This window comes from Sylvia atricapilla, chromosome 2 (assembly GCF_009819655.1).
Source record: "Sylvia atricapilla isolate bSylAtr1 chromosome 2, bSylAtr1.pri, whole genome shotgun sequence".
In the NCBI taxonomy this organism is placed as follows: domain Eukaryota; kingdom Metazoa; phylum Chordata; class Aves; order Passeriformes; family Sylviidae; genus Sylvia; species Sylvia atricapilla.
The window spans coordinates 20764340-20833500 of record NC_089141.1 but is presented as its reverse complement, the minus strand read 5'-3'; the positions used below and the strand labels follow the sequence as shown (position 1 = coordinate 20833500).

Below are 69161 nucleotides of genomic sequence, written 5' to 3'. Positions count from 1 at the left end.
CTTCCCTCTCCTGTGTAGTAGCTGGAATGGATAATTGCTGGGCATGGCAGGAGATGTGACTGTCTTATTCATGCCAATTATTTCTGACAAGGCCTAAAAAAAGAGAAAGAAGATGGAGATGGCACCATTGCTGAGGTGTGTGACCCAGAACTTCTGCCAGGTGAAATTCTGTAGCTAGCACGGCTCAGGGAGGAAGCAGGAGCATCAGCAGCAGAGAGTGGCCTGCAGGTCACCAGGTGTGGGCCTCATGCCAAGTGTCCTGCAAACCATAGAGCCAGGAAACAACTAGCAGACTTGAGGGGATGTTTTGCACCCAGCTAGATGCTGAGCTAGGAAGGCAGCAAGAGAGGTTGTGCCCAAGCAAACTCTACACCACTGCAGAGAAAGGAATATAAGTACGAGAACAGATTGACTAGAATGCCACTATTGACCTTGAGCATAAAGAAGACATTTATACAGAGTGAAATCTAGACTGATTGACTAAGAAGGAATATAAAAGCATAGCAAAAGGCAGGGAAGTTAAAATCAAGAAGTCTTTGGGGAAAAAAAAGTAAAAAAAGAGATGTAGAATTATAGGCTAATTAATTCAATTTCAATTACAGGAAAAATTCTGGAATTAGTAATGAAAAAAGCTATTTGCAAGAAACTGGAATGTGATGGGATGAGTAACAACCAATATTAGCTTTATAGTCTGGTCTTGAAAAACCCATCTAATTTCCTTTTAAAACAAGCAGACAGACCTCACAGGCCAGTAAGGAGAAGCAGATGTCAGTATCCTGACTCGAGTGGGTCCTTTGACACTGTCTTGCATGAAATTCTCATAAACCAGGAAGGAATGTGTGGTCTATCTACTGCAGAGCAGACACATCATTGGTACTCAGGAGGCTGTGAGCAGGACTTCATTTTCTACAGACAGGAACCTATTGAACAGAGGTGTACAGGTATCTGTCTCCAACTGCAGTGTGTTGGTGACTTGGACTGTGGACCAGAAGAAAAATGATTGAATTTGCAGAATGCCCAAAGCTGGAAGGATTTACAGGGACATCAAAGATGGAATTAGAATTTTTTTAAAAAGCAAACAACAGCCTGACAAATTCAAGAAACCATCAGGGAAAAAAATGAAAGGATGTAGTAGGAATCCATGTGAGAGCCCAAACTGAGGAATAACTGACTGCACAAATATGGACATGGAATTACTGAAGCTAAAGTTTAGGGTTAGGGTAAGGGTTAGGGTTTAATGCAGATTAAAACCTGAAGTGTTTGCCATCAGTGCCACACTCCTGGAAAAAAGAAAAGGAAAAAAAAAAGAAGAAAAAAAAAGTGGGCTAAATAAATACAATTCAGACAAAACCAAGAATAATCAGAGCCTAGAGAATATGACCTCGGAGGAAAATCTGAAAGTCTTGGTAAAGCTTAGCCTTAGGAAAAGAAGACCTATAATAAGCACAGTAAGTCTTCTAAGTTCATGAAAGATTGCAACAAGGGTAGAAAGACACCAGTCGCTTCTACCTGTCCAAAACAGATAGGTTCAGAAATAATAACAGGCTTAAATTGCAGCAAGAAAGATTCAAAGTTGATATCACAAAAAAGTTAGGGCAAATAGATGGAGGCAATGCATAAAGTGTCCAGGCATGAAGCCTCCCTAAGGGGAGAGCTTCAAAAACTTTGGGTAGTTGTCAGGAATGACAGCAGTGTCCTGCCTTGGGGGTTTGGAGAGGGACCAGAGATTTGGGTTTAGGCTGCATTTCTCCTGGGAGAGCTGAGGGGCAGGAGTGGGGAGGGCCACTGTTCGTGGAAACACTTGTTACGAGTATTCACTATGATAGGAAGGGAGGAATACTAGGATTTCTAGGAAGGTTTCTCCTTCCTCCTTCAGTCTGCCCCCCAAAACTTCCTTTTCCCTGTTTCCAATTAACTCCCCTTGCAGCCTGCAGCAGGTGTCACTGAGATTTCTGCACTTCTCCAGCTGCTGCTGAATGCCTGGGGATCAGGAGGCACCCATACAGACCAACCTTATCCTGGGAAAGATGCAAGGCTAAATGGGAGAGCACTGAGCACTGAAAGCCCTGGAGTTAGGGCCTGCTGCTCCCCATGCCACTGGAGAGATGGGACGAGGAAGCAGCTATTGCTGCTGTAGAAGGAAGCTGCCTGCAGCCAGCATTGCCCATGGTGACAGGAATGGAGGGATAGGCCTGCAAGAAGCTGAGGCACCAGTGATTCACCTTCATGGGCCATGTCAACACCAGTGCCTGTCTCCTCTGGACTAAGCAAAGAGAACGATGGCAGGTCTGGCACCCGAGCACTGCCCAAGCTCCCTGTGCCTTAGGACATGTTACACATCCCACCGTGAGGGGCTTTCCCCCAGTGGCCAGGACAGCAGATGCCAAAGCCAGCCTGTACCTCTAGCCTGATCTCAACAAGGTTCCTGCCCTGGCTGCAGGGCAGCAGTGTCAACAGAGGATGGTGCTTTGGGGCCTTTGAGTTGGGTTTCTGCTGTTTGGGATCAGAATTTAATTGTTCCCCATTGACATGATGATATAGGCTCAGCTTTTCAGCTGGTAAGTGCGTGCCAGCTGAATCACTTGGAACTGCATATATATGCTATATACTAGGACCAACAGTACACTCTTAAAAACTCTCTACTCCAACAGTGAATGAAAAGCTAGTCCCTTAAATATTCAGCTTTAATAATGACTCTGATGATCAATAGAAAACTTGGAATAAGATTTTCAGCTCGCGTAAACTGGCTGATTTAGATTTTATTGACAGTAACAGTACCAGCACCAGCACATCAACAAAGCAATCTGGCACTATGAGCTCACAAAATCCAAAATAAATTATTTATTTTCAAAGAAAGATTTGTTTTAAGTGTTTGTCCAGCCTTCTGAGTGTTCAGAGATTATTTGTTCAACGGCAGTTTCATGTGCATTGCTAATTATTGCTAATAATCATGTTGCATTGCACTAGCAATTCATCAGAAATGCACTTGTTAATACATTAGCTTTCTCTTTCCTTGTGTATTTTTACTAGCAGAACTCATCTCTGAGTATTTATTTTCCTTCAGCTTAACATTGGTGATATACACAGAAGGAGCATGGGGCTGCCCTAAAAGGTGCTATGTGCAGCATGCTATATTCCTATGGGTCAGGTCTTCTCCTAATGTCAATCAGCATTAAAAATAGATGGAGGCACAATGTTATCACAGATGTAGGAGCCTCATCAAATATGCTTTGTCCCACACTCCTGCCTTCCAGGCGATGTCCAGAGCACATGGTACAGCCCCCTCCTGCTTCACCCTTGGCACCAGCACTGCACTCTTTGCTACCACGTGGTTTGTGAGCCTTGACTCCTACTGAGCCCCCATCCCTGTGCCAGGGCAAACAAGCACCTTCAGCCAAACCCCAGGGCAGCCAGAGAGAAGTGACAAATGCTTTCTTGGTGGCAGAAGCAGCCCCCATTGTCAGAAATCAGAAGGATAATTTCCTGGTTACAGTAGCCTTCAGATACATTGATCCAACTTCAACCCCCAAATAAAACAATGGGAGTGATATATTGGCTATTCTGTTGCGGCGACTGAGCACTCGAGAGAAGGAATGCAGCGCCCAGAGGCATGACACAAGGACTTGAAGAGGTTGGCTGTATTTTCTTCCACTTAAAACTGGGAGAGGTGAATAGCTGGTGAAAGTGGGGAGGAGATTGATGGCTTTGGAAACTGCAAGGCCCTCTCACTACGTGAGACAGCTTTGGTACAGGGAGTCAGCTTTGAGCCTGACCTTGCCCTCTCTGACCTGTCAGTAACCGCAACCCTGACCTTGGAAGGACCATACTTCTCCCTGGGGAAGAACAGTTTGGTGAATAGCAGGAAAATGGGAGTGATGATCAAGTCAAGATTATGTTTTTTTCCAGGAGAACACAGGCTGTGAGGCATGCAGAAGCTTGATGTCCTTCTCATGCTCTGGTATTCAAGGTGCAGGAACCTTGTGGTGCTCACACAGCATTAATTCCAAACATCTATCTCATTACACTTCTGCATGGAGTGCCTTCCTGTCTGCTTTGCTGCATCCCCGAAATTGCATTTTTGGATGCCATCACAGCAGTCAGACCACATCCCTGATGGAATTTATTGAGTCTCTCCTTCTTCAAAAGTCATTGAGATTCAAACCAGGCTCTTTCCAGACCCAAATATTTCAGCAGCATGAGGCCCAAACCCATCTTGTAGCTCTCTGCTTTCCCCTGCAAGATCAGCCCCTTCCATTGGAGCTGCCTCTCTGCTGCTTTCCCTTTCTCATAAGCAGCCATCCTTCACCATGCTGTGTCTATAAAACACTCAGTACACACAGGAGCTGAGGGGGAGGGACCGAGGGGCTGGTGGAAGCCACTCAGATTTCACATTTATTTAACAGCCGTGGCTGTGCTTGTTTGATTTATCTTCACACATACGTTTGACAGATATGGTCTCATAAAAACTCCACAGAGTAAAAACAGCAGAAAGGCCTGCAGCCATACTGCGTCAGCATTCCGTCTGGCTCCAGCTCCAGAGCTAAGCACAGATCAAGCTCACTGCAGCTGGCAGCACCCCTCACTTGGGAAACTTTTGAGTTTTCAATGTCTGAAATGCAGAATTCTTAAGTGTAGCTGGTCCTGAGCTTCTCAGGTGTCTGGGCAAAAAATGACAAAAGTCACGATTTTCTCTTACCTTGAACAATCCTGCTGCATTTCCCATAAATTGCTTTGTTCAAATGAATTTACATGTAAGTGGCTAATCTCATTCTTTCCCCAAATCCTGTGGGATACAGCAGCATTCAGAATATCTTGAGAAAGTTATGATTTTTATAGCACTTTCAAAAACACCCCTCCCAAACTGCAGCAGTTAAGGAGTAAGCTTGCTTCACCCTTTCCTTGCAAGAGCCTTATAAGCTTGCTCTATCTGCATTACTCCCAACATTCCCTTAAAAAAACCGAGGTCTTATTTAAAGAGCCAGATTCATGCTGTTGTGGTTCTGACAAATACATTTTCACTGGAGTGGAATTGAAATATTTGTGCACAAAACAGCTACTATATGGTTTGGGATATAAGCTCCACAAAAGCACAACCCACTTCAACATATGCCTATTTCACAGTGTTTTTTTAAAATGACAGCACACCTGAAACTCTCATTCCCAGCATCAAGAGAGGCAAAGTGAAATAAAGAGGCAAAGCTGTAAATAAAGTCCCTGGCATGCTAACGTTGCTCAAAGGTAAGACTCCAGCTGTATTCAGGTGGCGTTTTATTACACATATAAATAACAGCCCCACCACGTCTGGGAGCTGGCAGCCTGGTCTGGAAGAAGGAACTCAGAGCCCAGAGTGAAAAGCCCTGTGTTCCAACCTGCTACCGTGGTGGCCACTCTGTTTCTTTATACAGCACCTACACGTATGAAATGAAGTTCTTAATGCTTGTCACACAGAGATGAGACAGATCTTGCTCTGTTAACAAAAGCAAATGTGAAGGGCCCTGTATCGGGCCCACAATTATCCCGGGCAGGTAAAAACCACTAGATAAGATTAGTGGGAGAATTGTGACTGCTTCTCTGTGGGCAGATATTTGTGGTTCCCTCTCTCATTAGGGATGATTTTTCTCTGCTATAGAAATGTCACCTTTTCTGGTTTAGGTAAACAACTAAGGAGTATGCAACAAAGGTTTGGAAACCTCATGTTTTTCTGACTATGGATAACCTGTTTTGGTTTATGGTTGTCTCCTGTATCGCTGATCTCCTCGCTCTGATCCTCTTGATACCGTATTCACCCAGTTTTCATGGTTGCACTGAGCAGGGTCACTCCCCCCACACAGTCCATACATACTGTCAGTGCCTGGCAGAGAGTTATTTTTCACAGGAGAGGACTTACAGGCAGTGGTTCCCTCTTTCCTTTGGGACGGTTTTTCCCAGCTATGGAAATGTCATCTTTTCTGTTTTATGGAAAAAATTAAGGAATCACAGATATGCTGCCTTCAGGACACACTTGCCAGCTCTCCTGTTTTCCAACAGCACTAGTCAAGGACCAGGTACTGCTCATCATGGCCTGACGTTTTCTCTCCCTCTTACTCTGTTGCTGGCAGATGAAAAACGTAATACACCTTCATTAGTAACTTGAGGGGACCCAGCCCCAGGGCCAACTTCAGACCTCTTTCTGGAGTCTGAACCATTTGAAGAGAGAACGCTTGTGAACAATGTGTTAATTATAGCGCCTGTTTGTAAACATTGTTACACAGAAGCCCCACACACCTTAGGCAGTGTCTGGGCTTCAACACTCAAACCTTAGAATAGAACCACAGAATTGTTAAGGTTAGAAAAGACCTCTAGGATCATGGAGTTCAACCATAAACCCGGCAATATCACGTTTGCCACTAAACCATAACCCCAGCTGCCACATTGATAGGTCGTTTAAACACTTCCAGGGGATAGTGACTCTGCCCTTTCCCTGGGCAGCCCATTCCAGGCTAGATAACCTTTTCAGTGAAGAAATTTTCCCTCATATCAGATCTAAACCTCTCCTGGTGATTTCCTCTTGTTCTGTTACCTGGGAGAGCAGACTGACCCTCAGCTGGCTACAGCCTCCTTTCTGGTAGTTGTAAAGAGTGATAAGGTCTTCTCTGAGCCTCCTTTTCTCAAGGCTAAATACTCCCGGGTCGCTCAGCTGCTCCTCATAAGAATTATGCTCCAGACCGCTGTCACAAACCAACGGCAAAGGCCCATGGTCTGAAATTATTAATTTCACAAACTAGCCAGGCTTGGCTAGAGGCAGGGCAAGACAATCTGCCTCAGAAGGCTGCAGGCAACACGGAAAGGCAGATCCCTGGGGTGCACAAAATGAGACTCGGCTATCTCAAGAAGGGGGACCATATCTCCTGCATATAAATGTAGAAAACATGGGCACCCTCACACTGATGGCACAGCCACCAATATGCAGCATTTCTATCCCTTCTTTTTTATCCCGTGTATAGCTACAGAGCCACAAGGAAGGTACTGACAAGCAGTCAAGGAATTCAGCTGCTGGTTTGCTATGCAGGACTTGGGAGCTGCAGGGCGAAAGTGATGCATGGAAATTAAGTTAATTTTAAACCGCAGGCAAGAGAAGAGACTTGCTAGCAGTTACTTAAGAGAAGCTGCTGACTGTTTAAATACCATTAAGAAGATTAATGTCAGCCCGCAGAACCACTGAAAAATTAGGGCTGAAAGGGACCTTGAAAGGTCAGACCAGTCCCTTCCACTAACCCAAGCAGGATCACCTAAACCTTGGACATCCCTGACAGATGTTGCTTAACTTGATCTTAAAGCTCTCCAGTCCCTAGACAGTCTATTCTTTATTATCCCTGTCATTAGAAAGTTTTTCCTAACATCTAAATAGAGCCTTTCCTGCTGTGCCTTAAGCCTTCTTTTTTCTTTTTATTTTTCTGCTCTCCTCTCCTCCATCATAGACAAGGAGCAATGGTTATGCCTTTTTATGTGCTTAAAGAGTTCAGTTCTCTCCTCCTTTGGGTTAGAGAATTTCAGTTCTTTCAGGCTTCCCTGGTAGGTAATGGTTTCTCCATTTCCGTTTGTTCTCCCTGCTCTCTGCTGGGCTGGATCCAATTACGACACATCTCCCCTTAACTTATTTTCCATCACCTCAACACCATGACATAGCTGACTTGCATTCCAGCTTTTGATCCTTTTCCTGAAGAATTGCTATTTAACCCATCACTCTCTCCTCTGTACTCTGGGAGCTCATATTGTTGTTCAAGTGTACCACCTTCCACTTCTCCTTATTCAACTGCCTCCTGTTTCTTCCAGACCATTTCCCCAATTTGCCCATACAGTTTTAAACTCTAATCCTGCCCAACACTACACCTATGGTTTTATTTTGCATGTAAAATGAAAGTCCTCATGTTTATCCTTTATAACAAAACATAACAAAACAAAACAAAACAAAACATCAAGCCAAACTGATTCAGATGTAGAGGGAAACCCCACTCAAAGCCAGCTTTGACCTGACAGGAAGATGCTGGCAGTGGTGCCCTGAGTGAAGTTATTCAAGCAGGTTTGCACCAGGTGACCTCAGCCAGTCCTCATAATGCTTCCCCTCCAGATGCTTCATCATCCTCCTTTGGAAGTGCTCAAGGCTAGACTGGATAGGGCTTGGAGCAGCCTGATCTAGTGGAAGGCGTCCCTGTCCATGGCAGAGGGCTGGAATGAGATGTCCTTTAAGGTCCCTTCCAACCCAAACCATTTCGGTGATTCTGCCGGAGCATGTTTCCCCAGCTGGTTTCAAACAGCAAACACCAAGCTCCTCTGACAGCCGCACGATGTTACCGCAGCTGGGCCTCTCCCCTCCACCGAAACCCTCCTTTTCATGGTGCTGTGTCTCTGTCTCAGCTGTCTTTGACCCTCTCCACTGCTGTCACCCAGGCCCTGGGTGCCAGTGGACCTTCCCTGGCTTGGGGAACTGCCACGGGAAGGACAAAATTAAATAAAAATAAACGGGGACGGTAAAAGCTGTGTTATTTTTGAGACGGCCGTGTGGTGCCGGCCCGGCTCTGCGGCCCGCGGCTGCTCCCTGGCGGACAGGAGGTGTCCGGGCTCGGCCGCGATGAAGACGACGGCACTGGGGCACGGAGGTTTTACTGTCACTGTCCCCTGGCCACTGCAATCGCTGCCCTTGAGAGGAATGATGGGAACAGGGGTTATCCCACCAGCATGCTAGATCAGGAATAGACAGTGAACGTCAGGCTGTCTCTTAGCACAAACTCTCCCCCCTCACTTTGCCTGTCTGTTCTGCAAGTGAGGGCATTCCATCAGCCCTGTCATGGTCACAAAGGCAGGGAAAGATAAAGGCAGGAAAACAAGCCCATGTGACACCACAACAGATGTGCAAGAGACAGAATCAAGAACTATCTTTGCTCCACAGGTGAGCTCAAGTCTACCTCAACGCCATATGGACACCTTCTCTCCCTGCTGCTTCACTCAAGCTCTGAGCAGCATTTTGGCCTCACACATTAATCAAAGCGGGCTGATCTGAGCTCATCTCTGGCTCTCTCTAAACTACCTCACTCAGCAAGCCTCGCAGAGCACCTCATGCCCCTGGCCCCACACTGTGCCCATCCTGCCAGGCAGCGCACCTGCGGCTTGGCTGCCATTCCCTGGAGCCTGCAAGGAGCCCACCTGCCCGATAAGGATGTACCTCCCAGCAGCAGCAGCCATTGGCACAGACAGGAGGGGACCTGGGCAGGCAGGCTGCACCTCTCCTAATTGACTGAAGGACAAGGAACACTTGAACTTGCTCCAAAAGGAAGCTCAAGCTCCAAGCTTCCCCACATTCATTTACTTGCAGAGCTTGCCCAAACCTGCAAGTAGGCATCAGCTTGCAGACAGGCAGCTGGGAGGAAGCAGAGTCAGGCCAGTGCAAGTCAGCTGGAGGTATTGACCCTTCTGGCAGTTTGGATGCAGACCTTGGGCTCAGCTTAAACATGTCTTTCTTCCCTTCTCCTCAATCTAGAACTGGCCCTTCCCAGACATTTTCTTCAGCATGACTCATTCCATCTGCAAGTCCATTCAACACTGTCTATCCAGGCCCTGCAAAACTTGCCAAGGCAAATTCCATCAGGCCCCACATCCCTTCCATACAGACAATTGCCAGGGATAAATGAAGATACTATCCAATATCTCAATTTTTTGTTTTAAACACACACAAAAAAAATCTATGTTTAAAAAAATCTATGGAATATTGCAATAGTCCAGTGTATTCCAGGGCAAAAGTTCAAGGCCAAGACAATGAGCAAGAATCTCTCAAAAACAACTCTCTGCCCTTCAGGTGATGGCAGCATTGAGAGGTACTTCTGTGAGATGCACAGAAAGCTCTGGTGCCAAAGCATGATAGCGCACAGAAAAAAATCAAAACAAGCTTCCTAAATCAAATCTGCTTTCTAATGCAAGCAGAGAGAGCAGCTATCACTTCCATTTTACATGCATCAAAGCCATGAGCTTTAAGTGCTATGAGTAGTCAGGAAGGAGTGTTTGCAAAATGCAGAGTGATATGATCACATCACTGAGAGCTCCATTTTCCAAACCTCACACAGGGGTTTTTGGTTAAAAGTTTCCCTGTGCTCAGTACATTGGATGAAGTCTGCTCAGCAATGAATACAAAAAGTGCCATGGAACAATTGACAGTTGCAGGTGCAAAAATAGAAATGCTAGAGGCGTGATAGTGCTTCAACATTTATTTTCTCCAAGACACATAAAAAGAATTAAAACAGTTCTAAAACCCACAAAGCTTTAGAATACTTCACAATACAGAAATGCTAACTGTGCTTCCTGCTTAGACTAACCAGCAGGGAGGTCTTTCTTTCAGGCCTTTATGTCACAGTAGGTGCATAAAGCTGTTTCATTTATTTCAGGTACATAACAAGTGACAGGAGAAGTATATGGTAGAATCATTCCAGTTTGGTTCAAGCCCAGGAAATTCTCCTAAGGGGGATGCTGTGCTGTTGACTGGAAGCCACATTCAACAGGTATTGCTCACACCACGTACAGATGTCTGCAGTCAGCCAGTGTGCCATGGTCCCTGTGTAACAGCACAGGGGCTGGGCTAGGCCACAGGGCTCCAAAACAACGGGTACACTGGATGGGCAGAGAGAAAAATAAAAGCAGGAAAGCTGACCCAGGTTTCTGTTAGAGGGCACGGTGCTCTTCCACCCTTCTCCCAGGCTGCTAAGTGATTTAGCCAAATGCATAAGTTCAAAAGAGACATCAGCACCACTTAGGAAGGTTAAAAAGCACCAGAACAGCTTCATTTACTGACACCTCTCTATTGACTGTATATCAGCCAAAGGGCAAATGGATATCTTTGTCTGGTCCAAGGCTATGGCTGCATCCTCATACTGCAGGATTTTTTTTTTTTTTTTTGGCTGTCCTGCAGTATGACAGTAATGCCGTCTCTCAGGCCTCTTCTGCAGCACTTGCATTACAACACAGACCAAACCACTGCCTGCTCCGTGCAGTTAACTTCAGTAATGAACACTACTCCTGATTCTTGGCAACTGAAGTACCAACCTTAGAACTAGAAACTACTGTGTCTTTATTCTGGCTACATTAAAGAATGGTTTCACAGAAAGAAGAAGGTACCAGTTTGCCCAGTAGAAGATTTAACTGCCTTGGAAAGAAGAGAACATAAAGAAGAGATAATGTATGTTTTCATTCCTCTATATTGCACTTATATGCATGTTAATCTGTCTTTTTCACCCAGAACTGTCAAAAGCTCTTTTTGGAATAATTCATTTTCAGGGGACAAAAAAGGGAAGGGTATGTGTGTGGAGGGACTGAGAAACCATTTGTGGCATGACATACACCTGAGCCACAATTAGAATATTTCATGTCTAGGCAGAAAGGGGCTACTCCTGGGGGGGTTGCAGTGACAGACCACCAGATGTGGGGGATAGAGTGTGACGGGCTCTGGAAATTCTCATACTACAAAGCTATTGCAAGGAACCTTCTATGTCGGGGCTAATATGGACACTTCTTAATCCATGTCACTAACCTGATAGTTAAAACAGAAAATGCAGAAAATTACACTTCCTCTCTTTGGGTCGTCTAAAATCCACAATACTTCCAGAGAACTGTGGACTAGTTAGACCAGTGGATAAAATCAGTCATTCACCAGAACATGCAGCTGACCAGCCCAGTATTACATACTGCTGTCTGTGTGTTTGTAGCTTTGCATAAGTAACTGGTGACATCTTTCAAGGTGAAAATAGAACCACCCTGTCCCAGCTTACCCAAAATACTGCTGGTGCTCTATTTCATGTAGCAACTCGGAGCTCTTCTGCTCTTGAGTAGCTGGATCCTCCTCTCTGGAGAGTCTCAAAAATTTTAGGAATTGAAGTGGGAGATGTACACATGTTCTGAAGGGCATGGACATCTAGACATGGAATCACATCACAAGTCACCTGAGTTCTCAGGGAAACACATCCTCCTTCTTAACAGGACAATTTGCATGCCATCCAATTGATTTATTGGTGCACTTAAAAGGTAGACATTAGTGCAGTGAACTTCTGACCCTTGTATAAATAGAGCCCAGTGTAATCCCAACCACTTTACACAAGATGAAAGAAAGAAGAACCAAAGTTGTTTCAGCTGAGTACAAGAGATATCTGTGTCACCCTGGCTACTTTTACACCTCATACTATTCCGTCTTCTACTTTCTTCGAAACAAGCTAGAGGGTGGATTTGAGGTATCAGTGGAATGAAGGAAACCTTCTTATGACTAGATGAGGAGGAGGGAAATCAGAAAATGTAAAAATCCCACATGCTGTTGTAAAGACTAGACTTGCCTTAATGCAGCAATCACAGCAGACAACCCTGAAAGAGAAGTCTCCAGCATTATCATTTGAGTAAAGCTCAGCAGATACCAATATTGCAGCTACAGAGGACATTCCCAAGTCTGAATTCATGATTGTGGTAGAATCACTTGATGGCAAAGTGAGCAAGCTGAGAATTCCACTATTCAGTTTGTCAGCCTTCCTATTTCTGGTAGTTTAAATCATCTGAAATGTGTCAACATCTATAGCTTCAAGGCTTTATCTGCAAATGCTCACTACACTTCACCCAACACTACCATCAGACAGTTGCTCAATTTCCAGTGGCTGTTGACCTGCTGCTTATAATCAGTTCAGTGCTTCACAACTGCTTCAAATAGATTTGAGACTTAATGAGCCTGAAGTTCCTCTCTCACTCTCCCATGAACAGAAAGCCTCTGACAAATAAGTGGATACAATATGCTCCTTTCCCAGTCACAAGGTCTGAAGTTTTCTTTTTCAGTCCTCAACAGAAGATTCTGGTGTAGACCATCTCCCAGAACCTGTTCAAGCCCTTGGCTGAAGTTAGAGCAAAACTTCAGAGCAAAACACAGAGGGTGTTCTCAGAGAAGCCAGTTTAATACTGGCACAGGAAATTCGGCTATTGTTTTGACTAAAAACTAAGAGTTAAAACTGAGATTCTACTTCAGAGACAAGATTTTCTACATCCTTCCCAGCTGTAGACACTCCAGCCTGGCTTGTGCAGTAAGGCAAAGCTGAAGGGCTCAGCAACCTGTTTCTATCCAGTACTACAATGAATGAATATTGAAAATTCTCAGCACTGTTCTTTCACTCTTTTCTCTCTCCTCATTCAGTCCTTTTGTACCAGCTCACCTGCTGCAGAGGTAACAGTTGTAAGGCCACTTAAGAAACATCTGCTTATAGCAGCTGAAACATATCTGTGGAAAGGAAAGTTATTTTTGAATGCAAATGGGAAACATCTTTGTACCAACAGTATCCACTGCTTGCCAAAGAGCAAGCACGCAAACAAACTTTCTAAAGGCTTTAGATACATATACAATAACAGAGATACAATAAAGGATAGCAAAGACACCGGAATTAAAAGCTAAAAAGGCAAAAAAAAAAAATCTTACTTGTAGGCTAGTGTTTTTATAATGCAGAGGTTTGGGGCAGCTGCCAGACAACAGGAGTTTAAAAAAAGGCTCTTTAGCAAACAATAGCTGTATTGTGCAAGAATGTAACAGTAGCTAGTTTAGAGAGAGAGAGAGAAGAGAGACATTCTTTGAGGTAGACTGCAGCAATCCCAAAGAGATTAAATCAGGGCAAATTTGAATTCAATCTTGAAGCAAAAAATGAGTCATAAGGAAGCTGATGAGTCGCTTGAACTTTATAAAAAAGAGCGCATTCATACACAGCTGGCAGTCAGAAGTGATATTATCTTAAGAAGTACTTGAGAAAGCTAAAAAAACAGCAGTGGGTAAGGAAGCCATTTTAGAATAGCCATAGAGCAGGCATGTTAAAGCAGGGTCAGTAAGGTGAGAAGTAAACAAGGATTCAGTCTTAGGAGCATCAGGTAGCCTGTGGAAGTAGCATGGCTCTGCTAGTAGAACCTTTGACTCTGTCCGTACTGCTAAATAAACGAGGGCAAAAAAAAATTACTCAAAAGCCAAGAAGCACAGACTTCCTCACATCTGTGCTGCAAAGGGCCTGTACTCAGGACATCTGCTCTGGAGGACTGGTTGCCACACCCCCTCTAAAGGAGATTCAGGGATAAGCCAGAAATGGAGAAATGCCCTGAGCTACACAGCTCCTTCCCTGTCCCCACCTTCACTTGGCAAGGTGGTTTGAGTCAGAACAACTCAGGTGGGGGACCCTGAGTCAAGTGCCTTTTTTTCACTGTTTTGCAGTACCAGATCCCAACTATTTACTTTGGGATTTCAGAGCTGACCAATGGTCACAGCAGTCAGCTCTCCTTGCATAGAAATCAGACAAGAAGCAACAAGCAAAGGCTGGGCTACTTTCTAGGCAACTTACACAGCTTAAGATAGAATAGAAGCCATCATGGCACAAATACTAAAAAAATTTTCCAGCCTAGGGCCAAATTCAGATCAGCTGTTATGAACAGGATAAGTTGAGGCAGAGGGTGCCTCTGCAGTTCAGCACTGAGGGCCACGAAACCAGCCAGCTTTTGAAAAGGCAAGGGCAGCATGAAGTGAAGGAGAAACATACCTTTGCTCTTGGAAAGACACCATCACTAACTCCTTGGAAGAGGCCTTGCCCTTCCTGCACCACCATTGCATATCTGGTTCCAATCAGCTCAGCAATGGTTGGGCACTTGGTAGGAAAGGGAGAGTCCTATTAAAAGACAGAAATTAAACATCAGATCAAGTTGAAGAAAGCAGCTGTTTGGGGAGGTCATCTCAAAACTGGGTCCCAAAGGATCAGGAGCATTCTTCTCCAAAACCCCTTTTTGCTTGTAATGGGGAGTATCAGGTGACTCTTTGACAATACCAGCAGAGAAACTGCTACAGGCAGGTGAGTGCTTGTTACAGTTTTCAAGCAGATTCCTTTGAGACATTTTACCCTTTGGAACAGGAGCCACCCTGGCCTCTCCTGGATACAAAATTCCTTTCCACAGCACAACAATCTCTTGCCCTTCTCTTTCCCAAGACCTACTGGCCGCATACAAACAGAAGCTGTGGTGTCATGGTCAGCCAGGAGAGACAACTGTGCTTTAATCCCTGACACACCTGCATCCCCCACCACACTGCTGAACAAAGAGGCATCAGAGAGGTCAGTTAGAGACTTGCCAAGGTGGGGCAAGGAGGGATGCAGAAGGAAAGAAAGAGACAAGGGCACAACACAGCTTGTCAAGGCAGAACAGGGTGAGGCCATAATCCAGAGGGTTGCATAGAAGCACACAGACCCCAGTATTTCTCCCACAACCATCATTCAGAGCCTGATAACTTCAGTTCTACATATATTACACATTTAAAAGTCACTGATGCTATGCTATCCACATTTTCTTAACTACCCATTGCCTTTTACTGCAGCTTAAAAGATACTTGTGAGCATATCAGACTCTAAAGAGAAGGAAGGGACAAGAAGAAAGCAGGATAGTTCCACTCTCAATTACAGTCTGCTTGAGGAAGCCTCGATGGACACTTTCAAATAATGTCATGGTATTTTTCTCTTCTTGTATGAGAAACAACTTTATTTCATATCATTCAAAGGGGGAAGCCATCACAAGGACACTACAGCATCCAGTCTTCTATAAAGATGCCTCCAAGGAGAGAGTAATATACCAACTTCAGATGGGTACACCATATGTCCCAAGACAAAAACCACAGAGCATGCTTACTGCCTTCATGAGGATCAAGGTGCAAGTCATGACCAGATGCATCAGACCAGGGTTGCTTGCTGACATGTTGGACTTACAAGTTCCTTGCTTTGAAGGCCTCTCTCTAGAGATTCGGACCTTCCTCTGTAAGGACGCAGCTGCTGTTGACCAGTGCTCCAGAAACACCCATGCTTAATATCTCCTGGTGTGCGTGCACTCATGGGAGGAGACGTGCAATTTGCAGTGAGACCTGGATAGGAAGAGAAAGCTTTAGGGTGTAGAAAACCCACTGTCAGTTTCTAAATGGTCACCCTGAAAGCTGGACACTCAAGAGCACTACATTGCCTTCTGAAGGTAGCAAGGCTTACATCTCTCCTCCCCCGCAACCCAGCTGCTCAGATCACAAAAAAAGCAGAGGTTACAGTAATTATGCTTGTCAGTAGGCACTGATGAGGCTTCATTAGCACCACTTAGTTTAATAAAATGAAATGCTGCACTTTCTACTTGAATATTCAAACCACTCATTTAGTTTTTACTGGAAATTTCAGTCGGGCCTTTGGGAACATGCAATCATTGTTTTGAAGCTGCAAGAGCCAAGCTTCAGTCAATTGCAGAGAAATGATTTTCTGTGGGCACCTCCCCAGACTCTTTATTTAGTATTGGAACTTCTCTTGTGAAGTATCTTCAGGTGACTAAAGAAGTGTACATTGAGGCCAGCCCAAGGGTTTGGGAGCCCATCAGGACACTGGCTGTACTTTGTCACTTGGTTTAGATGTGCAGCCAGAAGTGCACTGACCTGTGCTGATGCAGGACACTCCTGGTGGCCTGGTGGGGGGAAGGCAGGTGCTGGCATGCAGCTTGGGAGTGGTTTCCTGTGGACCACAGGACAGGATGTTCATAACCTGCATGTAAGAGACACCAAGGCCACTTCATCACAAGTACTGCTGCCTAACAATATCTAGGACATCCACAACTCATCAGAAATGTTCAAGGCTCAGCCAGAAGTGCAGCAGAGAGAAAAAGCAATGGAGTTTATTTAAAAACTTTTGATTTCTTCTTGGAATATGAAGTTAATTCCCCATGCACTCCACAGCTAGGAAATTCCAGCCAAGTTAGTGAAGTTTCCAATTCACCTGTTCTCTCTCTTGCCCAAGTCCAACAGTGGATACTAGTAATAAAGTTTCATCTGTTCAGAACCAACTTTTCAAAATGCTCCCCACACAACCCATGGAACGCATTGGAACCATTTTCTTGGCTCCAGCTCACATGTAGCAACACGGGAGAACAGTTCAAGAGACTGACTAACCCAACTCATTAACTCAACTCAAATCCAATGCTTTATCTCAACAGCATTGTTTCTACCTTGCCGAGAAAAGCAGAAAACAAACTTGATTATATCAGTCTCTATATGAAAGTCCTTCTAGTTTAGCAGTAATACATCAACCACAGGGTTCTCAAATGCTGAACATTCCTACAAGTTGCTATATTTGCCCCAGTCTGAGCTAAGTTTTTCTGCTTTTATAATCCATATCTGTTTTCCTCAGTTAGGCAACTGTCTTTCACACAGAAATATTTACAGAAAACAGATTCCTCTTTGTATGCCAGAGCATCTGTGCTAGACATGATGTGTTAGGGCTTAAGTTCTGTTCCACAGAATTTCGGAATATGCTCAGACTGAATCGCAGAACCAAGCAGTCAAGCTTTTCATGACAGAGCCAGGAATTAAAGAACCCAAAGACTGTGTGTTGTGGTTTACTGGAGAGCAGTGCTCCCAAAATAACTCCACAGACAGACAAGTGGGAATTCACCCATCAAGTTCCTTCCTCAAAAGACATCATTAAGTTTTCCTTCTGTGAGCTCACATAACACACGAAATCAAAGTATGTCAATACATCTAGCATGAAATGCCTTACTGTCAGGTAAGAGTGGGAATATTCTGGTCCATATTGCCAGGCTCCTATGCTATTATAACTTCTGCAGGATCCAGTTTTAAGAGACCAGAGCAGACTTCAGTTCTGTAGAATCACAGAGTACCTGAGTTGGGACCCACAAGGATCACCAAAGTTCAACACCTGCCCCTGCACAGGACCACCCCAAAAGTCACACCATGTGTCAGAGAGGACTGTCCAAATGCCTCTTGAGTTCTGTCAGGTTTGGTGCTGTGACCACTTTTCTGGGAAGACAGTTCCAGTGCTCAACCACCCTGCAGGTGAAAAACCTTTTCCTATAACTAACTTAAACCTCCCCTGACTCAGTGTCAGGCCATTCCCTTGGATGCTGTCATTGGTCAGAGAGGAGATCAGTACCTACAGGCTGCAGTCATGCCACAAACAGGAGTGTTTGAAGACGAAATGAGCTTCTGTAGAGGAAAGGAACTTCAGTGAACCCAGTAGCACCACACGTGTTCACTTTGCACCAGGATTTGTTCCTGCCCTTCCAGGCTATGTATATGCTCGCAGCTCTAATTTCTGAAGTATGAATGTCTCTCCATAGTCCTTTCTCCTAGAGTTCCTTACCTGAGCTCCTGCTCCCAGCTGCTTTGTTTTAGTGCTGGCAATTTTAAACTCAGTACTGGCATCTTGGAGATGTAAGGAATTGTTGCTTGGAGAGTTCAAGGCAGCATTTGATGCCACAAGCATTTCTGTTAGGGGAGAGGGAGAACAAAAAGCCCCATACTCAAGAGACAAAATGAGATAGAGCTGGGACAAGAAAATGACAAATGTGATACCCATACACTGGAATTTGAGATTCACCTAGGCTTTGTCCTGGTAGTTACATAATCTTTTAATCTTAGGTGATGGTCCTAATCCTGTAATCACACTTAGTGGACAGACAAATTTGAACATCCAAAAAAGGAAGGGCAAGTTGAAATATCTTTTGAGTCCTAATAATCCACAAACAGATTTTTTAGAAATAACTATTTTTATGCCATACCACCTCTATCAAAAATTTTTTTGTTCCTCCCTGCCCCTTACATTACAAATGTTATTGAGAAGATAAGTGGGCTTGCATTTCCAAGGCCATCTATTATTTTTAGCCAATGCTGACTTTGTTTGCTTGCTTTCTAGGTCACTCTGTAGCAGGTACCTTTGGGCCTGCTCCTCTTTTCCTGTGTTGCTGCCCGAAGCTTCGGTGGTTGCTTTATTTCTGCCATGAGCTGTTCATGCCACCTGGGCTCCTGTGGCACACACTGTTTCAGCTTCACCTTCAACATCTGCAGGCAAAGCACAGCAGCATTGGACAGAGCAAGGAGAGCAGTGGTGACAGAACAACTGCATCAGCAATGGCACTGTTTTACAAGTGCTTGTCACCCAAGAGGGCACTGGGCCTTGCACATGAGACAGCCTTCAGCACTATGCACAGTAAAATACTTCAGTGACTCTCAAATTTGAAATCAAGAACTCCAGGAGCTCTTTACAAGACCATGAAACGTTGCAAATTAAGGAAGCAGTGGAGGATGTAGGAAGATCATCTTTCTTCTACAAAGATGTCAACTCCCATTTTTCTAGTACCATGTCTGGCAGGAGGGTCTAATCAAAAGTTAAGTATGGTTAATATAAACCAGTAGCTAAAGTATTTGATTTATATTCCTTCAAAATGTCCTGTTACCTCCAGAATTACCTTGTTTTGCTACCATCAGATGCAGCACCAGGTCACCTACCTGCTTTAGATGAGGCTTGAGAGCAGCTACATCAACTGTAGGGGCCCTGTGCTTTTGCTGGAGGGTCACCTGAAAGAGCAGAACTGATGCTTAAGAAATCTCTGCTCCTTGTGCACTCTGCCATTCAGTGGCACAGTGAATGATACAGGTCAGGATTTGGGAACAGGGGAGATGGGGAAGGCATTAAAGAACAAAACAAAAAAGTCCCAAACAAACACCCCCCCCCCAGACAAACAAACAAAAAACCCACCTCAAAACCCCACAAAACAAACAAACAACAGCCCCCTCCTCCACTCCCCCTACCAAAACAAGGAGTTGGGAATTGTAGAATAATGACGTTTCCTTATTTGGGGTTTTGGAAGGGAAAGATTTGCCCGTGGCAAACCAGAAGCAATCAGAAGTACTGCACAGCCCTTGGAGGCTTGCACAAGGAGCAGAAAGCCTTCTAGCCCCAACAGCTCATGAACTGCTCTGAGAAGCAGCTAGAAAACACTGTACTCAGATATTAATGTCAGGAGTGATCCCAACAAGCACCATGGTCACATCATATTCATCAGCAAAAGCTCAGCTCCAGGGAGGAGAGCAATTGAACGGGTTAACAAGACTGTGACAAGAACTATTGCAGCTGTATGCCTAAGCCAGAGTCCCAGAGACTGGCTTACAGCCCAACATGAACTAGGAACAATAGCAAGATAGAATTGCAGGGTAGATATTAATGTGAAGCATCAAGCCCTGTGCTTGCTGCATCGGGGAGAACTGACAAAGTCAATTGCACATGCACATCTTCAGCTGCCTTGTTCACTTATTCCTATTTTGAGGCTATGCCATGTAATGTCACTTGTGTATACAACTTCAGGACACGCGGGAGTGCAGGTAGAACAACACTACAGCTCCCCACACTAGCTGTGCCTTCATTCATTTGCAAATTAGACCACTGTTTGCTAGAGAAGCTTTAAAATAGCTTTGCAGATGGGGAAATCCTAGTTTAAGAGCCTTCACAAAGACCTGAGCAGTAGCACTCTGCTTTCTTTCAGCATTTCTGTCTACTACTCTTCAAACATGTTTGTGCTTCTCGTGGACCAAAGAAAAAGTTACCAAAAAGAAAAGAAGCAAGGAAAGAAAAAAAAAAAAAAAAACAAACCCAGAAAAAACCCAAGAGGCAGATCATCCTGCCACCTTGAGTTACAGTTCCGTACTGCACAGTACATTGATACACAGTACATTGCAAGGAATACAAGTTAATTATGATGCACTGTCTCCTTACCAATGCTATTAATTTACATATCCATCAAGATACCATCTCCAAACACATGACATAGCATTACCTGGAGGCTGGAGCCACACTCAAGCCAAGCAAGAGCTGGGATTTTATAGTGGTGCATGGTTTATCTGAAGCTTTTAAACCTGCTACACTCTAGCAGCACCAACAAAGAGGAAAAAAAAGCTGATGTCTAGTGCACTATGCAAAGTTTTCACTTTTTTAATACCTCTCCTTATTACAAGAAGAGTTGTGTTTGATCTTCTGCCAAGACATCTTTTGCAAAGCATGCTAATGCCATAAGGCCTTGTGCCAATGTTTTAGATCTGCTCATCATTCCCAGCTCAAGCTGCAGCAAGCAAAGGGCATCACAAGCCTTTAGAGACACCCCAGACATTTTTGTATATGGTCATCTTCACCAACCAAGTGGTGAAGGTGGAAGTCTCTGCCCTTCCCTGCGAGGGGCCCAACATTTTTTACCCTGACTAAATTTCTGCAGCGGCTGAGTACACTACCCAGAGGCCTCTGCCTGAGGCTGAGCAGAGAACTGTCTCAAAAGTGCTTTTGCACTTGCATACACACCAAAGCACCTGGGAAGGTAAAGGAACAAGTAAAAGATGCCAGGCACGGCTCAGCTCAAGGAGCCTGGAAGGACACAAGTGTCCAAGGAAAGCACGAGGAAGCAAGAATGTGTTCCATGAAACTGCTGTGTGCAGGGCAGAATAACTGCAGCAGGGAAGCAAGTGGCTGACTCTGGAGGGAGAACAGGTTTGCTTCGGCGATTCATGAACCTGTGGCTACTTCTGACTTAAAAAGTTACTGGAAATTAAGTACTTGGGTGGAGAAAGAGGGTGATCTAATGTTGAGCTGCAGCTGAAAAGGAGCACTTCTGGACTTCGATGTACCTTCGAAAAAGACACACCTTTGGAGAAGAGGTCTCAACACATACCGCTCAGAAATGAAGTAGAGCCAATGTTTCCAAAGTTGTCTGTTGACTCCAGTCACTCACCTTCCTCAGGGTGTACCTCTTGTGCTGAATGTCATCCAAAAGGATCTCATGGGGAGAGCGAATCTGTTCCTTTAGGGACACCAGACGCCGCGGTCGCTCAGCGGCCTTGCGCAGCCTCACACCCATCTGCAGCTCACAGATGACATCGGGCCACGGGGATACCTTGGAGAAACCAACCAGGGACAAGTCAGCAGCTGGCTGGAACTCATAGAGCAGCATCCCCTCCCTCCATGTAGCAGGGCACACTTAGCAGCTGAAGTCATTCAGAAACACAGAATTGTGTCCTTAACACGCCCTTCTACTCGCTTCCAGATCAGAGTGCAGTACCAAAGCAGAGAATTGCTTTTCTTTCTAGAAGTTAATTTACAACAGGAAAGCTCATAGCTGGCTCACCAGGCTTTTTCTTGAAATTTGTCATTAACTTTATGGATGCACTTCAGCAAAATACAGCTTGTGCTGTCAGGTAAATAAATAGACCCATTCTTTTTCTGAAAATGCTCCAGGTGCCAGAGTGTTTTCGTATTACTAGATCCTAGGAAACACTGGGAATGAAATCCCAAATCTTACCATTAAAACCCTCCAAACTTTCAGAAAACCAAGGGTTGAAATGTCCAGAAACAAAAGAGGAAGACAAGTAGACAAGGGATCTCATACTTAACCGCAGTGTAGGTTAGCAGTCTCAGCCTAGAGACACAAGCTAAACACCCTGACATCTCCTCATCCTGTTTCTGTATTAGTATCTGAGGATGTTCAGGCATGCAGTATAACCCAATAAAAGTTAAAGATAGGCAAAAAAGTAATCAACTCAAGAGCATGTTTAAACAACATTTTAATGGAAGTGCTAAATCAACAGCTTATCTGGATCCCAGTGGCAAATCGACTAAGAATAAGTCATTGTATTATAAACAGTGAAAGGGAAGCAAAACATTTTAGAAAACTGCCTCAGAACAGAGTGTCTGACTTTGGGCTTCTCTCTCTTTTCTACTTACAGCATGAAGCATCTTCTCTCTACTTATCCCTTCAGATATCTTGGTATAATACCAGAAGAGTCTAATGCAAGCTCTGACTGATGGCTGCCTTCAAGAAGACAGATATTTTTGTTGGACTGTTTTAGCCTGCATTTGGTAGTCATACCTCAACTCCAGAAAACTAGAATTCAAAGAATGACCAAACAGTTGCCATACCTCCTAGGCTACATTCAATACTGTGTGGAAGAACACACAAAAGTCTCTGGCCCAGCTCATCAGTACTAGAGACTTTTGAAATAGCTTATCGCAAGACATTTGCACTTTAGAGTTGTATTTCACATAGTGACTGAACTTGACTGAGAGACATGACCTGAAGAGAGACTTCTGTACTGTGATATTGCCACATTAGTATGGGGACAAAAATTGCCTTCAGCTGAGCACTTCAGAGCAACTTACACACCCAAAACATTTTTCTGATGTTGGTGACATCATTATCACTCATGCTTTCATTTCCTACTGACTGAATCACTGCAATTATTCTATTTTTGCCATCCCATGTATTGTCAAAAGCCACCTAAACTTTCCATAACCTATGCAGTACAACACAAAATGCTACAACACTCTAAACCCATTACCTTTGAGTAACCCATTGAGCTCAACAGATGAGTGCTCAACAGATGAGTGCTAAGACAGCTGTGTTTCTAACAGGTCTCACTGCTTAGATTTCAAGGTGAACATCAACTTGGGACATGTACAGATAAGCTCTGCTGAAACTGTACAACATTGCACACTGTCAGGCTGTGGTTTGCATTTCTGAAGATCTGTTTTGCATCAGCTGACATGAAAAAGTGTGGTCCATAAAGCACCTTACCTGCTTACCACCACTCGAGACATCAGCTCTAAGCTGTGGGATCCCAGAGAAACTGGCATCCTGGTTATTTTAAACTCAAGAGATTGTCAGAGCAATGCAATCAACTGGTGCTTAGGGACTTGGAAACTAGAGGCAGAGGATTTGCAACAGACATCCAGCTTTTGGAATCCATGCCTCCTGAAGGAGCAGAGGCCAAATACTCTGGCCTTCAGGCCACACGGCAAAGGCCATGTATTTATTCATGTATTCCCCGCAGGAAAGAGCTACAGCAGTTGATGAGTTTGTGGTTTGAGATAGCTTGCCAGTTTATTTTAATAGATCACAAAATTGAGAATATGCCCAAACAGACATTTCACAAACATTTTCATACGAATAGTTTGAGCATGCTTCAAAGCAAGTGCTATTTAGACAAAGGGAGCGAGTCCACAAGTCTCTCAGGGCTTGCTGTTTGTCTCCACAGACTCCAGACTACAGAGCATTTGTTTATGCTGGGCAGAGCTCCAGCCTGAAGAGCTATTTGTTTCTGATTGAGCCCTGACTGTGTAGGGCCTTGGAAAAAGCACAGTAAGTTGCTTCCCCTGCCCCAAACACACAGTCCAACATCTATGGAAGCACAGAAGGCACATGGAGGCACAAGAAAGGCAGTGCACAGAAGGCAGGAGTGACATCTCCTCACCCTTCTTCACTCCTCTGTTTGAGCTGCTGGAGCTGCACAACTCCAAAGATGGACAGTGCTACTGGCCTTCTGTCCCTGACAGTTGTGACCAACAGAGATCCTACATAATAAGAGTGAACCAGTCCACCCCAGGACTACCAACAGCAGAAGAGTTTTCCAGAAGTTTTCAGTCCAGCTACAAGAAAGGAACAGATGGCTTTTGGCAGGTGTCAGTTCCTGCCAAGAGCTGGAATTTGGGGCTCATTTGTGGGAAGAAACAGCCTGTGTAACTACTTGTGGGCATTTACTCCAAAGACTGCCTCCAACTTCAGTTTTAGAAGTGGTTTAAGTTGGACCACAAAGACAATCTTTGGGTAGAAGTCCACATGAGGTTGACATACGAAATAGTTTAACTTCAAGTTCACTCCCCAGCTTGTTTTGCAAACAAGTCTTTAACTACTCAGGCTCCTGAACAACCTTTAAAAGCAGTTTAATTTGTGTTCAAGCTCTATTTTTCATGGAAGAATCAATGGGAAGCCTCAGAGAGCCAATGTTGACCAAGAAACACAGTCCCCCATAGTAAAGAAAATATGTCTCTTACACCATGGGGTTTCTTCTTTTGAATGGGATTTTCCACCCAATCTTCCACATCCATTTTTCTCAGTCTCTGAGAAAAGCAAGCACATGAGGTCATCACTTTATACTCTTCAGTGATTTCCTATTAATCCAGCATAAATTACTAATGTTCATCTGAAAAGCCTAGAAGCTCCAAACACCTAAACTTTCAAATGCTACAATAAATAAAAATGGTCCAGAGACATCAGCTATTCACATTGTGAACACAGAACCTCATCCAGGCGCTCCACTTCTAGTGCAATGAGAAGGTTACTTTACAACTTGGTGAGTGTGTGAAGGTAGGGGGGAATAGCAGCTAATGAGCAATCTTAAACATACCTCTTTGGAGGTCTGGATGATGGTCACAAGCTTCTGAAGTTCCATATATTCAGTAAACAGACTTCTACAGGTCATTTCATAATGGCTGGTAGCCTCAGAAGGCCTAGACAAGTGCTCTTCGCAGGCCTGAAAGAAGTCCAGCTATTTAAAAAAGATCTTGAAATTAAAAAAAAAAAACACACACAAAAAACACAAAAAGCCCACCAAAAACAAACAATCAAAAAACCAAAAACAAAACAAAAAACAAAACAAAAAAACACAAAAAACAAACAAAAAACCCCAAACCAAACCAACAACAACAACAAAAAGAAAAAAAAAAACCACCACAAACATGGTAGGAGGGAATAAAGCAAGATTCTGTTTTCTCAATACATGGTTTAAAATTTTTTGTTCTCTCATGGCATCCTCACTGCCTCTTTTTATTTTTTTCCTATTGCAGATACAGAGGAACAAAGAAGGAAGATGTTCAATCTTTTATGTATGATAATGGAAGTAGCTGTGTAATTTGTATATCTTGTTTTCCATAAGGTGTGCTTTGAAACAAGCACTTGAAAGGGGAAGCCTCCAGTTTAAAGAATGACAACTCACAGCAGATGGAGTCACTTGCCCTGTTCTTTTTCCCCTGTCCTGACCAGACAGAGGGATGGAAGTTTCTCATACCTTTAAATTATGGCTGAGAGAAAAATATCAGTTTGAGTTGATACATTCAAATCCCAGCCTTTGCAGAAGCCAAATACCATGGAAAGAGAGTCCATAATGCTCTAGGTATTGAATTTGGACACTGTGTACAGAAGGATTATGCAGACACAGCTGTAGGAAAGCCATACTCAATCTTCCTTCTGAATTCCTTTCCATAGGCAAACATCTTAAATGGTTTTGCCTTTTCCCTCTGACAGGAAAGCCAATGCTCCCTCTCTGTCCTCCAGCAGCCCACCCAGCTTTTTCCCAGAAAGGTCTTGCCTCTTGGTCAACAGCACTGTTCCATCAACTCCTCTAAAGCTGCTGTATTTACTAAGGGGGAAGAAGGAAACCTTTATAACATCCTGCAGGGTGACTGGTGGTTTTGGTGCCTCATCATCCAGTTTCAACATAAGGCGCAGCAGTTTCTCCAGAGGGTCGCTCAGCTCTCGCTCCACTTGGCTGTCAATTCCCCAGTCCAGGGCTTCATAGATCACCACTCCCAAGCACTCCAACAGCTACAGACAGACACCAAGGAAGCAATGCAGCACAAAGCCTTGTGGAGAACATCACAGCTCTTACTTTCCAGCCATGTGTGTGCCCTCCTCTGCTCCTGAGGACTGAGCACATCTCTCAGGATGAGAAATACCCCCTATTTAAGCTGGTTTAAAGTTTTTAAATGGCCTTAACTGGCGCCCCTAAGATATCTGTTTTTAAGACAAGACTGTGGCCTATGCAATCTGTGCACATTGTTTCTCTGTCCCATTGTCTTAATTGAGTTCAGTCCAAGGATTTTGTTTCCTTTTCCACGTTCTAGGGGAGTCATCCTCTCAGGGCACAGTAAATTCAAGCACCTTGGTAGTTTCCCAAGACATCTGCATCTCCTGAGCAGACCTTCTACTACAACCGGATTGTATGTGCACACACAATGAAGGTAAAGGCTTACCTTGTCCTCTGACTGCTGAATGCTGCCAACATCTGAAATGGAAAAACGAGGGTCAGGAGAGAAAGACAACTGTACAGGCAATGATAAACAGCTTTTAGAACCCTTTCCAAGAGAGGGGAACAGAAAGCATGGTTTTTAATAAGGTAACTAACTCCTCTGACTAAAGTCAGTCCCACCTGGGGAAAGTAGGCCTGTATTTGGGGAGTCCTAGAAAACAATACAAGAGACTCATATTATTGTGAGCATTAGCCCAAAGTAACAGCAGCTGCATTTTGTTGTTTGCTAATCAGTATCCAACCTCCAGGGAGGCACAGGATCTTCATCTTTATTCTTTACTACCCACTCCAGAACCTAAAAAGTTAGCCTAACACTGACCTCTGCTGCAGCCCAACCCAGCCCTACAAAATACAGAGTTATTACCACTTGCTGGCTACATAGTGACCAAAAAAAAAAAAAAAAAAAAAAAAAAAAAAAAAGGGAAAGTACCAATTCATAAATCTGTGTGAGAGTTACCATAACAAAGGAACCATACACTGGAAGATGAACAGAGCAGTACATATAACAAAGCCTCAGACTATTTATTTCAAATAACGTAAGCGGTAGAAGGCTTTCATCACAGCTATTTCCTAGAACCAAATGACCCAATAGAACATTACTAGAGAAATTAGTAGGTCATGCATATGTATTATTGCTCATCTACAGTCTTCTGAAATGAAGTATAGGCAGGAGAATGGTTTCATGACAACACACACAGAAAAGAGAGGGGAAAAGAAAAACAAACAAAAACAAAACAAAACGGCAAGGGAAAAGAAATGCCTCTGACCTTGTCTTCACATTTCAGCCTGTTATGGGAATAACCTTGGTATCCTATGCTCTTACCAGACTTGTGGTAGACCTTGAAGGAAGCAGTACCATCAGCATGGATAAAGATGCTCCCAGTACCTTTTATGGACACAGAACAGGGTGGTGGGCACAGCCCCTGGGCCAACTGCTCTATTTTTCTGCAACACTGAAAGCAGAGAGCCCAGGCTTGCTCCTCACTTATCGGATGTTCAAAACACCCCAGAAAGTCAGTTAGAGAGACCTTTGTGATCCTCTGCTCACACCCTGGAGGCTCCATTTTTCCTTTCACCTCTAACCTCCACTCTTAGCCTAGGGAGCTTAAAACTTCCTTCTCCAGGCTGGGCAAGTGCTCACAGCAGCTTTATATCAGTTCAACCTCTTGGTTTGCTCTTATCTCTCTTCTCTACAGGTGCAACTACTGATGCCAATTTTTGCTCTGTCTTTTTAAAGGGACAGGAATTTATCTGTATTTGTATGGGATTTCTTAAAAGAATAGAGGAAGTGTAAAACAAAATGGAATCAAGAGAAGGTAAGAATGTACAAAAATTGTGCTCAATTTAACTCCTTTGTAACAAATACATTAAATTGCTCCAGTGTTTGCAAGTAGGAAGAGTACATTCAACTTCACGCAGGGAGGGAACGAGGCAGGAAATGTCTTGTACTTGAGGGAGGAAAACTGAGAACCCCACGAAAATCATTTTGATGGGAAACTATTCTAACAACGCTAATAAATGACATCGATCAACTCCATGGGGCACGTGCAGAGGCCTCCTGCCATGGCCAATTCCAGCAGCGGCGGGCTGTGAGCATGGAGCGGTGGGGATGGCCAGGTGGGGGTACCCACTGGGGAGTGCACAGCAAGGCTCTCCCTTGCTCAGAACGCCGATATCCCGGAATCCCAGGATCAGGTGGGTGGGAAAAGACCTCTGAGATCCTTGAATCCAACCTGTGACCGAACACCAGCGTCAGCTACACCCTGGCACTGAGTGCCACGTCCGCTCCTTCCTTAAGCACTCGCAAGGACGGTGACTCCATCCCTCCCTGGGCAGTCTATTCCAGTGTCTGAGCACCCTTTCTGTGAAGAAATTCTTCATGTTGTCCACCCTGAACCTTCCCTGGTGCATCTTAAGACTATATCCTCTACTCCGGATATGAATTGCTCATGATGCGAAGCCAATCACGCAGCTTTTTCAGCCCTTTGAGGGCTGTGTGTGACATGGCAGGGCACAGCCCCAGGAACACGCCTGCACCGCCTCACGGAACAGCTCAGCTGCTACTGCGCTGCCTCCCAACGGCCACAGCTCCCGAGGCACACAATGGAGAACTGCGAGGTTTAAAAAGTGTGACTAATCCTCCTAATTTATAGTTGTTTCCCTTTTCGCTTACGGCATTTGGGACCATGACGCACCCCCGCGGGGTGACTTGGTCCGGCCCGCGGCTCTCCCCGCGGATGGTGCGGCCCACGCCGGGGCCGGCCGTGCGCGGCGGGAAGATGGCGGCTCCCAGGGCGGCGTGCGACGGGCGGGACGGGCCCTGGAACCGGCTGGACGTGCCCTGGCCCACGAACAGCGCCGCGGTGCCGCTGGCGGCCCAGCACCCCGCAGGTCCCGGCGCGGTGCCGAGGGGGGTGGGGGGTGTTTGGAGCCTCTCGCGGGTGTTTGCGGTGGGTGGTCGGTCGGTGGGCGCTGAGGGGTGCCCGGCGCTGAGGCGGTGCCCGGGTCTCGCCCGCAGTGAGGTGTCTGTCGGTGCTGCGGCGGCGGTGCGACATCGCCGGGAAGCGGCTGTCGGGGCCGGGCCTGGCCGCCGAGGGACGCGTCCTGCGCTCCGTGCTCTACGTGTACCACAGCAAGCTGCTCCGGCACCGGCCCTACCTGGCCATGCAGCAGGTGAGCACCAGCCACACCTGGGCGGCTGGGACCCGGCAGTGGGTACTCCCGGCCCCCAGTCACCACTCCCCGAAAAGCCTTTGGATAGCACTTGGCGCCCAGAGCATCGTGCAGAAAAAGTTTGGGAGCAGCTGCATTTTTGTTCTATCACGGCTGAGTCCGGTGGGTTTCTTGGTCCTGTGCAGCAAATGGAATATCCGTTTTCCAGCCCTTGTCTCTGATACCCAGGGTGAGACCTAAATAAGGTACAATTCGATGCCTTTGAATACATTAGTATTAGAGGGAGACATCATTCTCAACTAATTTTAATAATGGTGGGGAGGAATAATAACCCTATCCTACTTATTAGATACTTTCTGTTTTAAGATGAAAAGTGAACACCTTTCCAGTTTTCCATGAAAGGGGTTGTCAGCATCTTCAAATAATCGTTTTGAAATGGAGCAGGAATAGTCTTTACCTTCTTGATTTAGGTGTTTTCTTTCTTGAAATTCCGTAGTAAAAGCCTTTTTATACAGCAGGAAAATCATGCAGCCAATTAAGCATGGCCTACTCCAGTCCTTCACTTGATTCTGTATTTACAGTAGAGTGATGAAGGGATGTTTTTCATCATAGTGCAGATACAGAAATGTCCTAGAACATCCCATCACACAAACCTGCAGTGTGGGCTGTTAAACTGATAAAGAGAAGGTGTCATTTAATATAGTGGCAGTTCTTGCATCAGGGCACTCAGTCTCTGAAAATACCAGTCAAAGGAGTTTTCTTTTCTCCTAGGTAGAACAATGTTTGAAGCGCCTGTGGAAGATGAATTTGGTGGGCTGCCTGGAAACTCTGGTAGAACTGATGCCCAAGTAAGTGTCGTGATCCCATATCTTGTACTATGCATTAACTCAATCTGCAGAGCTACAGGAAGAGGATACTAGATCATAACCAACTCTTCATCCCTTATCAACACAGGAAAAATGCATCCAAAGCCCATGCAGAGTGCCTGGTTCCCAGCCAGCCTGTGCTGGAAACAGTGGCTTTGAAGGTATTGGGAGGCTGCAAGCTCATACTACGTCTGCTGGATTGTTGCTGTAAAGCTTTTCTGTATCCTTTTTTCATCACAAAAACATTCTTAGACTTCACCAGTAGCACCTCATGAGACCAAAACTAGGTCTCATGTAGGCCCTGTACTGCTGATGGACTCAGCTGTGTGATTCATATGTGCAACTTGAAGTTTCTTTGGTAGCCAAACACCATCTTTTCTAGTTATTATGTAGGAACCTCAGGCTGTTTGGCTGGCAGCTGTTCTGGCCTTGAGCAATCTGAAGTTTGAATATTCATCTCCCAGATTACTCCAGGATATCACCTTATGAATTGCCTCTAGTTGGTGTGTTCAGCAAGTCTCATTACATGCTGTTTATTTTTTTAACCTTAACTGCTGTAATCTTCAGCTTGTCCGTTAAACACCTCTGCTCCAAGGAATTCATACTCCTGAATACTCTGGCTTCGGGGCTCCTGAGCCGGCTCTGGTTTGTGTGTTCAAAAGTCTGTCTTGTTTGTGTCTGTTTGATGTGCCTGTCAGGGAGAAGGGCTTGTAATTAGGCCTTGCTGCTAAGGAGGTTTTATTCAGTTGGGAGTAGGAGAAGGGAGGGTCCCTCCATGCCTTTGGACTTGATTCTAGCACTTGCAGAGTTGTACAAGTGGAGAGAATTCTTAGGCGCTCTTATGGAACGCTTTGTTCTTGGATCTTAGCAAACTGTATGGAGTTCTAATGAAATCAGCGCTAGTGTCAGTCTACCACAAACACCTGGTACTCTGTGCATGCTGAAATGGAAAGGTTGTGATAAACATGTTCTGTTATACTGCTGAGTTTTCCAGGGAAATTGGTGTTCTGGTCTCTCTGGGTCTGGGAGAATAACTGCTGTCTGTAGCTGAAGGAGGAACAACATTGTTAGAACAACTTTATTTGGCACAAGAAATCTTGTAACTCCAGAAAACATACAGGAGGCAATTGTATGGCATCAGGTCTGAGTTGGTGCAGGGTGCTTTTGTGGGAAGCACATGGCACCTTGGACGTGACCCAAGAACCTGACAGGTCCCAAGTGTGGCAGTCAGCAAAACTCTACAGAAACAGAGGGGCTCCCAATCAGGAATTTACCAGTTAAGTCACTCCTGCATTCTGAGCTGGAAGAGTTCCCTAAAGCTCACACTTCAGGAAAGCAGGGTGATGGGAGTGTAAAAAGGTTAATTTGTACTGAGGGGAAACAGGGAAAAGGCAGCTGAGCCGAAGGTAGTTGTTCGGTGATTGTGTTTTGCTGTAGGAGACTCCATTCCTTTTTGTCTTCTGTCTTCAGGATTCAGTACAGGTGTGTATTGCAGACCCTCACATCCTTGTACGGTGCCTTGTCGACAATGCTTCATCTGGTATCTGAGATCCAACAGACCCCTTATATCAAGGGGTTTACCTTCCCTTCTGATATCAGTGACTTCCTTGGAGTTAACATATCTTCAGAGGCAAAGAAGCAAAAGGCTCTAATGCTTACAACAAAAAAATCTACCAGCTGGATGAAGAAGCTCTTCTCACCAGTGCCAGAGGCAGTATCAAAGGTTGGGAAAAAGAAAAAATCCGAGACCTGTACAAGTGCCGTGAAAACCCGTAGCATCTCGTGTGCCATGGACATCGGGGAGACAGTAGTGGTGCCCACAGCCAGGAGAGGTAAAGCCTTCTGCCACTGTAATGGTTTCTGACATCTCAGAGACTGACTGCAACTTCTGTCCAACAGCACCAAGCATTTCTACTACCCACAGTGTGCTTCTTGTCCTGTCCTTAGAAGAAGAGAATGCTGCATGTGCCCTTGCCTTTATAAAGCTGTGGATAATGTCAGTATCATGATTTTGAGGGAGGTTTCTTTTAAACGGGATACAATCTGGAGAGAAGCAGGTAATGAGAGCAGTATACAGGTCCTGAAAATAGTTATTTGTACTTTCCTGCTTTTGCATAGCTAAGAAGCTATGGGCACTGTCTGCAGTCCATACAAGAGTAGGTAAGGCTGTAGGTACAGGATACAAGTATCCTGTGTTTGCTGGTTCTGAACTGTGCCCAAATCTTCCTCTGCAGTCAGGGCTATGGCCAGTGACTGCAGCTATCCACATGTTCGTGTGAAGCTTTTACCCATTAAGTTCTCCTTTGCAGCCATCTATAAACCTCTGCATGCTCTTCATTCCTTGCCAGCTGCAAGGCACAATGAGTGTAGTCCCCTTGAGTTTGCCTGGAAATGCTGAGTACAGGTGTGAGCCTGCAGAGAGCTCTGTGGCATCTCTCTGCAAAGACACAAAACTAATGTCAGTGTTGTAATGGGAATTCTCCTCTCTCTCTGTAGAGAATCACTCAGGGTTTGATGTGAAGAGCTTGCTTAGACCAGCCAGACATCCGACACAGGAGGTTTGTATGCTATTGTTTTACATCTTAGATTGGTGGTTTGGATTTTTTTTACACAATAGGTTTTTTTATTTATTATTTTAAAGACACTAACACTTCCAACACGATATCCCTGATTGAAAACATCCCCTTTCCCTGCCTTATTTTTGCTTGTCTAAGAGCTCAGGCTAGCGTGGAAGCTTTGCACAGAAAATCAATCACTACTTACTTCTGCCTAGGAATTTGGGCATTTGTTGGTTTGTCAAGTAAAGGACCAGAGAGCAAGTCAGTAGCAGACAGGAATACAAATTCTAAATATCTGCCTCTTTTTCTTGTATTTCACAAAACAAGACTGCTTTTCCCTTTTCTCCTTAGAAAATAAGAAGTGTTCTTGCAAAAATCCCTGTGTTCTGTTCCTTTCCAGCAGAAAGGATCTGACACATCATCTTTTTAAAACACTTTCTGTTATTGTTTGTTTCAGGGTCTAAGCATTGCATCAACACCTTTTAAAGCAGAGTCATCACCACTTTTGTCTCAGATAACAAAATCACAGCACACTGGATCTGTTGTACAGATGGTCCAAAAGGCTGCATCCTTTGGGGAGCTGTCAGAGGCACTCAGAAAAGCTATCCTGTGGTGCAAAACCAACAAATTCAAATCAGAAGCTTATTTTCTGCGTAACAAGTTGTTGAAAAGCAACCGGTTACACCATGTGGAGGCTCAAGGATGCAGGTAGTTTTGCATGGGTGTGGGATTTCTGAGTCTAATACTGTATTTTAGTATGATATATTTTACTATATATAGTGAAACACAGTGGTCTAAGCCATTCTTTTAAAACTCAGGATCACTGGTTCAGGTTACTGGGTACTCTGACCACAGGCATTCTGTTAAGCTTCCATCACTTGTGATTTGAAAAGGATTTAAGAGGCTAACAAATGTACAATACCTAGGAGGGAAGATGAAAATGCAACTTAAATAATCTACATGTTTTATCGTAACAGCTGTATTAGGCAAGAGTTATCTTTATTCAGACTGCCTTGGCTACTATTGTACAAGGTGCTGTTCTGCTTCATTGGTATGATAAGGAAGATAGAGATGGGTAATAACAATCTCTCCAAACTCCAAATGAAGTAACACTTCAGTAGCTGATGAGGTTCTGTTTTGTGCACTTTGCTCCCCTTCAGCCTGAAGAGGAAGCTGCGCTGTGTGAGAACATCTGTCTGTAAATACCTCCTGTATGGGTCACAACACACGCGCTGGCCGAGGCAGCACCTCAAGGCACGCGTCTGCCGAAGGAGGATCAGATCATCTGCACTCTGGAAAACAGCTCTAAAGACTGCTGGGCAAAAGCCTCCTGAGCCTTTTGGGCTCTGTGAGAACAGCTCATCACCTATCCTCCCAGCTTACCAGGATGGGTCTCTGGGTCAGAAAGAACAGCGCAGCATGGATACAGGACATGTCAGACTAAGCACAACAGGGACCCTTAAGCGGATGCTGCTGGAAGGAAGCCCTGGCCCTGTGTGGAAAGAAGTTGCTGAGAATACAGATATTGATTCTATTTTTGCAACATTAGGTGTCTGACACTGGACTTGAAAGAGGAAAGGGGTGAAGTCATTCTAGATTTTTGTTTCAAGTAAACCCCTCAGAACCCTAAAGGTGTCTCAGTAACTCACATCCTGAATTCTGTTAAAAGAATAACAACCATTTTATTATGTTTTTCTAAAACAGCTTTTTTTAAATGGCTGATATTTATATTTTCAAGGGTATTCTAAATAATTGAATAGTCTCCATCCTTTTACCTACCCTTGTCCAGGAACAGTAACTTTGTCCCCTCTCTATTGCCTGACTACATATTAAATGCTGCTGTTAAAAATCCACAGTGCAAATAGTTCCCATCCATGGCAGGAAAGCTGCAGCTGATCACTCACTGCTGCTCTGGACAAAAAACTTGTCATCACCTTTCCAAGCCTTACACCCTTCCTTCTGGGCTGCTTGTAGAAGGGACAGCCTTGATGGGCAATATCATTGCTGTTTCAGCATTTGTTATGCTTGTCCTGAAATGAGGAGTTAACTGATCCTACCTCCCCTGAGTTGTTCCAGGAGTAGGGAAAAGCACAGTTTGGCCTGCAACAGTAACCCTGAATTACCCACCTTGTATGAACTGATCAGTGTACATTCAGTTAACAAAATGCGGGCACAGACTTCTGTTTTATTCAAAAAGCATATACAGAGCAAAAACCACAACTTTGATAGTCGTTTGGGCTTAAGGTTTTAATACAGATAACCAGGATCCATTTTCAAGGTTTCCTGTCAAAAGAACACCCAGTGACAACTGAAACAATTTTAGAGAATCATGAATCATCAGCCCTCAAGTCATCTGATTCAACACAGACCTACTTGAAAGAGACTCCTACCATTGCAGGAGTTTTTAGAGCTCTTTTTCATTTCATCAAATGGTACAAAAATACCTAAGTATACCACATACAAACAGGTAATGTTTCTGCTGCTTGAATATTTCTCAGCAAAGGCTGGGAGTGGGGGCAGACATCCCAGCAGTGACCTCCATCCTGAAAAACCCTTCTAGAAAACATGCATGACCTTTCTTCTTACTGGGCAGTAGGTGCCCAAATAATGCCCCAGTGCAGCTTGTGTATAGAATCAAGACCCATAGTTTGCTTCATCAAAAGCCTTTCTGGCTCGTTTCAGTTCTTCATTCATAGTTAGGAGGTCTTTAACTCTGGCAAACTTCCGGGGGTCCTTGCGTATGAGAAAGACAATGTCCTCAACCTGTACCCGACCCTGCCGCCCGATGGACATGGCCTTGTGTGTCTGTTAGAGAGGAAGAAAGAGTCAGCAGCATTTCTTTGCCATGGTGGTTTTCTAAGCTCTCAATTCCATTTTATTTCCTGTCATTTTATAATAAAAAAGCAAGCAATTGCAGGTTCTGGGCATCACCATGGTAGTCACAGAGAACTTCCCAGTAAACCATGGACGTACTCTGCTGTCCCCAGCTGCCTGTCACTTACACCCTGAACACAACCACTATATACACATCACATAACAGCATCAAAACTAAGGCCAGATTACACACAGGACACCCAGCCTGCAGAATGGCTGAAGATTAGGCACAGCTTGGAAGCAGTGTGAGGTAACCATATCAGAGGACAGTGTAGAGTATTTTGATGAGGATAGGGAAGACCAACCTTTCAAAAGAAAGGGGAATATTTGTATACTTAGAAACAGTATCCAGGTCAGGAAGAGAAATGGCTTCAGGCCCAAGAATGCATTTCTTTTTGTAGGGCAGAGCTAAGTTCCCATCCATGTACAGACACCGGGCAAACAAAAAGTTGACAGACTTTCAAATCTGAGCCTTCTGTCAACTGCACATACAGTGATGCTGCAGTGAACCCCAAAGTCGGGTGGCTATTTCCCCTGCTACAATACCAATCTCACTGCTACTTAAAGACAAAATCCACATGGAGCAAGATGCATAAATTTTGCTTTTATCTTGGGAAAAAAAAATTCCAAGTTTATGTTTCTCCTGCTAATGCCATGAGTTTGGGTCCTGGGATAATGCAGTATTTGAGTCAGAGGTATTAGCCTTCAGAAAGCTGAAGTTCTGGGGAGGATGTTTTGACCAAGCCATCTAGAGCTGACTTACCATTTCAGTGATAAACTCTATTACCAGGTCCTCAAGAATGTCCACTGATTCTGTGTAAGGGTTCTGGTCGTCCCCAAATCCATACATCATGCACCTTACTGCACAAAGAAACACTCAGCGTGAGGCTTCTTTCATCCATTCAGTGCGGCACACATCTAGTTAGAGCTCACCAGCCTGCACATTCCTGCACCAGGACAGCACTCTCGTCTGTCAGGCAGAACAAATTTTGAGGAAACATACAGGAAATAAACAGAAGCCAACAATAGCCCTGTAGGGACAGGAGCTGTACATACAGAAAAGCATGTCTGAGGACGGGCTCTCAGAATATTCATTTAGGCTGCAAAGCACTTCAGAGTGACAGCGCAGCTGACTTCGGGCACAGCTAGGTTCAGAGGTGCACTAGCAGTATTTTTGAGGGGGGTCTGTATAGCAGATTTCAGCAGCTGCAGCCACGGCACGTAATGAAAGACACAGTTTCGCTAAGGAGAAGTGAGTTTTGGGACCCCATAGCTGTCCGGGGTTTCAGCTGAGTGACCTGGCCAGACTTACGCTCTTTGGAGAACAGCCTCTTCCTCCTGCCCTGCCCGCCGTCCAGGCTTCCACCGGCGTCCTCCGCGTCCTCTTCGAACTACACAGGCACAGCGGAGGGGAGGCCGCGGTCAGCGCCCGTCTGGCCCCGGCCCCTTCCCGCCGCGGCCCGGCCCGCGGCGGGGCTGCGGATCCCCGGGAAGGGCAGCCCCTCCGCCACTCACCGGCGCATCCTCCTCCTCATCCGCCATGCCTGCCCGGCGCCCCGGAACAGCTTCCGCCGCCCCGCGGCCCCGCCCCTCAGCCCCGCCCCGCGGCCCCGCCCCTCAGCCCCGCGGCCCCGCCCCGCTGCTGCCGGCCCCGCCCCGCGGCCCCGCCCCTCAGCCCCGCGGCCTCGCCCTGCTGCTGCCGGCCCCGCCCCGCGGCCCCGCCCCTCAGCCCCGCGGCCCCGCCCCGCTGCTGCCGGCCCCGCCCGTGCGGAGGGCGCCGCCTTGTTGCTGTGGCGTGCTGACCCTCCCCAAAGCTGGTTATGGCACTCATCGTAGGATTGCCAGATGGGGAATAGCCTGGTTTGACGGTGAGCTCGGGAGGTGTCTGTTAACCCCCCTGCTCGGAAGAGGGTCAGCCGCGAGGTCGGAAAGGGTGTCGTGCCACAATCGGTTTGTTCGGTTGGCAGGGGCACACCTGACCATGTCCACAGAATCATAGCACGTAAAGGAGTTGGAATAATGGCCCTTAAAGATCATCTAATCCCAGCCCCACCTGCCATGGACACGGACGCCTCCCACTAGAGCGGGATGCCCAAGGTAAATCCCCTTTCAGTTTGTACCCATCCCCCCTTGTCCTATCCCTACAGCTCCTGATGAGGCCCTCTCTGGCTTCTCCATAGCCACTTTCCAAAATGGAAGGTTGCTGTGAGGTTTCTGCCTTCTGCACAGCCCCGGCTCGCTCAGCTTCTCTGTAGGGGAGGTGCTCCAGTCCTGTTGTATTTCGGACAGTGTTGTCAGCCCCCTTCCTCCAGCCCTGCCCTTGAGCATGTCCTCTCTTCCCCCATTTGGTGCCCTAGGCACATCTGATAGCAAAGCACCTCTTCCAGAGTACTTACAAAGGTGGTACACTGGCCGCATTCCAGAATGAATCCTTGCTGTGTTCCACTTGTAACTGCCATGCAACTGGAGTATGACCCACTGGCTTTTATGCCCTGAGTTCAATTATTCATCCAATTTTTAATGATCTACTAGTGCAGCTGTCCAGACTGCAATGTTCTAATTTTGGACACTGTTGCAAAAACACTGCCTTTTTAGCATCAAGGTTATGGCGACAGAACAGACCAGACCCAAGACAGAGAAGAGGAGGAAAATGGAGAAAGTACTGCTGAAAAACCAGGGAAGATGCACAAGGTGAAATCCATTTCAATGGAAGATAATATTCAACATCATTTCTGTAAATAACAGCTGTAGAAGAGGCAAAGCTCCACCAGGTAATGACAGGAGCCTTAAGTGAAGCTTATGCACTTCAAACAAATAAAAACATTCGAATTTAAAACTGAAATGAGCTCTACTGTATCAGTATGCTGCCAGGCCGACCCACCACTCATCAATGAGGGGGAAAGAAAAGGAGATCTTTTGTGTCCCTGGCCTGAGAAAGTGCAGCTCCTCACTCTGCATTTCAGCTGTTTCCTTAAGAACCTGGCAAAAAAAAGTCCAGTAGTGTGTCAAGACACCTGTTTACTCAAAGCCTGTTCCCAGGAAGGCACTTAAATATAAATTTTACTGTTTAGGAAGAGGACTTGATTTTATTTACTCTTTTGTCACAGGGGCACTGTCACACTCAAGAATCAAACTGTAGGGTTTCCTCCTGCAAATAAATGGCTGAGCAAAATGTAGAAGTTATTCCAGTATTTGAAGCACTACTGAATAAAACCAAGATGTGTCCAGAGGCAAAGCTGGTTCTTCTGGAGAAGATGGTACCTAATGTTGCATGCACACACATCCGGTTTGTTTATACAAATGGATTAACTGGACATATTTAATGTATTTAAGTGTTAGTGAAAGACTTCCTAGCACTGTAAAGGGTTTTGTTCTGAAGAGGGACTAAAACCAGAACTGCACTTTTTTATGTATTCAGGGTTATTTTCAGAGGCTCTTCAGACAAGGCTGAGGCCATGAAAATTACAGTCTTGACAAGATGGATGTTTCTGGAAGATCCTGGTTTTAAGATACTATGAAAAGCCCCTTCCTGAAGTGTTCACTTTCACTTGTTCCATCTGTATAGCTACTACTGCATTTCTAGGATCATGCATCCCTTTGGCTGGTTTGCTCTGCAGCATTTTGGGATTAGAGGTAAAATACTAACAGAATTACAGGTTTGATCACTAAGATGCAGAAGCCACATTTACTGCATTCCTCAAATTTTCTTCTTACATGTATGCTGAAAATAGATCTTGTTGCATGACTAGTGTCTTACAAGAAATTGCATAGTGAAATAAAATGATATTTCTAGTCCTTTTGCGCTATCAGAGCGGTTTAGAAAAGAACTTTCCTTTCTTGAGGTTTAAATGCTTAATGCAAGTAACTTTGACAACTGCATAACCACATTTGGCCACGTTAAGACATGACAAAGATTGAGTGCCAGAGTTTGACACAAGCACTTCATAGCTTCAGACTAAGTTCTCCTGTGTGAGCACTGCTATTGATGGCTGTCCTTTTGTCCATCTCTGTCTTGTAACTGGACAGTTTCAGGTGCTCTTAGACAGACACAGCTGCTGTGGGATGCAAGTTCCCCTGAAGACTACAGGACCCATCAGTGTTGTGCTTCAGCTGCCAGGGTAGAGCTGATACAGATCATGGATGGTGTGCCTCAGATCTGGCAGTTCCTCCAAGTGGAGTTGCAGAAATTCATGCTGGATCTCAAAACAGAAGGTTGATGCAGCACTGACTCATGGCACTGTGCAGGACAGGACTCCTCTAGATGTCAGTCTTTTATTCCTCTCTGTTTCAAGCCAACACTCATGGAAAAGCAGATCCCATGAAAGATGTGTTATTTCCTTCACCCTGTGGAACAGGGACAACTCAATGTCTGCAAGCGAGGCATGCTATCCTGCTGCACCTACTGAACATAGAACACAGATGAGTTACAAAAGTAAAATATACAAGATGTCACACACACCACAGACAACAGGTTGGCTATTTCCACTCTGAATGGCCTTAGAGCAGGTAGGTTCCACAGGAGGTAGTTTTTTGGCCCCTGCTATCCTAATCCTAACCCCAGCTGGGAGAAGTAAACCTCTGTGTATCATTCAGTTCAACTAGGCAATACAGTTTGCTTTATGTTAGAACTGTAGCTTTTCTTTCCTAGATTAAATGCCTCTTTATTAATGATATTACTCGACTGTCTCCAGTATCCTACATAGAGCAGAAGTTAGGCATGGAGTAGTAGATTTTTGAACATTTCGGTGTAGGAAGAGGAAATACTATATTAAAACTTCCCTTCTCTATGGAGATTCCCTACTTTTTTTCCTCCTTAGCACAATCATGTAGGTTTTATGAAACAGTTTTATATAATAACCTGAATTAATTCCCACTGCAAACTTCCTGAACTGATGAACTTAATAAAGAAAAAAATTGAGCTTTATAAATACTGATTTATTCAAAATTACCATACAGTAACCTGGGTAATCTACAACAAAAACCCCAGACTCTGGTTTTGGTACCTTTTGTTCCCGATGAGCCAAGCAGACCAGCAGGTGCTTTCAGCGGGCCTCTACAGTGGGCAGGTTTCCAGTAACATGGGCTACAAAACACCTGAGCAAGTGAACCCCTGAGAACTCCAGAGAACTGTGGAAACAGAGGCAGAGATGTTCAGTGCCAGATATTGCTGTGTTTTGGAGTAATAAAGACCAGTAGCCAGTGGCTGTGTTCAATCACACATCCCACAGTACACCTTGGGAAGAGCTTGCACTTTGGCTATGTAATCCAACAGTTACAGCTTTACTATTACCAGAACTCCAAAATGGCAAAGCCTGCTACCATGCAGCACAGGGACTGCTGCCCCACTTTAAGAAAGGCCAAAGGAAGAAGCACCCTCGAAAACAAATTTCACTCACTTGCAGAGAAGAGGGAAAAAGGGAAGGGACACTTCCCCATCAGCAGCCCACTCTCTATCTCTGGGCACAGAGAGGTTCTGCCTCTAGAGCAGACAGACTTGTTTTAAGTGTCTCGCCCTACTGAACTCATCACCAGAAAGTAAACAGCAGCAGTGGAGAGGAGCTTTACCTGACTAGGAACAGCTGAGGAAAGCACCCCTGAGTGTTCTCCTTTACAAACTCCTGAATCTCCAGTACGTTCTTTAACAACAATCCCCTGGAAGCTCGGTCAATTTTTGTTAACACCATCTACATGGATCCAGAAAGGGAGGATTAAAAAAAAGAAAGTAAGCTTATTTTGCTGTTAACCTGGAACATCTGTAAGAGTCCTAGACCATCTTACAAAGCAGGCTGAAAGCTCTGGTCATATCTAGAGGGAAAAATAGTCAAACACAGTTCATCAAAACACTTCTATGGCCTGCACTCCTTAGAGTGGGCCTTTTCAAGTTAAGCACTAAATAAAAAAAGTATCTATTTAATAAACCACACAAAAAAACCCCTCTTAAATCCCACTTGTCTCCATCAACGCATTTTAAACCTGTTTTATTAACAATAAAGAGTGTGGGATTACTGCTTAGGCAGGTCAACTTCCATAACCTCAGGTGGAGGGTACACATCTTCATAGATTACCTGTACTTTTTAACCAACCCAAGAATCAAGCATTATCTACCAGATAAGGAATCCCAAACTCTTCCAGCATCTCTACTGCGATGTGATCTGCTTTCTGGAGTCCAACTACACCATCCACTAATAAGAAGGTCCTCTTCAAGCTGCCAGAAATACAAGCAACAATAATTGCCACCATTATTTCATGCCTGCTCTACTACTTCCAAATTCATAAGCAAAAACAAGTAACATGGGATCCGGGGATAGGAAGAGTCAGGAAAAGCCATGCATGGAAACTGAGGGTCAGCACAGAATGGCACCTAAATCTTTCCTGCTGTTTTGATCTGTCTGAGCATGAAAGAGTGACACTGCAGAAGCTCCCAGGGAAATGATGTCAGGACTAATGGATGGAAGGAGCTCCCCCTCTGCATTTTCTCCCCTCATTACATGACACTGTACAGGGGTGTCTGGCTTTGCCTGTGCTGTGAGGTACAGGTAGGTCCCTTACTTGTGCCGTTCCTGCAGATAGGCCTCCACCATCTCAACAAAGTCCCGGGGGGCGCGATAGCCATATCCTGGCATATCCACCAGTGTAAAGTACTTCCCTACTTTGAAGAAATTCATCTTCTTAGTGTGGCCCTGAAGAGAGGATTTAGGCAAGATGAAGCACAGCGGTGGTTTTAAAAAAAGCTGCTTTAAGCAGTGTACCAGGAGATGCTCTGCAAAACATCTCTATACCAGACCCCTGCCCCCCGAGAATGTTTTGAACTGCCCAGTCTCCTACCTGTGTATCAATCCTATATGGCTCTAATCCATAAAACAGACTTAAAACACCTTAATGGGTCTATGAGCTTGGTTCTTCTCAAAGCACAGCTGCTCAGGTTGTGCAGGTCCTTCATCTGGCTGAAGAGCTAGGCTCCTTCTGCCTCTTCCTGGGCTACAGCAAGGCCAGTGCCAGCCATGAGGATGGCCACCAGAGCTGGCATTTTTTGTTATTTCAGGCTACTGCAGAGCTCGTTTTCCCCCACCCTTTTCAGCCAGTCCTATCCTCTGGACTGCTACCAGCTTATCACCCTGTCGTGGTTTAACAGACAGACCCAAAGGGAGGGAAGTTAAAAATATCACTCACTGGCGTTTTTGACACTCTGACTTCCACTTCTGGAGCCAGTGAAAACAAGGCCCGGATTAAAGATGATTTTCCCACATTGCTTCGGCCGATGAAGCACACCTGCAGCGGGAAAGGCAGAGAGGGCACATGTACACCTGCCCACCTCTCGCTGCAGCCAGTCCTGGTCATTTCCCAGCCCGTGCTGCCAGTGGCCGGGGACAGCGGTGTCCTGTTCCACAGGCATGTCAGGATTGCACACCGCGGATCAACAACAAATAAACGATTTTTTTAAAAAGCAGCAGGAAGTGCCCCACATATTGCCCAGCGCTCTGACAGAGCGGCACAACCCCTCCAGCACCGCTTTACCCCGCAGCTCAGGCCGGCCCGGGCGGGGGCAGAGCTGGCCTGACCTCGGGCAGGGCGGGCGGCGGGGCATGCTCCATGCGCACGGCCGAGCTCACGTAGTCGATGGGGTGCCCGCGGTCGGACCTGAAGAGCGCCTCGGCGCGCTGCAGCGCGGCCAGCCCGGGCTGGAAGAGGCGGAACCGCGCCGTGTCCGCGCCGGGCGCCAGGTACCGCTCCAGCTTCTGCAGCGGGAACACGATGGCGGCGCGGCGGCTCCGCTCCAGCCGCAGCACCTGGGACAGGGCGGCCAGCGGCGGCGAGGCCCGGCCCGCGGCACCTCCCGCCCGGGCCAGCACCATCCCGGCGGCTGCAGGCGGCACCCGCCGGCTCCGGAAGGCGGCGGGCGGGACAACGGGGCGGTGCCGCGGCTGCCCTCAGCCGGCCCCGGGCGGTGCGGCCTGTGCGGCCGCCGTCAGCAGCGATCCGCGGGGCTGTGTGCAGTCCCCAGGCCCGGCTCTGCACAGAATCACACAATGTGCTGGGTTGGAAGGAAAACACAAGCAGTATCAAGTCCAACTCCTAGGCCTGCACAGCAGTATCCCCAAATCACACCCTGTGCCTGAGAGTGTTGTCCAAACTGCCTGAGCTCTGTCAGGCTTGGTGCTGTGACCACTTCTCTGGCGAGCCTTTTCCAGGGCCCCACCACCCTCTGGCTGAAGAACCTTTTCCAAATATCCGGTCTAAATCTCCCCTGACACAACTTCAGGCCATTTGGTTGAGTCCTGTCACTAGTGACCACAGAGAAGAGATCAGTGCCCGCCCCTCCTCTCACCCTCATGAGGGGAGTCTAGACTGCGGTGAGGTCTCCCTCAGTCTCCTCCAGGCTGAACAGACCCAGTGACCTCAGCCCCTCCTCATGCAGCTTCCCCTCAAGGCCCTGCACCATCCTCATTGCCCTACTTTGGACGCTCCCTAATAGATTTATATCCTTATGTTGTGACCAAAACTATACACAATATTCAAGGTGAGGCCACCCCAGCTCAGAGCAGAGCAGGACAATCCCCTCCCCTGCCCGGCTGTGATGCTGTGCCTGATGCCCCCAGGACAGGGCTGATCCTCCTGGCTCCAGGGCACGGCTGGATCAGATTCAGCTTTCCATCAACCTTCCCAGGTCCCTTTCCATGGCATTGCTTTCCAACATCTCATTCCTCAGTCTGTCTGTACATTCTGTGTTGCTCCATTCTAGGTACAGAATTTGTCACTTTCCCTTTTGAATTTCATATGGTTGGTGATTGCCCAGCCCTTAATTTATTGAGATCTCTCTACAGGACCTCTGCCTTCAAGCGAGTGAGTCAACAGCTGCTCCCAGTTTTGTATCATCTCTTCAGCTCGCTGTCTTCCGTGTGTTCTCAGACCAAGCCCAGCCCACTGTGGAGTTGCTGAGGGCTCTGTGTGCTGATGCCTTGTTTGGCCAGGGAGTGGCGCAAAGCAGCTCTGTCCTGTATCCACCTCCTGGGTACAGCCACCAGTTCTCAAGCAGTCATCTGATAAGTAAAAAAGTTAAGTAATTTCAGAAAAAGGAATCCATTTCTTCAAGGAGAACTATGTAGAGGTCAGTTCTATTTTGAATAAAATAAACCCAAACCAACCACATAACCATTGTCACCTGTGTTCACATTATAGTAAGAAGATCCCTGCATGTTTTCTACTTAATTGATATATATCAGAGTGCTGTTTTCCTATCAAAAAACACATAAAGCTTTTTACATTGTTTTCCTTCATGACTACAGTTCATAGTGCTGTAAAACCATAGAAATAAATTTATGTCTTTGAGGCAGAGACCCCTTTTTCTTTTGTAGTCACAGCTCTCTGTTTAAAGCCCTGTAATTCTGGATGGTTTAATTATTGCAATGAATAGATTTGAGGCTAAGGGAGGACCATTAGAAAATAACAGAGGCTATATATATCCTACTTTCTTTGTATTGAGCTCAGTTACAAAGCTATAGGGAGAGAACTGTGATCCCTTAAGAAAATGGCAGCCAACAACATAGATGTTTCTCAGAGATAGCTTTGAATATTTTGTAAAAAGACTAACTTCTACTGAAATCCATAAGCTGCTTCTCCCATTTATCATCATTGAAAGTGTTAACAGTGAGAGGTTAATGGTGTAAACCTAGGAAAAAGGCCCTGTATTCTACCTCAGTCCTGTAAATTAAGTCCTCTTAAAGTCCTCTAAAGTCTTGAGTCCTGCTTTGTTTCACAGCAAGACAGCTCAAATGTGCATAGCTCAGGACAGACCACAATCACTGGCTGCCACATGCATACTTAGAAGAGTGCTCCCAAATAAATCTACAGATGATGTTTATTTGGCTCCAGTTTAGAGCCTACAGGGCAGGGCTCTCTCCTGTCACTGCTTATGGCCCAAATTCTTATAAATGCAAAAAAAAAAAAAAAAGAAAGTCAAAACCTTTCAAGAATTACTTCAGGAATACTGCTAATCTGGTGTTTTTTTGGTGGTTTTTTTTTTTGCCAAACATCAGGCATTCACACTGGTATTGCCTATGGCTCATGTCTGTGGCAACAGATGTCTCTTTTCAGTTGCTGGTTATGTAGTTCAGATGTTAGGGAATTACTACAAAAGTAATTTAGTCCACATTAAAAACTCTGACAATCATTCCTCTGGAGTTTGAAAGCGGGATGTGTAACCATTGACACTGACCTAAATCCCAAACAATAGTCAAGAGCATGGAGCTGGAAAGAAGTGGCAACCCCAGATGTCTTGTCTGGTCTGATCTTGTCTATCCCAACATTGTGAGGCAGGTCAAACCATCATTCCTTTCAGATATCTTTTGGAGAAGAGTAGCTGTGAGAGCAGCTGGGGATGGAGCTCTGGGAGAGCAGTGAGGTGCATTTTAGTACGGTTGGTTTGGGTCTTGTGAACCAAAACCAGCTGAGCTCTTGAGTTTCATTTCCACCAAGAGAAACGTGGACCTAATATTGTCACCAGGAAGCATGCTGGAAAGGACAAGGTGAACACACCAGCCTGCCTGCTTTCTTTTCTATCATTAACAGCACTACTGACCGTATCTGAATCTGTGCTTCCCCTTAAAATACATCTTCTTTTCACTTGGAAGGTGGTTTAGGAACCAGAATTACTAGGATACGGAGTTTTAAAGGCTAAATTATTTGTATAAAACGCTAAAAAGCTTTTCATTTTCCTCTATGCAAACTATGCAATTGGGGGCAGGGAGAAGTGTCTCTAGTCCCAAGAAGGAATTCAAGGCCACAGATGACTCAAGGGCTGGATATTCTGAGATATTAATTAAAAATTGTTCAAAAAATAAGATATTCATTATACACATAAGTCGAAAAGTTTTTTTTAAAGGTTCTAGAGTAAAGTAATGAAAGAGACAGTCATTATTGTTCATGTGGCAGCTAACACTGCTAGTCCCAGCTAAAGAGTCATTTCCACAGGTTTTACACAACTGAAATTCTCTTTTCAATATCCATGTTAAATTTGATGGTTATTTTTTTCTCCTGGACCCAAACTTACTACATCAATATTAGGAAGAAAAAAACCCCACAATTATCATCTTTGAAAGTTAAATGTTTTGGGGTTTTTGACTACTAAGTAAAAAGAAAAAGAACTTTTCAAAGTGAGTGCTGTTGCTTGCTTTGAGCAGGAGATGGAGAAGGAAGTGCAGCTGTAATATGGGTCCTGTCAAATACTCTTGTAGCAGCAGAAATAGCAGCAGCAGTAGCAGCATGAAGCCAGTCTTTGCAAAACTGCATTCTGGGGGCATGAATCACTAATCACCATTAGCAGCTTCCTCTGAAATGTCCAGGAGAGCAGCTAAAACCAGAATTTGTTAGGTCTGTTATGGGGGGTGCAGGGGGAGGCCAAGTTGCTCTGCTGAAGGTGTGATGTACATCCAGGGCCAGAAACAACATAAAGGAAATGGGATGTCATGCAGTTGTTCATGGTGATTGTGAGCTACTAATTCAACTAAAACTGAGTCTCAGAACACAGGAGCCTTCTGAGCTGAGATGGAAACAATCTAACAGCAAAGGACACTTGAAACCAGCTCTAGGGCTGTGCTGGAGGTGGTTGGAGAAGAATGCTTGGATGCTTGGATCCTCTGCCTGCACAGCACAGCAGTGATCCCCTTGACACAATATTGCCGTGCTGTCTGGCTCCAGTTTTAGTGTTGGACTGAGTGTTTGGGCTTCCAAAACAAAAAACCTCCCACCAGTCCTCTCCCTGTCAAATCACCCATGAACAACCTTTCCACTGTCCACAGTCATGCAGTAAGTTTCTGTGTTGCAGCCCAGAAGTAATCCAGAGACTCAAATCCCAAAAGGCTAATTAAAGAAATGGCAACATAGTTTTCCAGCCATCACTTTGAATATCAGAAATGAGGCAGAATCTTTAGTAAAATGCCCCAGACCCAAAACCATTAGGCCTTTCCCCAAAGTAACTGGACTAGGTTGCATCCCATACTGTAGGGAATTTCCCCTGTTTACCAGGAGTTTTCCTGCCTTAGTTTTTAAAATGACCATACATTCTCCAAGTGCCTGGATCTGTTACTCTTGATTAACCCCCCAGTGATTAGAATGTTAAAATCTTCTGATTTTCAGGACTTGGACCATTATTTCATGCTGCCTCTGCCAGTTAGCTCTGAACTATTTTACCCACAGACTGTATGGTTGAAACTATTGTATGGTCTCACACCACAGAGATCTACATGTGATCTTTGCATCTTGGACATGCCTTGAAACATAAGTAATGGTTGTTGCACTTCACTGCTAAACCACACAGTGCTGAAGCAGAAGCTGTGTTGACCAAGGTGCAGGTTGATATCTGAGATTAATTGACAGAGTGACTTTTTGGAAAGTATAATTGAAGCAACAAGACATCAGAGATAAGGGGCTCATTATATTGCTGCTGTTGTCTCTTATAAATGAGAGGTGTAAACAGAGATTACCTAACTTTCTCTGTGGATTCACCCAGCTTTTTCTCGGAGTCGTTAATGGTTGCCATGTCTCCTCTCAGTTAAATAGCACCCACTGTTTGGCTGAAGGGTGGGTTGAAGGAAGTCATGGTTGTCTGCCTGCCAGTAATCCCTCTGGTCATGGGTGTCTTGCATCTATTCGACCACAAAATGGAAGCCCTTGAAACCGCATTTCACACAGCCACGTAAATACGTAAATCTGCTCTGACAGTAGTTGTAAGGGGAGATTTCTGTTCTTAGAACAGTCAAATAATCATCAACTTATTTCAGCTTGGTGGCTTCAGAGTGTGGGGAGGCAAATATTTTTTTGATAAAATTAAATTCATTGATATCCAGGCAGGTTCATCTAGGAAACTGTCTTTGCTGGTATAAAGCAGGAGTCTTAATCACATAGGAAGACAGACAGTAGTAGTTTAGGGGAAGGCCTTTAGGGATCTTGCATAAATTAAGGCCCTCTTCTGTCTCTACACAAAATCCCAATGCTCAATGCTCACTTGTGTGAGTATGTGGGGGAATATAGGACCAGAATATACTGAGAAACAAAACAGTAGTGCAAAAAATGGCAGCTTTGGCCTAACTGTCGTTGTACTGTTGTCAGAGGAAAACAACTGTAGTATAAATGTAATTTAAATGCTACCCTCCCTCCCAGTAGGGGAGAAGTGATTGCCAGTGTCTTTTAGAGAAAATGTTTTTGTCTATTACATATGTGGGGAAGAACAGAGTGGGCAGAATGAGGAATTTTTTTCAAGAGATTTTGCTTTTAATATGTTGAGCATTATTTAAGTGGTTAACTAAAAATATCCTTCCCCTAATTCCCAATCATAAAATTCTCACTGTAAGTGTTGAAAATTTTATGTTATTTGAAATAGACATTTCTTGAAATAAACAGAGTTGGTAAACTGAGCTTTAGTTGAACTATACAAATATGTTGTGTAAATCAAAGATGGATTGTAGTGAAACTTGGAGATAATAATCTGAATATTCATTATAGTTATGACAGGTATACCTAGGAGCTTAAATATTACTTTAATATTAATAGCTAGAGTGGCCAGCCCATAGATTGGGTGCTGGAGTGTGTCCAGAGCAGGGCAGCAAAGCTGGTGAAGGGTCTGGAGAGTAAGTCCTGTGAGGACTGGCTGAGGGAGCTGGGGCTGTTCAGCCTGGAGAAGAAAACATTCGGGAGTTGTAATAGACTGGAGACACAAGTAAGGATTCCAATCGGAATTTATTAGATTACAGCAGGCAAGGCAAAGGCAAATACAGCACTGGACGGCAGGAGAGTCTCTGCTCTGCCAACTGCCTCACCGTGCAAAATTCCAGTCCACCTTTTTATCCCTTCTTTTTAGCTGACATGTCCTTTCCTGTTGTACTTTGCGCGTGTGTGTGACCTGTTGCTAGGGGGTCTTTTTCTGCCTCCCGGTGGTCGTAGAGATGAAGGTGGGTAGTCATCCTCCGGTTGCCTTTTCCCTTATATGGCAGCTGTGCTCAGGTTTCTGAAACTTAAAACTAATTAAGCAAGTACAGAAAAAGGATTGAGCAAGAGCATATTTGCGTATGGCTTTTCTATAGGCTTAGATAGTAACATAGTAACTTTCTGTTATTTGAGTTGTTTGACCTCTAGTGAACAAAAACAGCTTATGTTTATCACAGGAGTGACCTTATCACACCTTTTAACTATGTGAAAGGAGGTTGTAGTCAGGTAGAGTTTGGCCTCTTGTCCCAGGCAGCAAGCCACAGGACAAGAAGACATAGCTTCAAGGTGTGCCATGGGAGGTTCAGGTTGGACATCATGAAGAATTTCTTCACAGAAAGGGTGGTTAGACATTGAATTGGACTGTCCAGGGAGGTGGTGGAGTCACTGTCCCTGGAGGTGTTGAAGAAACCACTGGACATGGCAATCATTGCCATGGTGTAGCTGACAAGGTGCTCAGTCACAGGTTGGACTTGATGATATTGGAGGTCTTTTCCAACCTAATTGGTTCCATGATTCTGTGCTATGAACTGTAACAGCCACATTACAACAAGGACTGTGGGACCAACCCAAACCCGCACCGACACCAACCTAGGAGAGGGATGTGTGAGGATGGCCATATAGCAACCACTTGGTAATGGAACAGAGAGCCAGTGAAGAGTGAGAAGACCCCAGACCATATTGCTGTGATATTTGCAATATTGCTATTGTCCAGACTGGCATGTGAGGGGTGGGGAATCAGATTGTAAGGGTGTAATTGCCCAGGGGTGTCTTTGTTCCTGGTCCCTCTATTGAGGTCCCTAGCTTGAGCCACCAGATACCATAACAGATCTGTGCCAATAATCCTGCCAAATATAGATGAGAGTGTTAAAAATGTTGTTAAAAGCAAGATCCAAGCCAAACATGAAAAATCACACTGGTTAGGCTTTGTTCAAGTTCTGCTCTAGACTTTGTCTTCCCACAGTAACACTGGAGACAGTGGGCCAGATGGCAGTGGGACGGACGGCCTGATGGGCAGGGAGAAAATAGAAATACCACTTCCTCTCTGCTCACTAATTCTCATCAGAAAAAGCCTCGTGCTAGGAAGGAGAACCAGCTCTTTGTAACTGCACTGTGGGGCTTTCAGGAGCAGTGGAAGAGCAGTGACTCTGGCTTCAGGATCACTGGCAGGGAATGCTGGGGAGCTCACAGCAAGATGGAGGGTGCAAGAAGTCCTTTTCACCCACAAAAGCAAGAGCTACTTTGAAAGTTGTTGGGAAGAGCTTTTACACCATTGTTCTTCTCACCATCACTGCAGTCACAGGAGCTACAGGTATTTCTGATGTTTCTTTGGCACCATCTCTCTGTAAAGGGCAGGGGAGGAAAAGGCAGATTATCAGAGTGATACGTACTCAGCTCTTCTTTGGGAAAGAAAGGTCTGATAGAAGGGATCTTAACAAACTGCTGAAGGGACTTTTAGATGGAAAACCAATAATCTGCAAATCAAAACATTTCTAGCTGCAAATAGAACTTTTGTCTTTCAGTTGTCAAACAATGGTGTGCTGAACTTGGACTTTTCAACGCTTTAATGAAAACTGGTAATGATTTTGTTGGAGTAAAATGTTTTTTACTAAAACAAAATCAATGAGAAGTTTTATGATCAGTGTGATCACCCTGTCAAGCTCAACTCTTAGGTCTCAGTAAGTTGTCCTGACAAGTGAAGTATAATGGGATTTTAAGACACTAGGTTCAGAATGAAAGTTTCAAGAAGACTTAAAACATAAGCCTTCTACAAATTTTCTGTAAACCTAAAATTGCATTTAAACTTGATTCAGCAGATTTTAAGCTTTCTGATGTGGTTTCTTATTTGAAGTGAATGGTACCTGATTCATTCAGAGGAGAATATGACAGAAAGGCATAGCAAAAAGCATCACTTTCACTGTCTCTTTACAGCCTTGAAGCATGAAAAGCCATTATGTTGGAAAACTTTGACATTGCAATGAGCTGCCTAGGAGATGCTGAGTTGAAAGACAAGCAAAAGGCTGCTGCTTTAATGTGTCAGTGAAAGTGTACACAGTTCAACATGCACAGCGTTGTTATTCTTGCTCGACATTTGGAAACATTATCCAAAAACCCCCAGCTCTGACACACGGGCTGGTTGAGTGCTTAGGTTTGCTTAGTCATTTTCAGCTGAGGTCAGGCATACTCTGCATGACTTGGAGCTCTGAGGCTCTCAGCAACAATGAACTAGCAGAGAAAACACTTTGTTGTCCACTTCTCAGAGACACTCAGTGAACTCATCCAGAAACTATCACAAGACAAAAAGCTCCTTTCAGTTCTGCTGCTGGGGAAATCATCTGAGTTTAAAACACACACCTCACATTTTCTTGGAATGCCATTAAGGAGAAAAATACTTGTCATTTAAAAACACCTCCAGAGTAATAATACATCACAGAACATTCTTAACAACTGAAGTGTCTTCACCCAAAGGATACCTAATACCCAAAACAAAAAGGCAAAAACCTTTAAATGAACAAAGATTTAAAATTCAGTCAACTGTGTTCATTTTGCAAGTCAGAAATCATTTCCTAAGAAAACAGTCAAGTAAAACCAGAAGCAGTTGAGCTGAAATGGTTCATTCACCTAGATTAAGAAGATGATGAGATTTCAGACAATATTATTAAGGTAAAAGCAACGGTAGTTTTCTCAAAGAGGTTATAGTAATGATTTGACCAATTACCAAAAGCTGATACTCATTAAGACCACTTCTTATAGCATTGTAATTGTTCAAGAATTGGGCTTCTTAATGTGCTTGACAGCAGAAATAATATAATTCCACATCTGGGTAGGGGTTAGCGAAACCCAACAAAGTCAGATCTTGTACCACGGAGGAAGACTGACAGAGGTTTAACTAATTATACAAAAATTGAATCTTCTAATTCTTTGCATATTCCAGATGAACTTTCAACTGCTGATTTAGTGTATTTGCTTGTAAGGTTTGAGAAGGGGGTTAATATTTTTGGAATGACTTGCAAAAAACTTATTTGTCAGTCCCAATGAGATTGGTTAACTTCAGCTGTCTGTCTAGATTAATGCAGGTTTTAATAGTAGTGCTCTGATTTTGTCCTCATACACAGCTTTCAGACTGCCACAAAAACCATTGTTCAGCCAAAGGAAAGAGCAACTCCTGTTCCACCAGTGACATGGAGAACTGAGAGATCGGTGGTTTACTGTCCCAAAGTTTAATGGCCACCTACTAAGAGGAAATGGTAGATAGAGGCTTATTTGGACTACGTCTGTGGGTATTATTCCTACAAACACTTTAATTAGAAAGTTTCATTCACATATATTTTGAAATCTAGGGACTGCTTGCTTTTAATTTCTGCAGAAGCCAAAGTACACAAAAGTCCTATTCCTTCACCTGCTTTTCATGCTGGATTACAACCTGCTCATCATCTTTATTTCTCTCAGTCTCACAAGTGCGTCACAAAAAAAAGCTGCCTTTGTACATGTAGGCAACACTAATGCACAGATAAGAGAACCCTGAGACAGGAGGCAAAATCCTTTCCTCCTGCACAAAGCTCCACCAGTGTTATGTGTGCGTGTGTAATGCCTGAGAGGTGTCGAGAAGGCCTTTGCCCACAGTGCTGTAGTTCTGATATGAATGCAGAAGTAAAAGTTAACTTTTCTGGCAGCAACAGTTAAAGAGAAAAGCCACTATCATGTGGCCAGATGCAATGGTCCTAGTTCTGTGTAGGATTTGCTGGTGCAAGCACAGCAAATGGATGTGGAACTGCTAAAGACAATGGGCAGGAGTATTTGGTCTTATCCATTAGGATGATCCTCAGTGGGAAATTTGTATTGCTAAGGTTGGCTGTGACAGGCCCCTGGCTCCATAATGCAGATCTGTAATAAGCGATGACAGATAATGTGCAGATGAACACAGCCACGGCCTCACGCTTGTTTGTACACTGCAGACACTTTCCTGTGAATTCCAGACCACAACTCCTGGGCTCCTTCTCACGTGTTCTCTTTTTTTCTCTTCAGGGAAGAACGAAGAGTTAGTGACCACAGTAGGTGACAACTCAGTTCTCACCTGCCCTATCATAGGAGAAATAAAGATGCTAACATGGATAATAAATCCCAAGGCTGGAGGTCCTTGCACCTTGGTACACAGGACTGATACAAACATGACACACAGAACAAAGTGCAGTGACAACATAAACTGGAAGTTCAGAGCAGGTCTGGCTCCTGCCCTTGAGATACAGCAAGTGGGAATAGCCCAGGAGGGAAGTTACAGATGTGAAATGTCATCAACAGAAGGGAATTTCCATATCACGTACCACCTCACGGTGCTGGGTAAGGAATGTGCAAAAGTAGAGCTTGTTCTTCTAAAACTAAAGAGGGTAGGGTTAGATCAAATATTAAGAAGATATTCAGTATTGTGAGGGTAGTGAGGCACTGGAACAGATTGTTCACAAAAGCTGTAGACGTCCCAGTGTTAAAGGCCAGTCTAGTGAAGGTTTCCCTTTGCATGGGAGGATGGCTGGAACTAGAGGATCTTGAAGGTCTCTTCCAAGCCAAGCCATTCTGTGATTCTATGATTCTTACTGGGATAAACTCATGCATGTCATTGGGAGTATCTCTGTGTCTCCTTTCTCCTTATTTGCCATACCTCTTCTCCCTTCTGCTGTTCCCTTTTCCCACTGTCTGGTTAGAAATGACAGGTGTGAAGCAATTTCCCATGTACACACAGAGGATATGAATGGCTGTGGTAAGGCTCAGCTGGATGGAGGAGGGCTGTGCAGAAGGGAAAAACACAGCTGTTAGTTGTCTCTTGTGGTTTGGGCCCATGTTGCTGCAGTTGGATGGGATGGGATGGCACCTCCAAACGTATCCTCCTCTTTTCACTGGGTTCATTTTGGGTGGAGAACAAGAAGAGCCCAGCCCAGCTGTGCCAAACTAACTCCATGCTCTCCCCTGGCTGGTGCTTTGCAGCCCCCCCGATGCTGAGCCTGTACTGTGATGAGCAGGGCAGCCCCGTGTGTGAGGCAGCGGCGGGGAAGCCGCCGGCTCAGCTCTCCTGGGTCCCGGAGAGCAGCTCCAGAGCAGAGGAGCAGTGCCACGACAACGGGACTGTGACTGTTCTCAGCAAGTTCACAGCCCGCAGCATCAATGGAACCAATGTGACCACCTGCATGGTGTCCCACCCAGCTGGGAGCTGGAACCAGTCCATAGCCTGCCGTCCCTCAGGTGAGCTTCCCTTTGTGTGTTCAGTGTTCAGAGCCCCGTTCAGCCCTCTGTCCATGCACGAAGCAACACATGAGTGGCACTGGCAGGATTGCAGCAGGAAATGTGCAGCTGAATCTTCAGTTAGAAATTTGCTGGGAGGGGGATGGATAAACACAAGTGCTATCAGAACTGTAAAGGCCTGTGTGAAATTGCAGGAAGGGAGATAGAAGCAGTGGATTTGCCATCTGCCTCCAGGGCTGAATGGAAAAGTGGGATTAATTCCAAAGGTCACAACACACAATGCTATCAATAATACCATCACCAAGATCTATGTTTTGTAATCCAGTGGTGCCATAATGTGTCGCTAATTGTTTGGTTCCACATGGGTTGTGACAGGAAGACAGAAAGTCAGCTTACAGTTTCCCAAGTCTGGTTGGTAGGTGAAGGCTTTAGGGTGTGAAACTGAAGGTGTGGCTGGGAAGTTATTTGCAGCCATAGGTAATTGACTGAAATACTCAGCTGGACTCATACTCTCTGAGCTGAGATTTGCTGGAATGCACATGCAAGGGCTGCAGCAGTGCTGTGGGCAGGAGCAGCCAGACACCAAAAGACCAGCTTCCTCCATCAAGGACATGGGGAGGATTGTTTCTTCCCAGCTGTGTGTCTGGCACTGTATTCCAGCTGCCTTAGGTCATCTGAAGTACAGCATACAGAGAGCATTGTCCAGAAGATGCCAACCTGACAGAGGCACAAGGGAAACAATGGGAGATGTATCTAAAAGAGCATCTGTTTCTCTTCAGAGAAGAATGGATGCTTTCTTCACTGTGTCATCAGCCTCACCAGCCTCATGAGTCTCCTCTTCTTGACAGCTGCTTTTCAGCTCTACATCTTCTTTACAAGGTATGCATGGGACACAATACACACAAACCCCTTTCGCAAGTCCAGAGAAACTTAGAGGGACTTCTGGTACTAATTCATGTCATGCATGGTCACCTCAGTCTGTCACAAGCCCATCAGTCCTGCACATGTTCATGGAGGTTTGTCCAAGGACTGGAACAGCTCAGTTGGGGCAGAGGGGGAGGGAGATGAGTCCATACCTGACTCTTACTGCTGCCATAAATCGTTCAGAAGAAAAATACAAAGGGAATGGTTGGGAGATTTCTACCTGATGGAGGGATCTGAATAAAGTTTGCCAGGCACTGAAGATTAAAGAAGCAGCAAAATACCCATCTGAGCTCAGAGCCAGACTTTTGGTCTCTTTTGTGCTAGGTAAAGAAAGCCAGGGAAGGCAGGGTCAGTATAGAAAGGCAGGAAGTATTGCATGAGAGCTGAACAGGTCTGCTGCTGGTGTCCTTGCTAGGGATTTCTGGCAGCTTGGCTGATTAGTCTAAGCTGGCCTCTCTGCCACAAAGTATAGTCCCTGACCCCAATTCCTCTGCAAACATCACAGAGGCAGAACTAACTACTGTCTTTGAGTCACACTTTAGCTCCACTCTGTGCCAGGGCTCTTGGCAGCTCTTCTTTGGGTGCTGGCTGGAGCATGGCCAGCTCTGGTCATGCTCATGTAAGACCACAGACATGAAGCCTTATGAAATTGTGTTTCTCTTACAGATAAAAGGGAGGAATTCTGGTTTTACACTCCTAGAAACCAAAATTGCATTCCCACAACAGGCTTGTCCTCATACTTACAGTGTTGGTTCCTTGTTTCCCAGGACAAGGTGAAACTTGTGCAAACTGGGGCAGCTTCCACCTGCAGAGGTGTCTGGGCTTGAGCAGAGATGAAAGAAAGTCCTGTTATGTGTCAGTGATGTGGCCTGCAGGAAGAACTCAGCAGTACCAGAGCTCTCAGAAGAAGGAAGCAAACATCTACATGCAGCCAGTGTAATTGTACAGATGCACAGCATGCAAGCTGGATCCTCCCCAACCCTGTCAGCTCTGTCTTGCATCCTCTCTCTAGTGCAAGTACAGGTGCTGTTATCACACATGCAAGTGTCAGTCTTTTTGTGTAAGGTCAAATCTAACATATATGCAACTGGAAATTAACTCATGTTGTATAAAATTAGGTCATTCCATTTCAGGTACATTGTATCCTACTCTTTAAGTAGCATGTCTTCTAGGATAAAATAAATCAAGAAAAAATGTTGGTGTGTAATAGTTGAGCAGTAACCTTCCCAAGATGACCATATAGGACTGAAGATAAATTTGAGCAATTCTCATTTTTGCTGTAAAAATTCTGAAGTGTTTCACCACCACTTACAAAATCAAAACAAAACAAAAAAAGAAGCTAAAATATTTTTGAGCTTGAGCAGTTATTTCTGTACTAAATGAAGCACAGAAAATATTCCAATCTAATGCTCAGACTAATTTATCTTTTTGCATTATCCAGAAAGCCTGCAGAACACAGTTCTTGAATGTTGATTTCTTTAAACAGATCTTGCTGGTCCTGTCACAAGGGAACCCTTGAGTTTAATTTTTCATGTGATGACATACTGCCATTGCTAAGTCTCTGAACCATGGAAGATACTTGTTGAAGGCTGAGTTAGTTTGCGTGACAAGTGCAAGGAGGAGGAGGAGAGGGCAGAGACCAGGGAAGTCCAAACTGGAACACAACCTTGATCTTTGCTGTTCTTTCATTGCTTTTACCCATGCCTGACCCCATCTCTCAAGCTTTGTGAGCCTCTCTTCACATCGAAATCAGCTACTGAAGGAGTCAGGGCCAAAACTCTTATCTAAACACTGGGGATCAAAAAAATCCTGCTTTTCAGTCTCAGCACAGTAACCTATGCAGTAGAGTTATCCAGCTTTATGCTGTGTCACTGCACTCCCTCTTCTCTGCAGGTTTTCTGCCACTGCCCTGCTGCCTCACCCTTTCCTGGTGCAGCCAATAAACTGGTGTAAATCCCTGCCTGATGAGGTTTCTGCAGGACACCAGCAGGATGCAGACACATTCTGCTGGCACAGCACCATGAAACCGCTCCTTTCACGTTTACGGACCCAGCTCCATTCTGGCCGTCTGTTGACACATGGAGCTGTTTGGTCACAGCAGTCTGCATTCTGCAGAGCTGATGCACAATGTAAATGCACCCAGAGATAAGAGCTAGAAGAATAAGCAATTCAGAAGCTAAAAAAAAGATACTGCTAATTCTTTATGGTAACCTAACTGGCTGGAGGCTAGCAAGCAGAAAACCACAGGGAGTTTAGCTGATACTTGCTGATACTTGTAGCTGTCCTGGTGTCTGAGTTTGCACCGTTCTCATCAGCTGCGTGCCTACAATTCGTGCTCAGCTTCATCTCCTCTCTGCAGCAGCTGAGCAGCTCTGAGCACCTGCCCCTGCAAACCTCTGAGGTTCAGATGCTCAGAGCTTCTCTGCTCACAGCCTCGCTCTGGGGTCGGACTGTCCGCAAAGCCACAGCTCTGCTCGGCTCTCACAGGGGTGTCATGGTACAAAGGGGCCGCACAGAGAGGATCATCTCTCTTCCATCTCTTCACAGGCTCCAGGGCTGGTCACAGTTTCAGAGATATCAACAAAGATGTGACCTAGGTCAGCCACAGCCACCAGTATCTATGGTGTTGAGGACATATTGTTTGTGACCTCCGTTTACTGTGTTTCTTTAGCTTTTCTCCAGATTGGTCAGGTCTCCGGCAGAAGGAAAAATATCTCGCAGCTTTTGTTACAGTTTCTATTCAAATAGATCAGGATCTCTCTTTCCTCCAGGAGGGTAAAAGAGATCAGATTCACATACCAGAGAGTCCACAGGGTTCTGTAACCAGCATTACCCCTACTCTTTGTCCTTTTTATTCTTAAAGCCATCCCAAATCCTGCTGCAGGAAAGAGCATACAACAACCTGAGCCTTCTGCAGTCAGAGTTTCAGCACAAGCTCCTGGCCAACTCTCAGTGCAAATAAGATCATCTCTGTTCCTCTCACTGAACATCAACCTTCTTGCTGGTGTGTTCAGTACATGATAATGACAAATTTGGTTGGAATGTGCTAGATTGAGTTGACTGCTGTCATGACTTCTGTTCAGCTGTTTATCAGCATGGAGACATTTGGCATAATGGCATTTGTCTTCCCAAGCCTTCCTATCCTAGTGATGGATCCCTGCTTTCCTGGAGATAGCTGAACACCTGCCTGCCAATAGAAGGTAGTGAATGAATTCCTTGTTTTGCTTTTCTTCACATGCAACTTTTTTTTCCTATTAAACTGTCTTCTTCTCAACCCACAGATTTTCCCATTTTTATTCTTCCAATTCTCTGCTCCAATCCCACCTGGAGAAGTAGTTAGTAAGTGCCTGTCAGGGGGCTTAGTGGCTGGCTGGGGTTAAATCACAGCTGGAAAAAAATTGCATGCATTTTTTTGTGGTAGTCTTTTTGATTTTTTTTTTTAACATATACCAGTATTAAACTATTGACTTCCTCAAAAAACCCAAAAAACCCACCCAAAACCAACCAACCAAACAAAAACCCAAAACAAAATTAAAAAACAAAACAAAACAACAAAAACCAAACAAAAAAACAAACAAGCAAACAAAAAAAACCCCCCAAAACAAACAAAAAACCAAAACAAAACAGAATAGCCAACCCCCCCCATAATACCAACTAAAGGAAAAACGTTCTAACAAATTTAGTGTCGTTGGCAAGAATGATGCCCTTTGCCATTTCATCCATGGCTCAGTGGATTGACCTGTTTGGGAGCAAGGAGCTGTCAGAGCTGGAGGTCAGGGTAATGCACACTGATTGCTTCTTACCATTGTTGTCCCCACTGCTGTTGGACACTTGTGTCAGGAATGGGCTGCTGATCAGCATCTCCATGGAAAAATAAAGGAAGAAAAATCACTGCAAGAGCTACAATATAATGATATTGGCCTCTGTTCTCCAAGAGTTGGAAGTCTTCCAGAAGGACAGGACCAGTCAGGGGGTTGCTCTTCAGATTTCCTTGTCAGACTGCAATCTCACAGCAGATCACAATGACCTTTCTTCATCCACTCTTGGAAGAAATGGAGAAAAAGGAGTGAATGTAATAGGGGTTTGTTTTTGGGGTGACAAGTGGCAGGAAGCAGCTTAGGAAAATGTTCATCTTTTGTTAGGAAAACAAGAAGCCCCAAATCTATTTGGCCTGATGTAAACTGATGATTTCCTTGTTTGGGCACTCATAATGAAATCTTCAAAAAAAAAAAAAAAAAAAAAAAAAAAAAAAAAAAGTAGGCAAAGATTCTTATTGTGAAAGCCTTATAACTGAAACTGCTCAGAGTAATGAGCATCAAACTGTGCTTTTTACTGACGTGTAAAGTTGAGGACAGGATGTTGTTCTGGAGCAGACTGCAGATCCAAGTGGCTGCTTGGGGCCCCAGTAAGACACAGGCCAAGTCTCATGCCTTCAACAAGGCATATCAGATTTGGATATCATCCAGAAAAACAAAAGCATTTTCTAGGGAAGACAAGGAGCACATTTTAAGTGACAGAAATTGTGGACTCCAGAAAATTAACTGAGTTTACTTCTGTGAGGGGTTTTTTTTTGGTGTTTCATGCTGTCGCTGCAGCACTCTCACTAGTGATAACATGGGCTTCAGCAGTGACTATGTAATGAAGGTAGTGACTGACTTGCTCTGTGCAGCAGGGAGAGCAAGCAACCTTGTGTGCCTTGACCTAAAGACTTTTGACATGATCTCCTACAACCTTCCTATGGACAAGTTGGAAAAGTAAGGGTGAGATAAGTGCGCAGTAACATTGATGTACAACTGCAGAGCTGGAAATACCTTTATGATGGATATTGAATTTCTGAATGCCTCAATTTGCTTCAACCAAAAATGCCTTACAATTAAATATTCAGATTCAACATTTAGAAAGACCTTTGAATCTTCCCTGAAGTCTACCAAGAATAAAAAAATGCACAGAAAATTCCCCACAATAAATCAAGTGCTGTTTTGGTTCAGTTGAAACTCTCTGTCTGCCCTTAAAGATAAGTGTTGTTATTTGTCTGACACATAAGATAGAGATTAAAGAATAGATAGCATATTTTAGAACTGTTACCTTGGTTTTACATGTAACAAACACATGAGAAAGAGCTTTGGCAAATCTATGTAGTCTTATGCACCAAGATATGAATAACCAGGTAAAAAAATATCTGGAGGCATATCAATAAATGTGTTCCCATGCAAATGTAAGAGAAATAGCAATTTCAGTCCACTTTTGAAGCAGAGAAAAGGCTTGAGGTGAAAAGAACATTATTACTCTCCCACATTCACCCAGATGCATAATTTTTCTGTGTGTCAACTCATGATGTAGCAGCAAAATATGGTCCTCATGTAGCCCTTGGCATTATGCTGGTGAATGTACTCCTGGGTGAATTATTCTCCATGTTATAGTCATTCCCAATGAAGAATGCTCTGAAGAACTGTACAGCCTGAGACTTGAGACAAATGAAATTGCCATGTAAATCTAGAATCTAGCAGTTTATTTTAATTGGATCTTTGCTTTCATTTCTTCTTCCAACCTAGCCTTTGCCTCACTCTTATTTGCAGAAATAAAAGAAACATATTGTAGTAGCTCTGGTGAGTGAGATTCTACAGGAAAACAAACCTAGCACAATGGAAGGCACTTTAGTGATTTGAATCAGCTGAGCTTTGCACACACTGTCAGGACACACCTCATTAACTAGTGTACTTGTGCTGAACATTTAATTCAACTTTGAGTCCAAGGAACTTGGTGCACCCATGAGCCATCACTAGTCCAGGTCGAAATTTCCCAAGTGCCACAGAGAAATTGCTCTGGTCCTTCCCTGCTGGGGCCTGTCAGGCTGAGTTTGAAGCAGTAACATCATCACTGCAGACAGGGGTATCCAGCCAGAGCATGAGAGAAAAGAAAGCAGGAACATTTCTTTTAGCAGCTCCTTTCTACAAACCCGGCCACAGGTTTCACTTCTCTCAGGGACAGTGAAGCTCAGCATCGCAGGCTGGACACCAACAGAATCACAAACAGACTTTGAAGCTTTGCCTATTTGCAGATAATCTATTCTTGAACTCTCTTGGAGGAGGAGAGAGAGCACAACTCAGACCACGAGAAGACACTACTCCAAGTTCCAGCATGGTATCTGTGTCAAGCAAGTGAAAGCCTATCACCAGAACTTCTAATAAAGCTGTTTCCCCTGAGTTTCTGTCTGTCTCCTACAGACAGTTTGCCTCAGCTGTAGGTCATTCCAGTGAAGACGCAGCCACAGATGGTCAAAATAACAAAGTCCCTCCTTATTTCTTTTTGCATAGTGTTTCCCTATGGTTTGTGTACACTGCCACATTGTGAGTAATTACTGACTGTAAAATAATGCACATATGTAGCTCAAGTTTGTGCCTGACATGTTTTGGTTTTCTGAAATTTCTTTCCAGGGAATTTTCTGTAAACAAGAGACATGTTTACGTTCTTTCTCTAGGAGGGATGTCCCTCTTCTTGATGTCTCTCTGGTCTGACCAATGTGATTGAAGAGGTTTGTCTTTGCTTCACTAATCGAATTGGTCTGTGTAGAATAGTATAAAAAAGGAGACACATCCCAACAATAAAGGAGTCATTTTCAGCCTTCTGTAGTCAGTGTCTTTGTGTCGTTGTAGTGTACAACAGTATCACATATATGCTATGCAATGTTTGGGCTTTTTCTTACTGCTTCTATCTGCTTAATTTTCAAATCTTTAATAATATGCATTTAAGATATGCCTTTCTTTGCTATTTCTTTCCTATCATCTTCTTGATGTAGTGTGTTCACACTAATGGTACAAAGAGAACAAGGAGTAGGTGGAGCTTCTTGTGAGAAAACAAGCCATTACTACTAACTTTCCATTACCAAAAGAGAGATCAGTAAGTTTCAAGTCTTCCTCTGCCACCCATGCTTATTTGCAAGGCAGAAAATCTGTGACCACAGGTTCTTTAAGTTTTACTCGGTGTATCTGTCCATCAGAGGATTATGAAAAATCCACCCCCATGTTTTCAGTGTGTGAGCTCTCCAGAAAGCTCTGTTCTATCTGTCCTAAGTTAGCAATACCTTGCTAGGTAAGCACCTCTTAATCTTCAGCATGTTTACTCACACAATAGCATTTCTAATATGCATAGGATTATAATTAGAAGACTACATGCAATTACCTGCTCAATAGAAAACAGGAAGTCTGAAATCTGGAACAAGCTGAATTTAGCTAAAATAGGCTACAGAGTGTGGCATCTTGATCCAGAGACCCTTTTCTTTCATGCAGTGGGCCTAATGGAAGTCATAGCAGTGGCTTTGGGACCTTCTGCTAAGTGAAATGTGTCACTTTGGAAAGGGATTAGATATAAAAGGAGAGGCTAAAAAGCTTTAATCCAGAAAAGAACATGCTGAAACATGAGTAGGAGGAAAAGCCTTTTAGCCTGGTGAAACTATACCATGTTTTTTTCACAAGTAGGCTTTATGCAAGTCCTGTGCAGAATCATGAGTGAATGCTTGTAGATAGGATGGATACAGATAGATCTTAAGAATGTGCAACAGTTCCCATTATAAAAACCTGTTTTCCTCACTTTATAATATTATTGAATATTATGAGTTTGGGCTAGAATTATCTGTGGTAAATATCTGCCTCAGCCTGATTTTTTTTTTCATTTAGATTAATAATTCAATAACATCTTACTCATACCAGAAAGTATAGATAATCTTTCATTTGAAAACCAGTAGCTGTGACATATCTGAGATTTGGTGGTTTAATGCTTTGTAGTGTTTGCCTTCCTGTTAGTACTGAGTCCCCATAAAGGCCTGGCCACAATTAATCAAGGCACAAAGACTTCAGAAGTGTACAATTCATATATGCAGTGCATTATTCACTGAACCTTTCTTCCCAAAGAAGACATTCATGTATGTTCCTTTCTTCCCAAAGGAATATCCAGAGAATGAAAGCAGTCCAGTGCTGCTGTAAGATTTTATACCCACATATGTGAGTATAGACCCGTCATGGGTTGAAACAGTATGTCTCTGCTAGGACCTTGAAATTCTATAGAAAGGACAGGGACCTATAGGGGTGCAGGTTTTGAATTTCACATGCAGTTCTGACCATTCAGAAAACAAAAGGCGACTTTTGGTAAAACCCATATAAAAGCTGAAGCTGGGATGGAGTCTTCCTTTTTCCCTCCCGTCCGGTGAGCAGGTAACACGTGGGCAGCTGAGGGGAGCCCGGCTTAGGCCCTGGCTGCCCCCAGGGTGGCTGGGGATGGCCGGGACTCCGGAGCCGCTGTCCTAAGGAGGCAGGCTGCAGTCCGGCAGGGTGTCCGGGACTCCAGGAGCCATTTCCCAGAGGAGGCGGGCTGCAGTCCGGCAGGGTGTCCGGGACTCCAGGAGCCATTTCCCAGAGGAGGCGGGCTGCAGTCCGGCAGGGTGTCCGGGACTCCAGGAGCCATTTCCCAGAGGAGGCGGGCTGCAGTCCGGCAGGGTGTCCGGGACTCCAGGAGCCATTTCCCAGAGGAGGCGGGCTGCAGTCCGGCAGGGCTGGCCCCGTGTCAGGGTCATGGCAGGACCATTCTCGGAGATGAGAGAAAAGGCCAAATTGGACACGTGTAAAGGGACAATATGGAAATCTCAAAGTCAAGTAAAGGAAGAATGACCTTTTGGGTGGTAGAGATGATGAGTTGCCTTGGTTCTAGGCTGAAAATCTCCTATGAATTTTGGTAACAGAAAAAGTTTTTAAATGGTAGACAATATAATTTGAGGAGATGATTTGTGGATTTGAGCAAAGGTATCTGTGATGAATAAATATTTTTGTGCCCCCCTGAGAGGTTCAACAGAGAGATGAGATGAAGCCCTCTGCCAGTGAAGAATAAAGAAGACTATCTCTGTTCCCCAAGTTGAAAAAGATCGTTTGTTTCTGAAGCAGCTCATTTTTAAAAGATACCATCCCAATTTGTGAAATGCATGGCCCATAGGTAGTCATGGGAAAGGCAACGTGATATGAGGAAGTTCCACAGATGCAGATTCTCTGGGTGGGCTGCTTTTGTGTGAAAGTTACCAAACCACAGGAGTGACTTCTCTCTCAAAGAGTGAATGAAAGACTGTTTTATAAGTGGTACTGACCTAGAGTTTTGAGTTTTGCGCCTTTACACTGTTTGTAGAAAAATAAGTTTGTGGTGAGAGGGTTAGTTTTAGAAACTAATTTGTGTTAGCTTTTTTGTCTTTTTTTTTTTTTTTTTTCTCCTCTTAGTGTATGTTAATAAAATCTATCTGGTTTTGCTTCTAAGTTGAGCCTGCTTTTGCCTTTTTCTCCCAAAAATCCTATCTCTCTGTTAACAAACAAATTCGGCAAATGTAAAACCTCCACATAAATGGTGCCGTGACTCAGATAAACAAACCTAAACCACAACAATACCCAGACCCTAGGAGTCTTGGCAAAAGCAATTATAGAATTGAAACAGAAAGATTACTAAAGACAGGAAGATATCTGTAAAAATTGAAATTCAAGCCAATTCTAAGCCTTTAAGTAGAAGCAAAATAAAGGGCTAGGCCTGCCATTTCAGAAAAGGGAAACGAAGCAAGAGTGACACAGCCCTAGGTGAGTAACAAGAGAATAAGACTCATGGCACTTCCCAAGTCAGGGGGATTTAAGGTTGCTAGATTTGTCATGACCCTCTAGGTTTCAGAGGAATAGTCCCACAGAAGTATCTCAAGAAAAAACCTATGACCATGACCATCAACCCAAATCCCAAATACTCATGAAGAGCAGAAAGGAAACTGAGGAAGAGTGACAAACAACTGTTCCCATTTAGTCAATATGTCCCATGGAGAATGAGCTTGTTTTAGGAACTTGCTTATAAAGGCTGTTTCTTGTAGGTCACATAAGCCTGAAAGAGAAGTCTATCTGCCAGAAAGATGACATGGGTGAAGAGCTGGGAAAAAACAGGGTCTAACTTTACCTGCCATGTGTGGGTCAGTAGCTGTCCTGGCAGCCTGTGGCACTGAGATCCTTGTGTTCCACTTTGCAGAGGTATTCCCCATAGAGACACTTTTCTCAAAAAATGGGTCAAAACCAGCAGAGCCAGTGGTTGAAGTATAAAGTCATGAACCAGCCTTCCTTTCTGCTTTTTGCCTCTAGCTGTGACAACACCATGACCAGTGGTAACTACTTTGAGCTGGCCCCTTCTAGCCACTGATGAGGGAGAGCACTGCACAGTTTCATTACTGGAATAACATGTGTCCAAAGTCCATGTGAAAACCTTCATTTCATTAAGTATTTACTGCTTCCTGTCTGGGAGGCCTCAAATCTGTCAGTGACTGTGCCCCTTGAGGAGGGACACATTATAAGGATGTTGCTTCTGGAACATAAATAAATCAAATCGGTCTTTGGAAATAAGCAGATGCTACAGATAGGTTTCTTTCCATTTTATTTTGTCCTGCATCACTGAGCCACATGAAGTTGCAACGACTGTTGGGAATTTTCACCGAAGCCATTGATGAAAACCTCTTTGTTTCAGTTGGTTTTTTTGGTGGTGGTGGTTGGGTGGGTGTTTTTTTTTTTTTTGGGGGGGGGAGGTATTTTTGTGTGTTTTTGTTGTTGTTTTGGTTGGTTGGTTGGGGTTTTTTTGCCTGCCCTGACAAACCAAGCTCTTTTCTTATGACCAGAAGAATGACCTCATCAATGACTAGATACAGCAAGAGGCAGAGACAAAGCTGTTATGGTCTGATTTTGGAGGTTTTGACATTCCCTTTGCTCCAGACATTTCTTATGCTCTTCACCTCACAGCCACTCTCTCATCAGCAGTACATCTGAAGAACACAGGCAAAAGTAAGATTTCCACTTAATACAGTCAGTAGTTTGACTGTTAGTTAAAAGAAGCTTCTGTACGGCCCCATCCTTGTTTTTGAGATATGATAAACATACTAAGAGGTACCACCTAGGCATGCAGGTTTAAATGTGTGCCTGTGTAGGCAGTAGTTTCTAAGCAGTGTAAACTCTGTTTTTAAAAAAGTGTTTTTTCAAAAGTTTCTTGAGAAAAAAAAAGGCAGTGTGGTGTGTAAATCAGCCATTAAAGAGAGCATTTTCCTTTTGCACTGAGAAGCAGCACAGTAAGCACTTCACAAAACTAGATTGAGGCTGCTATTAGTTCTTTGTGGTAATGCAACTGCATGACTGAAAGCCACAAAAAATCTTGTAGCAGAAAGCTACACTGCCCTGAATATATATTTTAAATTATCATGAAGATCAAGTCTGCAGAGTGAAAGTGGTGTTGCTGCAGCAAAAAGGTGCTTGGTTATTATAAATTGGAGTGCTGATCATGTATCTAAGCAAGTAACTGTACCACTGAGATAAATGAGGTGATTGTTTTAGTATTTTGCAGATGGGGAGCAAAGGACAGAAACCCAGGATATCCTGTCAGGCCTGCCAAAAATTGCCAGAAGGGACAGGAGCAACTTACATTAATACAGGATTCTTTCCAGCACAGCTTCTCACTTAGGCAAGTATCCAATATGCAAATAGGCCTGACAAGTGCTCCAAGCTCCCCCAAACTATGTGATCTTGCTTCTTATTATGCTGAATTTTCCAGAGATAGACAGTATGCACTAGAACAGGCATATGGAAGAGGATTGGTACCACTTCCCAAGCCTGAGGAGAATGTTCCTGGTGTCCATGACCTCTGCTCCATCCCTTGTGTTCTCTTGAAGTACTTGGGAGGCCTTCAGTTTTCAGGACATTGGCTCAGAACTCCACTCTTGCTAATGCCTGAGCACCACTTCACTGCAAAAACATCAACACCACAAACGTAAGAAACTGTACATTGCTATATTTTGTAAAAGGACTGGGGAGAGGCTGTGTAATTTTCATATTTTCAGTGCTAAAGAAAGAATATGAGGTTTTTTTCCACTAGAATAGAAATAAGAAAACTCTCTCTGATATGAAAAACAGACAAGAAACTCCTACCCCATTTGAGCTTTGCTGTGGGGTTTATCAGCCACAAATCAGCCCCATAACAGAGGCAAGGCAAAGAAGGCACAGGAAGCCCAGCTCTGAAAAATGACACGGGGTGGAAGCTCCCCACCTTCAAGGACCACCAGAATAATGGGGTGTCATGGCACAGAAGTGAAGAGAGAGCCATGCATCTGGTTGCTGAAGATGTCCTGCACAACAGGAATCTGGCACAAGCCATGCTGTATGGAAAACCCATGTGAAACAGAGACAAGATCAGGGCTGAATATTAAGTGCAAGAGTTGCTTGTGCCTTGTGTGAGAGGAGCACCAGTGCAATGGGCAAGTCAGACTGTTCTTTGGAACTGCTCTTCCAAATATAAACAGTCTCCAGGATAATTGGATGATATGACAGAAAGAGCTGCCTAGAGATCTAAGTTCCCTGAAATATAAATGTCTTCATCTGGCATTAGGACAACAGACTTTAGGGAGGAGTAAAAACCTATGAGAACTCAGTATGAAACTTAAAAAGTTTACGACCTTACAACAATATTTTATGAACTAAATATTAAACTTGTGATAACCAAATACTGAATAAATATCACTGAGGACATGGAGTATACAGTTTTTCTGCAAGTGCTTAAAAAGTAGTTCTAAGGACTGCATCCCTTTGTAATGTCTTTTTGGTTCACTGCTGAAAATATGACAAAATTTTCTGAATAGTATACTTTAAAGGAAATGGTGTCACCCTTGTCCTCAATGAGTTCTGTTCACAGCACCATTGCATGAGGGCCTTGAAATCTCATTCAAACCCGTAATTCTAAGACCCAATGGCAATTTTTGTCCTAATCTTATCAGTGATTTAGATATTTTTTTTCTTTAGAATTAAAAAGAATTGCTGAAGAACTAATGACATAAGAATGCAACCACCGTCCTTTATTGTATTATCAGTGAAGCTACCATTAGCTACCATTAAAAAGGGCTTTTATAGTGTCCAGCTTGGCAAAACATCCATAAGGCTATGAGGTATCTATCAAGGTTTGCAGACATCCATATATCTGCCTTCATCTGGATTTCTCTCAGTAAAGAGACTGCACAGTAACACTACTGGAGCGGGGATTTAGCTCTTGTTTACAGCAGAGTAAAAGGTCAGAATTTCAACTCAGGAATATCTGCTATTAAAGGGAGCTAATAACAAATTTGAGGTTTTTTTTAAAGTATGAATTGCTGTTTGTAGGATCATAAAATGGGCTGTGTGTCACTCATAGCTACCACTGAGCAGGACATCCTTGGCCCAGAGGGCTGCATTTAAAGTGCACATAATGCTAGAGCTTCATGTGGCTTTTGTCAGCATCCAGACTTTTACTCACAATCAAATTTGG

General features: G+C 44.5%; 5 protein-coding genes and 1 long non-coding RNA gene across 7 annotated transcripts; 3 read left to right on the top strand and 3 right to left on the bottom strand.

The window, feature by feature from the left end:
• Positions 1–10220: 10220 nt before the first annotated feature.
• On the bottom strand, positions 10221–27994 carry LOC136375427 (protein spire homolog 1-like). The gene is made up of 16 exons (XM_066340947.1): positions 27549–27994; positions 26670–26701; positions 26077–26241; positions 25046–25171; positions 24693–24758; positions 21598–21759; positions 19331–19399; positions 18757–18883; positions 18186–18310; positions 16466–16541; positions 15768–15919; positions 14559–14684; positions 13203–13267; positions 12345–12372; positions 11790–11932; positions 10221–10635 (listed from the first exon to the last, which is right to left on the bottom strand). The coding sequence occupies exons 1-16, from the start codon at positions 27787–27789 to the stop codon at positions 10464–10466; spliced, it is 1875 nt and encodes a 624-aa protein (XP_066197044.1). The 5' UTR covers positions 27790–27994; the 3' UTR covers positions 10221–10463.
• A 917-nt stretch (positions 27995–28911) lies between these two features.
• On the top strand, positions 28912–34675 carry NEPRO (nucleolus and neural progenitor protein). Its single transcript, XM_066340946.1, has 9 exons — positions 28912–29116; positions 29244–29398; positions 30170–30246; positions 30353–30484; positions 30832–30909; positions 31735–32096; positions 32761–32822; positions 33280–33530; positions 33983–34675. Exons 1-9 carry the CDS (start codon positions 28912–28914, stop codon positions 34377–34379), a joined length of 1719 nt encoding a protein of 572 aa, XP_066197043.1. The 3' UTR covers positions 34380–34675.
• A 312-nt stretch (positions 34676–34987) lies between these two features.
• TAF13 (TATA-box binding protein associated factor 13) lies at positions 34988–37297 on the bottom strand. Its single transcript, XM_066340963.1, has 4 exons — positions 37212–37297; positions 37009–37087; positions 36460–36557; positions 34988–35627 (listed from the first exon to the last, which is right to left on the bottom strand). Exons 1-4 carry the CDS (start codon positions 37236–37238, stop codon positions 35457–35459), a joined length of 375 nt encoding a protein of 124 aa, XP_066197060.1. The 5' UTR covers positions 37239–37297; the 3' UTR covers positions 34988–35456.
• A 185-nt stretch (positions 37298–37482) lies between these two features.
• Positions 37483–38485, top strand: LOC136375423 (uncharacterized). The gene is made up of 3 exons (XR_010746074.1): positions 37483–37564; positions 37688–37793; positions 38292–38485. It is a non-coding gene; the product is annotated as an uncharacterized lncRNA (long non-coding RNA).
• Positions 38486–38754: 269 nt separating this feature from the next.
• GTPBP8 (GTP binding protein 8 (putative)) lies at positions 38755–43584 on the bottom strand. 2 transcript variants are annotated; one of them, XM_066340942.1, is made up of 7 exons: positions 43256–43584; positions 42867–42965; positions 42246–42376; positions 41802–41901; positions 41262–41380; positions 40700–40823; positions 38755–40098 (listed from the first exon to the last, which is right to left on the bottom strand). In XM_066340942.1, the coding sequence occupies exons 1-6, from the start codon at positions 43547–43549 to the stop codon at positions 40739–40741; spliced, it is 828 nt and encodes a 275-aa protein (XP_066197039.1). In that variant the 5' UTR covers positions 43550–43584; the 3' UTR covers positions 38755–40098; positions 40700–40738. The 2 variants fall into 2 exon arrangements, with proteins under 2 accessions (XP_066197039.1, XP_066197040.1); XM_066340943.1 differs by having other exon boundaries at positions 38755–40095.
• Positions 43585–51627: 8043 nt separating this feature from the next.
• Positions 51628–56961, top strand: LOC136373458 (cell surface glycoprotein CD200 receptor 1-B-like). The gene is made up of 5 exons (XM_066338358.1): positions 51628–51709; positions 53700–54011; positions 54651–54905; positions 55685–55784; positions 56597–56961. Exons 1-5 carry the CDS (start codon positions 51628–51630, stop codon positions 56604–56606), a joined length of 759 nt encoding a protein of 252 aa, XP_066194455.1. The 3' UTR covers positions 56607–56961.
• Positions 56962–69161: the final 12200 nt, after the last annotated feature.

What these genes read in the sequence shown, in the direction of transcription:
- LOC136375427 (XM_066340947.1), bottom strand. Translation starts at nt 27,789, where the DNA reads ATGGAGCCTCCAGGGTGTGAGCAGAGGATCACAAAGGTCTCTCTAACT. An exon ending in CCCTGCAGGATGTTATAAAG is followed by an intron (nt 25,172 to 26,076) that starts GTTTCCTTCTTC and finishes GACTTCTTTCAG; the next exon opens with GCCTGCGAAGAGCACTTGTC. An exon ending in TCATCCAGACCTCCAAAGAG is followed by an intron (nt 24,759 to 25,045) that starts GTATGTTTAAGA and finishes TGCTTTTCTCAG; the next exon opens with AGACTGAGAAAAATGGATGT.
- NEPRO (XM_066340946.1), top strand. Translation starts at nt 28,912, where the DNA reads ATGACGCACCCCCGCGGGGTGACTTGGTCCGGCCCGCGGCTCTCCCCG. An exon ending in GGCGGCCCAGCACCCCGCAG is followed by an intron (nt 29,117 to 29,243) that starts GTCCCGGCGCGG and finishes TCTCGCCCGCAG; the next exon opens with TGAGGTGTCTGTCGGTGCTG. An exon ending in GGTGCCCACAGCCAGGAGAG is followed by an intron (nt 32,097 to 32,760) that starts GTAAAGCCTTCT and finishes CTCTCTCTGTAG; the next exon opens with AGAATCACTCAGGGTTTGAT.
- TAF13 (XM_066340963.1), bottom strand. Translation starts at nt 37,238, where the DNA reads ATGGCGGATGAGGAGGAGGATGCGCCG. An exon ending in ATGAGGAGGAGGATGCGCCG is followed by an intron (nt 37,088 to 37,211) that starts GTGAGTGGCGGA and finishes GTGCCTGTGTAG; the next exon opens with TTCGAAGAGGACGCGGAGGA. An exon ending in TAGAGTTTATCACTGAAATG is followed by an intron (nt 35,628 to 36,459) that starts GTAAGTCAGCTC and finishes CCTCTCTAACAG; the next exon opens with ACACACAAGGCCATGTCCAT.
- GTPBP8 (XM_066340942.1), bottom strand. Translation starts at nt 43,549, where the DNA reads ATGGTGCTGGCCCGGGCGGGAGGTGCCGCGGGCCGGGCCTCGCCGCCG. An exon ending in TCAGAGTGTCAAAAACGCCA is followed by an intron (nt 42,377 to 42,866) that starts GTGAGTGATATT and finishes TCCTCTCTTCAG; the next exon opens with GGCCACACTAAGAAGATGAA. An exon ending in TATCTGCAGGAACGGCACAA is followed by an intron (nt 41,902 to 42,245) that starts GTAAGGGACCTA and finishes TATTTCTGGCAG; the next exon opens with CTTGAAGAGGACCTTCTTAT.
- LOC136373458 (XM_066338358.1), top strand. Translation starts at nt 51,628, where the DNA reads ATGTTGGAAAACTTTGACATTGCAATGAGCTGCCTAGGAGATGCTGAG. An exon ending in GTACCACCTCACGGTGCTGG is followed by an intron (nt 54,012 to 54,650) that starts GTAAGGAATGTG and finishes GGTGCTTTGCAG; the next exon opens with CCCCCCCGATGCTGAGCCTG. An exon ending in CATAGCCTGCCGTCCCTCAG is followed by an intron (nt 54,906 to 55,684) that starts GTGAGCTTCCCT and finishes GTTTCTCTTCAG; the next exon opens with AGAAGAATGGATGCTTTCTT.